This window comes from Magnolia sinica, chromosome 3, assembly GCF_029962835.1.
Source record: "Magnolia sinica isolate HGM2019 chromosome 3, MsV1, whole genome shotgun sequence".
NCBI classification, from domain to species: domain Eukaryota; kingdom Viridiplantae; phylum Streptophyta; class Magnoliopsida; order Magnoliales; family Magnoliaceae; genus Magnolia; species Magnolia sinica.
This window is the reverse complement of record NC_080575.1, coordinates 29177139-29249227: the sequence shown is the minus strand read 5'-3', so window position 1 is coordinate 29249227 and position 72089 is coordinate 29177139. Positions and strand designations below refer to the sequence as shown.

The 72089-nt window shown below is 39.5% G+C and overlaps 1 protein-coding gene across 2 annotated transcripts; it reads right to left on the bottom strand.

Annotated features, from left to right (window-relative positions):
• Positions 1 to 16601: 16601 nt before the first annotated feature.
• LOC131239753 (probable protein phosphatase 2C 33) lies at positions 16602 to 50534 on the bottom strand. 2 transcript variants are annotated; one of them, XM_058237609.1, is made up of 5 exons: positions 49056 to 50534; positions 46009 to 46398; positions 45685 to 45802; positions 40352 to 40587; positions 16602 to 17432 (listed from the first exon to the last, which is right to left on the bottom strand). In XM_058237609.1, exons 1-5 carry the CDS (start codon positions 49311 to 49313, stop codon positions 16974 to 16976), a joined length of 1461 nt encoding a protein of 486 aa, XP_058093592.1. In that variant the 5' UTR covers positions 49314 to 50534; the 3' UTR covers positions 16602 to 16973. The 2 variants fall into 2 exon arrangements, with proteins under 2 accessions (XP_058093592.1, XP_058093593.1); XM_058237610.1 differs by having other exon boundaries at positions 40352 to 40575; positions 49056 to 50533.
• Between the last annotated feature and the right edge of the window lie 21555 nt (positions 50535 to 72089).

Sequence of the window (72089 nt, the reverse complement as noted above, 5' to 3'; positions counted from 1 at the left end):
ATTCACACATTCACAAGCATAAATCATTAACTAAATCATAAGACTTGATAAACGGCAACTTACGGATAATGGTCCGCACCTCTAAGAAGGAATCTCTGATTTTGAGCTCATAGGGTTAGGGATTTGGAAAAAAATCATCAATTCCTGTTCACAACACCAAGTGTAGGGTAGCGATGTAGTAATAATCTCGGTGAGACTGAGGTCGAATCCACAGGGAATAATCTTGTGTATTTATTCTGAGAGTAATTAGAATTAAAACTAGGAAAAGATCTAACCTAAATCAGGAAAGTAGAGAGTAATTGTGAGATTATGAATTTAGAAACTTAAGAATTTGAAGGTGAGAAACTAGGGATTCCAGGGATCCACTTATAGCTATTAGGATGCTTCCTCATTCGATTCAAGGCACTCAATTGGAATCAGAGTCCTATCCTATCCAATTGGAAGATATTCAATATGATCAGGTCTGAATCTCCATTGACCTAATTCTCAATGGATGAATGTTGTGAAGATTGGAAGTGATTCAATCACCTGAGCATGCTCAGGAGACAATGGTAGACAACATGATATACCGATCCAACAACTATCATGGGAGATTTGTGAAGAATAGAAGGGATTCCATCACTCAGCCATGCCCAAGGGACGATGGAGAACAACATGATTTCCTATTTCCACAAACTCCAAATAGAAAAAGAAAATACTTTAAGCTATTGCAGATCTATTGTAATTTCAGTCATAACAAACCATTAAACACTAAAAGTATTCCTTAAATATCAAACTAGAATCAAAGGCGTTTAATAATAATAAGAATCAAACAAGAAAAACATCCCAAACATGCTACAAGTTTCACCCCTTAGCCCTAACTAAGGGATCTAGCCAGCCATAGATATGATTGAATTAAAAACCCTAGAAGAAAGCATTAAAAACTAAGGAGAAGAGAAGAAAAACTCTTAAGAAGCAGCTCCACCCTTTTGCTCTGCTCCTCCAAACCCTAAATATCTGAAAAAGTGCCTAGGAACCCTTATTTATAGGCAAAGTTCCACAAAATCACAAAATCGGATCAAATTTACGCATTTCGCGTAACTGGTTCGATGTCATCGAACTGGCTTCGATGTCATCGAGGACTGGCTTCGATGTCATCGAAAATGTATCTAAAACAGTCTAGTGAGTTGTTTCAAATTCTTCAATAAATTCGATGCCATCGAGCAGACTTCGATATCATTGAACCCCTTCCTTCAATGTCATCGAACATATCTTCGATGGATCGAAAAGAGCACCCAATATGTCCAGCAACCAACTTGATTTTTCTGTAATTCTTCAATGTCATCGACCAGCCTTCGATGTCATCGAACAACTCTGTTCGATGACATCTAAGCTCAAATCCTGTGAATTTCTGCACTAATTTTTGAACTAATTTCTGCACTTCCTTCCTTTTCTACTTGATTTTCTTGAATCTTGGGCTCTTGAAATCTTCCATCTTGGTCTCCAAAGATCCATTCTTTGCTTGATGATTTTTAAGCATTAAATTCATGCTTTTAGCATTCTTTTCAATCCAAGCTCTTAAATTTACCTTGCAATACAAACACGTAAAATATACCATTAAGTCATATTATGTTTGGAAAACCAAGAAATAAATGAGGGATAATGTGCAATATTTGACTCTCAACAATTCCTAAATCAAAATCAAGAAAAACACCATTAATGACTAGAAATCTACACTAGGTTGCTTAATTGAAGGGTAATATATAATTCTTACCTCCAATTTTTGGCATGAGTGGATTTAGTTGAGGTTTGGTAGTAGCCAAAGGTTTGATTGAAGAAATATTAACCCTAAAAGCATCAAGATTTTCTTCACTCACACACACTCTCTCTCTCTCTCTCTCTCACACACACACACACACACACACTTCTCTTTCTCTTCCTTTTCTCTCCACCTCTCTTTCTCTCTTCTCCTTCACCCAAGCTAGGTCATGAAATTCGTATGAGAGAAGGGGATACCCAAATGAAGGTCTTATATAGTTCTAGAAATCATGCAAATAGCCCTAAGGGCTAGGTTTTCATTATACTAGCTCTATGGGAGGGTGTTTTTAACATTTGGGCCCATTATGGGGTGTAAGAGTTGATATACATCATATGATAATTATCCCTAATGATAATCTACGTAGGGATACGATCAACTTGCCATTTAGATGCGTCGATTGACGGGTATAATCAGAAGTTTGTTCAACGGTCAACGATGGTTGATTGGGGTCACGACTATATGGATATGTGTGGGGAAATATCTTTAGTCGGTACCTCGACTTTGGTTGCAATCTAACAGTCGAAAAACCACAACTTTGGGAAAGAGTGGAAGGTTCATTTCACTTAAGTTTTAGGTTTTAACTTTGAGTATTTGCACATTTCAAGTACTCGGCCTCTGGCACAAGTTACGCAATTCTGGGTACTATTTTGATTCGCCACCCATGATGGACGTTAAGCCCACTAAAATAAACGTCTTTCTATAGCCTTAGGTTTAGTAGCCCACTAATGAGCGGTCTAGAGCTTATTCAGATAATCAGTGCATTTTTGGAATGATTTGGGTAGAGAGATTTCTTGTGCGCAATGATTAGAGTATGGATTAACTATATTCATATTGTGGCCTATTCAAAATTAGTGAAAATGGTGATTCAATCATAATTACTCTAAACCGTTGGTTCTTATGTTAAATAAGTAAATAGTTTGACTTGCTTCGTTAATTAAGATCCAACCCATAGCTGTCTTGGCTTTGGGTAGATCTTTAATTTAGTTATGGTTGTCTTGATTAGTTAGTGATAACACAACTAGATTTGGGCCCTAGATAAACAATTCACGAGGCTAGACTTGAAGTTTAAGTGATCAAGCAGATTCGTTAGCTTCATACGATTGGTTAATTGAATTTGTGTGGTTTTTTATTCGTACCACCCACGTATAGGTTCACTTCGAATGTCAAGGGTCAGTCAGTGACAACATAGGCTAGTCATATCAAAAATTTTCAAGGATTTTGAAAATCTAAATAACGAAAATCCAAGACATTACCCTCTAGTAAGGCTCACATGCAACTGAGCCTGGTCTGCAATCTGCATGTCCAATAAGGAAAGGAGATCCTCTGGGATGACAGTAGGGCTGTACATGAACGAGTTAGCTCGGTTAGCTTACTCGACTTGACTCGAAAAAGCTCGATTTGACTCAGTTCAAAACTGAGTTCGAACTGAGTCGAGCTGATTTTTTGAGCTCGAAAAAATTTCGAACCAAGTTTAAGCTTGCCCGAGCTCGACTCGACTCGGATCAAACCCAACTCGAATCGAACCAGTTCAATGACTCGGTTACTTTCATATTGATATTGCTCACCAAGTGTTTGTTGAAATGACTCAACGAAGTGTCGGCTAGTGGTAAGGAAGGTATGTTTCATCAAACAAATGCTCTTTTTTCTTGATTTTGATTTTTCCTACAAAGTGTTTGATGAAATACTTGTAAAGCCATTGCTGGTGTTTTACATATATTGAGAATTTAAAGGTGCAGTTCATGTGTTTGTGAAAATGTTGCACAGGCGAACTCGACTCGAACTGGCCCGAGCTATTGATCGAACCAAGCCGAATTGGCCAGTCAAGCTCGAGGACCGAGCCGAGCCGAGTTCGAGCTGAGGTCAGCTAGTGGCCGAGCCGAGTCAAGCTGTGCCAAGCTCGACTCGGTTCAACTCGTGTACACCTCTAGATAATAGGATCCTTTACAGCATAAGCATGCTCTTTCTCCTTGATGTCCTCCATGAGCTCAATGCGTTGAGCTTGAAGGACTCTGAGCAAGGTCCCGTTGAACTGGTGTACCCTATTCCAGCAAAGGCAGGTCGTTCCATGCTCTCCCATAAACATCACCCATGGAATCAGATTCTTCCTGATCAGAGGCTTGTTGTCTCAGATATTCAGCAACCCTCTGCAACTCGATCTAGAGTTGGAAGAATTATATCCAAGGTAGTAGAGTTTCCTCAGTACCCCCAGAATTTCTCCTAGATGTGGGTCAATATCGGGAGCTTCAGAGGCATCGTTGATGAAGAGAGTAGTGTTAAACAAGAGGGAAGATTGACCATAATCAACAAGGCCGAGGTCGATAATCTCTTTCAGGTAAGCTTTAACCTGACTAAGGAAAGAAGAAGAGGATTGGTTATAAGCCATATTCGTAAATCAAATAGAGTTTTGGATGTATGTGGTTTTTAGTGAGTTGCAATATGGAGTTGAGTGTTGTTTATATAGGCGATTACACCTTCTCCCACATTCGATGCATTATGTGCAGTGATGGCATGCAATGATGCCTTGTATTCCAGAGAAGTTGGAATGTGTAGCCATCATGGCATTTACCTCAACTAAGGTAGCGCACGACTCCTCATTTTTCTCATGCCACATCATTAAGTCAGTTATACATTACAAACGTAAAGAAAATGCCAAGTAAAAGATGGTCGAGGTAACAAAACAAAGGTGTTTTGGAGGCTAACTTTATTAATTGTTGAATGTACAGGAGGAAAGTTAAAACTTAAAAGAAGAAAATCTAGCAATCGCATCCTTCACTTTCTTATGTCTATTATTCTTCCTGGCTAAAACCACTTGATGTCACAAGGTTGTCTGTCTAATCTGGCTCATTGCCTCTGTTTGTGCTTTGGCAAACACGATTATGTCCTTAATCGCCTTCTTCCTTTAATCACCCTTTGCTTTCTTCTCCTCGAAACTCCTCTTCAGCACCTCCAGTTGTGCTTTCAGAGTTACAATATGTACGGTCATATCCTCCAACTCGACATCAAATTTCTTTAACTCTTCATGTTCGACCGAGAGCTTCTTTGTAGGATAGCTAATTGTAGCCACTTGAAAAGTCATGTTTGCCTGCTCAAATTCAAGATGTTCAATCATGGAATGGAGCTCGAGATACTCTTTTATCATATAAAAAATTCTCTAAGTGTTGACAGTTGACCGCAAAGCTATTGTTCGAGCGAGAAAAGACTTGAAAGTGATAGATCAGTTCGACAAGCTTCTCAATCAGTTTGGTCGACATAGCCTCTTGTACCCTCAGGCGTATAAGCCCCTAGATTTCCTCTTTAAGTTGTTATAGCTTGGTAGAGGGCATGAGTGATCGGTCATGGAAATATCACTGCTAAAAGCTTGCTGGAGGGAGGAGAGAATGCCTTTAATTGGAAGCACATTTTCAGTCGTCGTAGGAGATACCAAAGCATCATCAACTGACATTGGCATTGGATCAAGTACTAGTTCTGGATGAGAAATAGAAATATCGACCGCTTGAACTTCTACTATTACTCGGTTAGAGATGACGACTTTGCGTGCTATACACGATTGAAGTAGTTCTTCTTCATCATGGGAGGATCCCAAGACTGGAGATAGTTGTCGAGTGGATGCCAGAGTGGATTGTGAGGATGATGCTCTCTAAGATCTCTAAGGAGTGGTAGCTAAAGGGCGAGTTCTCACTTCTGCCTCGTCTTCTCCATCCCCTTGGTTAATAACAGTAGTGAGTGACTGAGGTTGGTCAACCGTATGCAAGGGTTCTGTCTCATTGGCCGTTGTTTCTTGGATTGGAGGAAGACAAAGAAGTTCGTTACTCAAAGTTCCTTCAGAATTAGTAGCCTGCTGCTCTATTGCTTCGACAACTTTGCTAACTTATTTAATTTGTTGAATTATTGGTTTAGGAACAACTTGCCTTTCCACAATCAACAACTCCCAAATTACTATAAGTAAAGAAGACAAGGTTAGAAAGAAAATGATTTTAAAAAAAAAATGTGAAAAGACAGGTATGAAAGTAACATCCACCTAAGTCGGAATGGATAACGACGATGGTGACGGTACACCCCTCTTGAGTAGACATCATTCTTAAGCTCATTGGATCAACTTAATGCAGTAAAGCCCTTCAAGAGCCACCCTCTCTGATACCAATTGAAATTACACTTGGTGGGCTGACGGGCAATCCGCGGAAGCTTGGCGGAACTAAGGAATGATGGCTACGTCCTAGAGAAGAGGTGATTAGGACCAAATAAAATTTTAGCCAATTAAATACAATTGCTTAACTTAAACTAATATATAAATTAAAATAAATAAAACAATTTAACACTAAGGCTTCCAAGCCATTAGTGGGTCTAATCATATACACTATATATGATTTGATAATGAAGCAACTAGTCTATAAATATGATAGTGTACGTGTGTGTGGGTTGTGCTACCTATTAACTCCTAGCATTCATCTAACCATTCATACATATAATTAAACATTTAATCACATAAGCATAATTAAACAAGTGCTTAAAAAAGAATCTCAGACACAGGCATATATAAATAGTTCGGTTTTCTTACTCCACTCTCGATAGACGCAATCAACTAATGAGTGTACTGGATTTTACTATTGAGGGTTTTAAATCAAGTTCACCTCTAACCTTTACAATCCTACATAATGACTGACTCATGTAAGAAACTCGATGTGGTTTTTCTATAAGATCACCACGAACCTTGGTCCTACATAAGAACCTACTGGCATACACTCCCAAGGACCTACGTTTACTCTCATCAGAGGCTCCCACGGATACTAACATGTATACACCTATGTCCTGTGAATCTAGCCCTATACAAGAGCCTAAGTCCTACATAAGAACCTTTTCAAGTTTGGATGACAAACTATTACCCTCAATCCTATACAAGGAAAGAGAGTATGAACTCACTCAATGACACTTACTTTTGAATTGGGCCCCATTGATGCGTCATTCTTGAGTCGCTTCTTCAAAGCTCTCATGTGCTTGAATCCGCTCCTCGATTGCTCCCCCAATCATCATACCGATGTGTAGCCGATACTTTAGCTCCAAGATCAAATACCTTATATGCGATGCTCCGATGTGGTGACCAAAGTGATGAGAGGTTAGGTAGAATCTTCTACAACTAATGAGAAGTTGTAATACTTACATGATTTACGTAGAAGAGTTTTCTAAAGGATTTAAACAAGAATATACCTACAGAGGTTGGGTCTAAACTCTAGAAATAGTGGAGATTGAGTTTATCTTCAACATTGAAGTTGGTATCCTCATTAGAGTCGTAAAGCTCAAGAAGATGAATCAAATCTCATCGACTATGAGTCTTAGGATGTAGGATATAATTGGGGATTCACCTAAGCTTTAATTACACTAAACACCATAAAAATGCCCAAGGATTGGATCTCCTTTAATATAGGAATTAAGTTCCAACTGCTATAAAATAAGCAAAAACGACTAGTCTTCGATTGCACTGAATTGGATAGGAAAGCCGCTGGATAAAATTGGGCACTTTCGGTCGCACCGAATGTGGTCTTCGATCTCACACCAAAAGTGGTTTTTGGTAAAACTGAAGGTGGCATTCGGTTGCCGACGAATTACCCAGAATTTTTCTCCAGTCCATTGTCCTGTTTTAGCCATTTTTGATCGTGCCGAAGGTGGGTTCGGTGAGACCGAAAGTTATTGAAATTGTTTAGTTTTCTAGCAACATGGGACCTTTAAAACTAATTTAAAGATAATCAATAAAATGTTTATATATTAGGTTTAAAATCATCCACAAGTTTAGGTTATTTTAGGTCAAGGGTTAGGGTCACTAAGATACCATATTTACCTGTTCTTTACTTATTGGCACTCCACCTTCACTTATGTCTTCAATCTTCAGTTTTCATAGGCTCAACCAACTATATGACACAAGAACTCACGTGATTGACAAATAAAATATATAAATCAATATACTAAAAACCTTCAATTAAACATTGAGTCGAGTATGACTCTAATATGCCCGCACATCATATCACACACAAAATCTAAATACATGCCCTTGATCACAATATGACTTTAATTGAATTCGGCCAATGGATAAGTTGGACGTGGTCCACTAGAAGAACGGACAGCAGTGACTTATGATCCAACCAGTTGGCTATGAGACCTCATTTGTAAATCTACCGTGGCATGTTAGGATTTTCACAGGTCCTGATCCAGGTAAGCCACAGAACCTCAAGATCCCTCTAATTACTTTCACTAGTTCACTTCTCTGAAAAGTAACCTATTTGTTTGATGTATTCATTTATTTTTAAAGGTAACTTTTGCTTTTCAAAACTAATTAAAAATATACAAAGAGTCAGTGGAATCATTACTTTCAAAATCAGAACCCTATATCCTTTGACCACATTGAAAGATTAAGACTGTCCTATGTTTGGGGCATGGTACACTCTTTGTGAGATCCCATTCTGCTTTGCATTTTGTATAAGTGAGGGTTTAGTCATTCAAACAATTTTGGAAACAAAAAAAATAGAGCTGGGGATTTCCCCATCCCCCACTCCTTTATTTACAGGGAGGTTTACAAAGAACTGACTATTTAATATGGAGTTTATAATCTGGTTCCTTTCTCCGCCTTCTGTCACGAGCTCGTACGAGCAAATGGGTGGTGCCCACCATGAAAATAGGCTCTGACCATTGAGTGTGTCACCAATGTTAGGCTAAGGGCCAAAAAATTAGTTCCATCTGTGATTCAAGTTTGGAAACAATGTACATGCAATCTTGCCCTCAAAATTGTTTTCATTAGTGTAGCTCACATAAACCATGGAGGGGTATGAATTTTGGTCCACTGGCCTAAATTTTTATATGGAATCTAATGGTTGGAGCGAATTTTATAACATTATGATGGTGGCCTTATAAAAAAATCAACGGTAGACATCTCTCCTAATTGTTTCCTTTGGTGTTGACATAGGGATGAACGTGATGAGGTCGATCACCGTCTTCCTCAAGGATAACTACTCCGAATCCATGGAGCTTCTCTGGACTCCTCACAGAGACTTCTCAAATCCACGAGGAAAAAAAAAGAATTTAACCCTTTAAATAGGGATACCAAGAAGAAATTTCAGAATTAAACTACAACTAAAACTCCCTAAAATTCGTAACTTACTATAAATAGTAAATTTACTATTTATAGTAAGTGACCTATGTGGCTTAACCACGTTATTCTCTTAAATTTTCTAAACACTTTTCATGTTGGACCCAACTCCTAAAACCCAAAGGATGAAGAGTTATAATTAAACCAAAACTTACTAAAAATAGTAAAAACAGAAATAAACATAGAATACGACCATGGATATGAGGGAATCTCGCAAATTCGGCATGGGCAACTGGCTATGGTAAAGTAGCTCGTCCTACCTAGAATCATATATTGTATGTCGAGTAACTCATTCTGGTTTGCGAGATATGCATGTTTTAATGATCTGACGGTCTTGATGACTTCTGCCTCTGATCGGGCCTTCTCCATCTTGGACATGACAGTGCCGGCGACCCGCTCTACATTAGGTGTGGCCCACCAAAATCATAAGTCAGCTAGATTTTCTGATCTCTAGGCCTAATATGGGATTAAATATCTAGTGGTTGGAGTTTACATACATCATGGTGAGCCCCATAAAATTCAAGATGCCATCCATGCTATTCCATTATAATTTCTTGAATACTCTCTGTACGGTTATTAGGGAGGCGGGACTTGTTTTTTGGCAGGGCCCACTGTGATGTGTATGAGAAATTCACTCTGACCATTAGATGGGCAATCCCGATTTAGGACCATAGACAAAACATCAGGTTGAATTGTGATTTAGATGTGATTTTTATAGGACCCACCGTAATATTTATATGAAATTCAGTCCAACCATTAGATGCCACACTGAAATTTAGGCATGTGCCCTATAACTCAGGCCCATCATAACTTAGGTGGGCCCCAAAGAAAATAGTTTGGAGGGAGATTGTTGTTCTATACACACTTTTCAATCATATGATCCCAATGGGAGTGATTTTTATCTGCCCTTAGTTTAATATGAGGAGTGAATTTTAAATAAATATCACAGTGAGGTTCACCCAAGCAGCCAACCCATTTGCTTGCACACCCACCAACGGGCAATTTTATTTTATTTTATTATTATTGTTATTTTTTACCAATGCATAGGGAGTCGAGTCATAGTTATAAGGATTAATGAGGTTTATTATTATTATTATAACACGGGAATGTTAATTTTTTATTAAGTAAGTAGTTTTTTATAATATTTGAAAAAATAAGAAAAAAGAACAATAATCTAAAGAGCACCAAATAACAAACACAATTAGTCGGATCAAACCATTGATATCATAGGTTCACCGTGTCCGGACCAGAATCTGCCAAGATTGGAAGAAATCCTAACCCTTGAAGTGTGGCTGATCAATAGATGCACAATAGAAGTTTTGACCAAGAAAAAGAATTAATATTATACAGCTAGGACCTTCCAATGTAGGCCGTTATCAATATCTTTTTACCATCAAACCCAATTTGTACTGTGCAACCTTTTTGCAGGCTTGTATAAGTCCTCTTCAAATCCTTTTCTTCTTCTTTATTTAACTATTAGCATTTCTAGTAACAGCCCAAAGAACGAGTACTATCGTACGCAAAACCAGACGTATCCTTATTTGCATAACCTAAAGAAATTGGATTCTGTGCTGCACTTTTATTGTACTGAGTAAACTCTGTTAATTCTATTGTAATTGTATGTGGTTAATTATCCATGCCGGCCATCCATTTTTTCAGCTCATTTTAGGGGTTGAGCCTAAAATAGAAACAAATCCAAAGCTCAAGTAGACTACACCATAGGAAACAGTGCGAATAATGATTTCCACTGTTGAGACCTTGTTAGGGCCAGTGATGTTATTTGTCATTAAACTTGTTCATGAGATCACACAGACATGGATGAAGGATGAACATAAATATCAGCTTATGTTTATTTGTCATTCAACTTGTTCATGAGATCACATGGACATAGATGAAGGAAAAACACAAATAGCAGCTTGATCCACAACTTCCATGGCCTCCAAGAATTTTTCAACACTAGACATTCAATTCACACTCTTTTCCGTTGTATGGTCCACTTGAGCTTTGGATATGCTTTGCTTTTGGGCTCAAGCTCTAAAATTATCTAGTAAAATGGATGGACAGAGCAGATAAAATAAATAAATCTTGGAGGCCCCACAAAGTTCACTCAGTACGCAATCCGCTTCTACCGTGGACAACCGCACATGTCCATGGGTTGTCAAAATGCACAATGTACATTTGGACCAACAGTCAAATATGTGATCATTAGACCATGGATTGGTTTCCCTAGTGGAGAGGTGGAATTCATTATCAATGACAAATTTATCTTCGGTGCACTCATGGATCATATTTATCCATACAAATGCATGACATATTTCTACGAGGCACATGTGTGATCATCTAAGTTCAAGAATCCCACATGTGCGTGTGTTCTACCATCAAGCAATAAAAAAATATGGCACATGTGTAAATGTATTACGAACTAGATTTTAGTTTTCCGCATCTACCAAAATCTATCCTTGCCATGATCAGTATGTTTGACAAATAAAGAATAAAAAAACTTGTCAACAATAATATATCCATGACTAGATAGCCTTGGCAGCATACTATGGACTGTTAATTGCTAAATGCTAGGTAATATCAAGTGAGGTAATATCAAGTGTAGGATTGTGGTGTAATAATAAACTTGAAAGTCCTAGGTCAATCCATAGGAAATGCGAGAGCACAAGTTAAACTAATCTAAAGCTAAATATTTTGTCTAGGTTTTTAATCCATCAAATAGTCTAAGAATAAAAATAATAAGAATAAAGTATTAAGGATTCATGGATTCACTTCTAATAATCACAACGCATATTTCATCGATTCATATTCTACAACTCAATTAGAATCGAATTTCAATTCGTTTTAATAGTCAGATCAAACAATTAAACCAATCTCAATAGCCAACAATATATGATATCAATTAAAAGATTCTCTTATGAAGCACTAGGATATCAATCACAGGAAATTCAAAGCATCTATTGTTCTTGGAATTTATAATAAATAAAGAAATTTTACAGATTGATCCATTCTCTAAATAAGAATTTTAATTGCACTTTCAAGCATCCAATGTAATCGGAGTTGATAATAAATCAAATATGAAACAACACAAAAGCTTTAAAGTGAAATTTAAATATATTTTAATTAACTAATCATCATTCAAATTCAAAGTATGAATAATAAACTAAAATATTCAAATTAACTACGAGCTTCACCACTTAGTTTTAACTAGGAGATTAGTTAAACATAGTTAACTAAAAACAAAAGAAAAACATAAAGATCTATTAGAATCCGTGAAGAAATTGAAATGAAAGGACATTGTCGGTACTCCACCCGAGCTCTTTCTTTCTCCCTAAACTCTAAACGATTATTTGGGATGTCTTAGGTATCCAAATTTATAGTTTTGAAAATCCAACTTTCTCACTTTTCTACAAAATTCGCAAATCGACTTTAATTAACGCACTTGCCCCTTTTGTCAATGGGAGCTCAATCAAATTGATAGATCGTCGATGGGTGTCGATGGGATCAAAGAGGTCTTCGATCAGATCAATTTGGAAATATAGTTTGTCCAGCAATTAAAATTGAAAATTCATAAATTTTTCTATCAGATCGAAGCCATCTTCGATTGGATCGAATGGTCATTTCTGCAATTTTCATAATTTTGTCTTTCTGGTCTTAGAATTTTGAGGATTTGATTTCTTAGCCCTAAATTTTCAAGACTCTTTTTCATTAGTTTCTTCACTTGTTTTCAAGTATCATTCGATTTCCTCTTGATCTTCTTTGGTCCACATGCTCAAATATCATTGATCTTTATCCTTTGAGCTCTCAAATCTTCTAATGCTCTACTCTTGATCACCTTTATGCTTTAATTTGACATTTTGAGTGCGTATTCTTCTTTGGCTCCAACATCACCTTGCATGTAGATACATATCTTATTAGATCAATTTAATACTTGAATGCATGAAAAAATAATGCATATACAAGAATAGATATTCAATATTTCTCAACACTACAACTTTTAACCAAATCCAAGCATGCCTTTAAATTCTGTAAAGGAATTTGCTTGTTTAATAATTTAATATTTCAAAATCTCATTCAATCTCAATGTTTTGAATATGCATCTTTCTTGAGAGATCCAATGATAATAGAAGAAATTAAATTTTACTTGGATCACCAAACTTATTACATATAAAGATCCAACTTAACAAAACCTGATTCTGCGTCGAAAAATGCTCTCATCAAAGTCATTTCTCTCTCTGTTATTATTACTATTTTTTTTTGGAGGATTGACTCGAAAATAATAATAATAATAATAAAGTAAATAAATAAATCTAGCTTTTGAGATATTGTGTTGCAAAATTCTTCAATCATGTAGGCTTTTTAGTCATTTTAGCCTGACCCAATCTGATTTTATATGTACATGTGTTATACGCTACAAATATATCATTCTAATCCTTAGTTAAGCAACGTCTTTAGCCTGAATATGGACCACAAATATATCATTCTAATCCTTAGTTAAGCAACCTACTTAGCTTGAACATGGACCGTTGGTTTTCGTTGGTTTCATTCCCTTAAAATGTCCAATTTTTTGTTCATGCGTGGGCCACTAGATCAACAGATAGATTAAAAAAAGTTTTAGTTAATAGGGATTTTATCAAATTTCAGGCATGTTACGCCCTGACCCAACCAATTTTTCGGGACCCAGACTTGGGCTTTCTGTTATAGGCCCAATCCAAACTCAGAACATTGCCACCCCCTACTTCAAAATGGTCTTTGAGTGTCATGACCTAAATAAGGCTTTGTTCCAACTGAGTTGGGGTGTTTAACATTAACAAAAAAAAAAAACAATGAATCATTAGTTGATAGCCCCACTGGCATGTGCCAACATGGCACGTGCGGGACTTCTGATCAGCTATGCACATATAAGGCAGGACCCACCATAGATGATACACACAAAAATTCATGCCTTTCAACTATCAATAGGTAATACGTTGCCTATCCTATAGTTGAGTGTGTCTAGCCAATAATCATCACCGTTGATGCCACCTGATGAACTACTCAGATGCAATACACGTGTGTTAATGTACGGATGTAGAGGGATGTGAGGGCCGATGTCAGTCTGTGCAAACGAGGCCCACGGTCCAGTGATCCAGACCATTGTTCTGATGGGCCTCACAATGGATAGACCACGGCAGATCAATCATACTATCGGGGACCTTCATATAGACCTCTAAGAGAAGAATTATATCAACTGTCCACATTCGATCACAGAAAAGGGCCAAAGATCATATGGCAAGGATTTCTCGTATAAGGGATCTCCTGGGCATGCCCCATCCATGGTGGGGCATATCAGATCAACAGTCAAGATAACTGAGTCAGGAACCCACACTTGTATTAGCTGAAACCAGGAGACAGCATAAGTTGGGTTTTTCTTGCAGCCTCTTCACTCTGGGGTTTTTCAAAAATTGAGGTTTTTCTCGAGATATTCTCAGTAAAATCTGGCCAAAAAAAAAAACATTTAGAAATATTTATCGTAAAATAATAATAATAATTTAAATTTTAAGTTGAGTTTTGTTAATGTCCCCGAACCTAGGAGTAGACCATGGTGCAAAAATCATGTCAATTGGGAGATCCTAAGCTTCTGAACAATAGCATGAAAATGGACAGTCAAGATTGACTGGACAAACAAAATAGGTCCAATCATCATTTTCAAACATATGCTAGATAGATCCAACTTTGTATTTCTTATGTTTCTAAAGTAACACTTTGATTTAATGACTCTAAGCATGTGATTTATGGCTCATAAACAATGGACAAGTGTAGCAATTTGGCCCCATTCAAAGGTTAGGATCATTCGATTGCATGGGTAGTTGTAATAAATTGACAACATTCAAAGGGATAGGATCATCCAATTAGTGTGATTCTTACACCATGGTGGATGTTTGTAACAAAGTGGCTCCATTCAAAGGGTTAGGATCATCTGATTTGTGTAATTCTTGTACCATCGCTTGCTCCTGTTTGTGTATGAATGAATGAAGGGTTCAAAACGATAATAAGTCACTCTGTGGGGATGGTAGCAACCCAAACTTCCAATGAGGTCAAGCTCTGTGGGGCCACTGTGATATGCGTTGGACATCCACACCATTAATTAGAGGTACCCTTCCAAGTGGGCCATGGGCCTAACAATCAGGCTAATCCAATGACTTAGGTGTGCCACACCATAGACAATGGTTGAGAGTGGATGCCCACCAATTGAAACCTTCCTAATTTTCATAAATTGTTCATTAGCCCCGCAAAGATGTAGTTGAGACATCCAACTCATCCATGATGTGTCCCATTTAGATGAGGGGTCACATCAAATTTCAGGCCTTTCCAAAAAACTCAGGTGGACCCCACCAAGTGCTTTTAGATGTTTTAAGCATGATCTTACATGATTTGAGATTACGTGGCTCACTTGAATTTCAAATACAAAAGTAACTTTTGGGACATCCCATAACCTAGAGAGGACCCACCAAATGAGGTGCGAATGTCTAACACATCACGGTGGGGCCCACAGAGCTGGACTCATGGGAAGTTCCTGTAAGGTCGACCTCATAGAACTTTTTCCCATACATGCATATGAGGTCAACCTCATGAGAAGCTTCACCATGATCTATGTCAGACAGCCACCCCATCAGTCAGATGCACCCTTCCATGGTGGGCCATAGGCCTAAAAATTAGGCCAATTCATGACTAAGATGAGCCACACCTTAGACAACAGTTGAGAGTGTATCTATCCATTGAAACCTTCGTGATGATTTATTAGGTCCACGTTCAGACAACCAGCCCATCTATCGTGTCCCACTTGGATGAGGGGTCACACCAAGTTAAATTCAGGTGAGCCTCAGCAATCCTTATAGAGGTTTTAGGCATTATTTCACACAGTTTCGGATGGTGTAGGCTATTTGAATTCTAGATAAGGGTGATTTTTGGCGTATACCATGACCTAGAGGGGACCCACCAAATGCATGAGGTGGATGTCTGACACATCTCTCACACACACATATAGTCTGACACACATCTCTCTCTCACACACATATAGGGAAATGGTTCTATGCACCTCGTGGGAACTTCCCGTGAGGTTGAGCTGTATGGGCCCACCATGATGCGTGTCGAAAATCTTCCCTATCAGTGAAATGCACCATTCCATGTTGGGCCTCGGGCTAAAAAATCAAGTCAATCCATAAGTTATGTGGGCCACACCACATACAAAAGTCCAGAGGGGTTACCCTCCCATTAAAACATTCATAATCATTTGTTGAGCCCACCAAGATGTGGTTCACAAATCCAGCCCATCCATTATGTGTGTCCCACACGAGGGGTCAGACCAAGTTTCAGACAACCAAATTTTAGGAGGGCCCCACCAAGTACTTTTACGTTTTAGGTATGTCTTCACATGATTTTAGATGGTATGGCCCACTGAGTTCCGTATACGGCTGATTTTTGGGATATCCCATAATTTAAAGGGGACCCATCAATTGCAAGGTGTTGATGTTTGACACGCATCACAGTGGGGCCCACACAGCTCGACCTCATGGGAAGTTCCCGCGAGGTTAAAAAAAAATCTGGAAATAACATCATTTCTTGTATTTTTTGCATTATTATCACAAGATTTTCAAAATCTCGGCCATATTTGTCACACTGTCACATCACTGACTCTCTACTTTCCACTCACCATTTTATTCCGAACAACATATTTACTAACTATTGTCATGATAACAAATCACAAGAAATAAAATTTTAAAAAAAGAAAAAAAAGAAAAAAAAGTGGAGAGTTGGATTTTACAAAAACTTCAATCTACCCACGCAAAAGAGACAGAAAGAAAGGACGGCCCAGACACACTAATAAAGCTGGGCCCACCACCTCTCCAATCAGAAGCAACAAATACTCCCTCCCCCGGGCACTTACGGTGGATAGGGAAAGAAAAGGGAAATAATAATAATAACAACAACAACAACGATGATGATAATAATAATAATAATAAAACTTTCTTTCTTTCTTTTTCTTTTTTCCAGCTGAGCAAACTAACCGTTTCTTCCTGACGACTTTTGAATTTCAGGCCTCTTCTGGTCTCCACCAGCTACAAACCTTGGGAGGGTCAACAATGTGTTCACACGAGAGACCCCCTCCAGCGCCAACCACTCATCTGCTGCTCCCCCAGTGGGGCCCAACAGCTTCGATGCTTCCCCACCCTCCTCCGGAACGATCTCATTACAGGTCCGGACGGTGGCTGACCATTCCAATGGATCTTCTTGCTTTTCGTTGGCCATATCCAATCCTTCGACAGACCTCTTGGAATTGCCGGTGTCTGGGTTGGAGTCAAGAAAGAGGCAGACAACGGCACAGTCATCAACCTTGGAAGTTGGGTATTTGAACCTCCAGGCTCGGACCGCTGACTCAACCAGGGCTCGAGCTGCAGAGGACCTAGCCGGGGCAGAAGCCACTATGTCCACCACTTCTTTGTTGGAGAGGACGTCCCAAATCTGCAAACATTGACGCCTGGGATTAGATGCCAGGCTACTGTACAGAAATGTAGTTGAAATTTGTACAAGGAGAGGAATTATAGAATACAGAATAGGAGGGTTTTAAAGGTAAGTGGCTGCAATGCAGAAATTTAGTAGACATTTTTTACACAAGGAATAGAAATATAGAGCCCATGATTGAGCCATCTGACTGTCCAACTCAGAGACTGGAGTTCCCCAAAAAAATCTTAAGGGGCCTTTTGAATGCACCCTCCAAAGTGGCGTTTGGATGCAATTTGCAAACCATTGGTTCACCATCCCGCTCGACAAAATAGACTCTAAAATGCTGACTCGACAAAAACCAATCCATTCATTTTTGTCAAGATGACCAAAAAAGCAAGGCTTGAAAGCCCCTTCAGCACAAATGTGTCCAAACAGCCCCCAAATAGGAAGATCCTACCCCATCAGCAGGAAGCAAATAGACAGATATGAGAACCACAAAGTAAATTAAACAGTTGAGATATAAAAAACTTGAAAAAGGAAAAATATCGAAGACTCCGTATCATTCAATGCAGGATTTTCAGTGCATCAGTGTGGTCCATAAGATCGACTGTCTAGATCACTGAACTATTGGGTCCCATAAATGGAACTAAAAGCATCAGCAAACAGTAAGTGCACTGACGTACAGGGCCTAATAATTCTATAGAAGACTACATCATAACATAGTTTTGCTAGGACCATATTCATCTCCATTCACAGCAAATGTACAAACCTGGCAGAGAACAGTATACTAAGTTTCACAGTTAAAACCTTGGGGCAGCAATTCACTTTTACCAATAACTGCCTCAACACGAAATTGGTATTGTAGACCTCCTCTTTCAAATAACAGATGCTTCTCATTTCTATATTGCTTCTGATTAGTAGATCATCATCATCATGATTATAGCCATGTCCCAGCTATAGTCTTAGGAATCCTGTTTGGCTAAAAGGCCCGAAACTTCCTATCTAGGGGCCTGTATTTGGTAAGCGAAACGCTCTCTCTTCTCAACATCTCTATCCAAGTCCTTTTAACTCTTCCCCGTCCTCCTTTTCAAGCCACTTCAACCCTAATCAAAGTTCACTTCTTATCAGGGCTCTTTGGTTTTCTGAGCACATGGCCAGACTCTTAGTATGTTTGAAAGATGATGAATTTTATTCAAAGGGCACAATGGCCAAAAAACAAAAGAAAAGGGAAAAGGAAAAATAGTAGCTTGGCCAACCAGCAGCCACAAAGCTCAAGGCTCCCACTCCCTGAACAAAAACAACTTTGTAGCAATCCCGCCCGATGGTAAGCAGCAGTTATTTCTCTCCCTTCAATGGACCAGAGACACGCAAGCAAAGCTAGCTGCCACTTCGCCCTGCCTTTAGAGTGGGGATCTCCCTTGTGCCACTCAAGAAAAAGACCCTCTATAGAATTAGGCATCACCCATGGAGTCTTGAAGAATGAGAATGCTGGCCCACACCTCCCAAGTGAGAGGGCAGTGAATAAAAAGATGCTACACCGATTCCGCATCCCTCATGCACAGGAGGCAAATATTTGGCAGCAGCATACCTCTCTTATGCAGATCGTCTATAGTTAACACCCTGCTGCGACCAGCCAGCCACACAAACACAGCCACCTTAGGTGAAGCACCATAATGCCAGACAACCCCAGTATGACACCCAGAGTGAGAAGCACCAGAAAGAGACAGCGAGCTCAGAAAAGAGCAAACAGAAGCCCCCAGTCCAGTCTCTATGCCAGAACAAGGAATCATTCTCTTCCGGAGAGGGGCATAATCCTTCCAGATGAGAAGCCGAGATAATTCCAGCACTTCATCATCCGGTAAATGGCACCCGCAAGGGGGGGAAGCCATACCCCATCTGCGAAATATCGGACCACCAAAATGTTCGCATCAGGATATAGCCCCACAATATGTTGGGGAATTGTGTTTGGAGTGGGGCATCCCCTCACCAAATATCATCCCAAAAACTAATTCTTCCCCCATCTCCAACTGAGAACCTGATCCCCTCAAAAACTTATGCCGCTAACTTGGCAATAGACTTCCAGCAGGATGATCCTCTATAGAGACGATTGCTTAGTAAATGACCATTTTATGATAAGGGCCTGTCTGGATAATGAGATAAGAAAATATGATGACTTTTTCCCTGATAGGACGTTTCACAATGTTTGGATAGCAAGGAAATATTAGATTCCAAAAAACAATCATTACCCAAACACTAAAGTTAAATTCCTACACAAAATATGAGGTAAGACATGTGAGAGCTTTATCAGATTTCCACTTCCTATTCAAATAAGCCCCACCAAAATGGAATTGGTGGGAATCCAGATCTCAAGGAAAATTTGAGAAATCATCATTGGGTAATTATCACGGTTTTGATTTCTTTTCTTTTCTTTACCCACTATCCAAACAGGCCCTAACTCCTAGTGGATATCTCTAAAATATACCAAGATAGTAGAAAGAATAGTATGGACCCATAGACAGCCTCGGTACAGAGATCCAGAATTCAAGAGCCATAATTTTTCTCTTAATCATTACTTCAAGAAAGGCCAAATTGAAGAACACGGGACTAATGTTGGAGTTAATAACAAAGGAACTACAAGGTTGTTCTTAGACTTGGGATCACCTTATACAGTGAGATTTTTCAATCCCACTTGGAACAAGTCTCATTTGCTAATGCACTTGTTTCTTAAATAATGGTGTAGAAAAAGACTGCAGAACGACTCTTCACGAGAGTCAAGGCCCCTATGATTTCAACATCACAGCAGATGGGGTGACAATAGCATCCTTTCAGGGGATTTATGTAGGTTAACCAACCGATTAATCCCTTTTGGCGTCCCTTTAGAGAAGATCAAAATTGATGGGAATTAGGCATTCTTATCCCATGAGAAGAAAAGCAAAAGTATAGAGAACCAACTACCAAAAAAAAAAAAAAGAAAAAAAAAAAAAAAGAAGAAGTGCAATAACTTGCCCTTGTGCAGCAATCTAAGGCCACATGTACCAACATCTCCTGCTTGGCCTTTTGCAGCTTAGGATGCTGTGGATTTGCACTGACTTGTGCAGCTTAGGATGCTGTGGATTTTCACTGACTTCTGCAAACATCATTCAATATAACCTCCCTCCCTCTTTCTTCTTCTCTTCTTTACCTTTTATTATTTTGAGATGGCCGCGTAATCATCTCTCGTAAATGTGTGTGAGGCCCACTTTCATATAGATCCCTCGTAAAGGACAAAAGTGTGGCACCGTGTTTATAGCCAGATTTGAGATTGAAAATATGGTTAAAGGTAAGCATTGCAAGGGTTAAAGAATCAATGTAAATGTGAAGGTGTTGAAACAAGAAGTTTCATTAGGTGATCATGTTTGTTGATATACACTGGTTTCTGATATACGAACGGGGTTAGTTAAAGTTATTCGTTCCTCCTTGGGTGTTTTATTTCTCCATAATCAATGGATGTCAAGAATAAAGCCAGAAGTCTTTTTTCTCTATCTGAGTTGGAACTTTCATATTACATCGACTAAACTCAATGGGGCAAATTATTTGCAATGGACCACATGTTGTTCGGAGTATCTCCGATATTATCTGTCTCCGGCTTGACGATACCAATAACACTGGTAGCGATACCGATAACACCGATCGTGTCAGAAATTCCTAGTATCAGCAATGTATTGCTAAATAATGCCAATGTATCACCAATATTTTCGACAATGTAAATTCTAAGTGTCGCCTGTATCGCCAATGTATCAATATCTCCAATGTATCGCTAATATTTTCAACTGTGTAAATTCTAGGTGTCGCTTGTATCGCCAATGTATTGACGATATTTCAATAATATTGCCAATGTATCGATGTCACCAAAAATCTGTTTATTAAAAAAAAAAAAAAAATCCATTTCAATATTTTTGTTTATGGGTGCATGGTTGTATGCAATGATTAAATTGTTGACAATATTATCATTAACGTATCATAGGTGATATCGAGACCACATTGATGCAAGACATGAAATTGAAATATGATATGCAAGAATTCAAGCGTAGATCAAACTAATGCAAAACGATCACATAATAATTCCACATTCCACATAAGATATCAAACATTCAAGTAAAGGGAATTCTGCACGGGTCCAGGTCTACACGGGCTAGGACTGGATCAGTAAAATTATGGACCAAACAATGCTCAAAGGGAAATAAAATTCAGCCACATATGCATAGCAATCAGTCCTTAATCCAAGGGATTCCCCAATTTCAAATCAAGGAACCCTAGGGTGAGAAAAGGGGCAAATAAATTATGGAAGATGCAATCTAGGGTTAGGGTTATGAAAATAGGTATAAACAAAAGGAAAATAGGAAGAAAACCTAAACCTGGAACAACTCCCGCATGCGGACAACAGGTCAGGGCTTGGTGCACGTACACAATAGGCTGGCCGCACGTGTGGTGGGGGCCCGAATCCCCAAACTGCTTCCTTGACCTTGGTCGGCCAGGGGGGGACCTCAAACCCTCCAAGTTTCATCGCAATCCGATGTGCAGTCGACAATCTAATGTGCAGTCGAGGCGTGGTGCTCCGTCGAAGTTTCAGCCCTCTTGCAGGGCCAGATTCTGGAACTGGCTGTGGAAAGATGAACAACTGCAAAACAAGCGGATTTGAAGCGAAGATGATCGTAGAATGGATGAAATAAGATGGAGGGGTGGATTGGGATAAACGTGGCTTCACACCACGGTAGTTAGCCCTTCGAAAAGGGAGGGCTTCACACCCAGGTGAATTTAGCCCTTCGAAAAGGGAGGGCTTTGCACCCACTTGAATTTTTCCACAACTCAGAAACTCAGAGAGCAGAAAAACGCAATAATTTTTATTCAACTTCAATAATCCAAAAGAACTACAAGGGGTGCCTATTTATAAGAAAACCCTATACCCCAAAACTTGCACGAAGTGCACAACCTATTACTTGGCGATGAAGTAAACCAAAATAAAAACCAATCCAAAAAATCTAAAGCGTTCATGATGTTCTAAATAACATAAATAAATAAAACCTAAAATATGAACTTAATCCGACTAGTGGGCCACGATCATGAGATCCCATGATGGGCTTTTCTTGACTACCGGGCCCACTCTTTTGAATCAAAACTTCGTCTTCTAACTAGGAGGCCCTCCCTGGACGTCGTCATCGAGCCAGATCGACGGTGGGGCCCTATTTCTTCGTGCGTAGGGGGGTGACGTGCGTGCACGTGTGGGCGGCGTGCGTGCGCGTGTGCACATGATGTCCCCATCAACTCTCTCTGGCTGCGAAGATTTCGCCACTGGCGAAATAAAACTTCTGAACCACTCCAGGATGTCAGGGTCAAGTCTCTAAAGCTCCTTCTCAGTGAGCCACGTGCTATCTGAAGCTAGGCGTGACTTCCATTTAACCAGGTACTTCTGAAACCCGCCGTCTGACATTGAAACTATCTGATGGTCCAGGATATCCTCTATTTTCTCTCTGGGTGTGCGAAGGTTAGGTATGAGAGGTAGAGGCTGGGAAGAAAGGTCAAGAAGAGGACATGAATCAAGGGATAAATCTGGGAAATCAGGATGGGTGGGCGAAGGGCCGGACAAAGTATTAGCGGTCCCCTGAAAATTAACTAGATCTTCCACGTTGAATGTGGAACTAATCCCCATGGAAGGTGGAAGATCTACCTCATACGCATTGAGACCGTTTCGTTTTATAATTTTGAAGGGTCCAGCACTACGCGCGTGTAACTTACGAACGGCCCCCGGAGGATACCGCTTGAGCATGATGCAGACCATCACAATCCCCAATATTGAATTCTTTGAAACGTCTATGTTGATCTGCAGAAAATTTGTACTGTTCATTACTAGTAGTGATCTTTCGCTTGATTTCTTGATGCAATGAATGTATGTAATGCGCAAAAGACTCTGCAGACTCTGATGGCCTATGGGACAATGACATAGGGACAAGATCAACAGGCTTCCTAGGCTTGTAACCAGTAACGTCCTCAAAAGGACTTAGACCTGTGGACCTATTAACAGAACTATTGAATGCAAACTTGACTATGGGTAGTATGGTGTCCCCATGTCCTAGAATGCTCCCCCACTAAACATCGGAGCAAACTCCCTGGGCTCTTATTAACCACCTCAGTCTGACCATCAGTCTGAGGGTGGTAGGCAGAAGAAAATTGGAGTCTAGTATTCATCATGTGCCATAGTGTCTTCCAAAAGTAACTCATGAATCGCACATCATGGTCAGACACTGGTTTTTGGTAACCCATGCAGTTTGACGACCTCACTAAAGAACAGCTTGATAACATGAGATGCGTCAAAAGTCTTAGAACAAAGAATAAAGTGGGTCATCTTAGAGAAACAGTCCACAACAACAAATATGGAATCATGTTTACGAATAGTCTTGGGAAGTCTAAGCACGAAGTCCATACTGATGTCTTGCCAAGGGATGAATGAAACTAGCAAAGGAGTACATAATCCTGTATTTTGTTTATTTTGCTTTGCCAGTTGACAAGTACGACACTGCCCTATAATTTTGGTCACGTCTCGCTTGAGGTTTAGCCAATGAAACCTATCCTCCACCCGGGCAATGGTCTTGTCTCGACCAAAATGACCCGCAACCCCTCATGAATGTAACTCCCAGACGAGAAAATCGCGGAGAGAGGTGCGTGGTATGCACAAGCGGTCACTCCTAAACAAATATCCGTCTAAAGTCAAGTACTCACTACTAGCTCCTGACGAACTCTCTAACAACGACGCATACACAACTCCAAAATCTGGACACTCAAAATACTCTTCTTTGATACACTCGAGGCCCATAACTTCAACGCTCATGGAGTTGAGTAATGCGACTCGACGACTCAACGCGTCGGCAGGCTTATTCTCTACACCAGCCTTGTGCTTAAGCACAAAAGTGTACTCTTGAAGGAATTGAACCCACTTGGCATGCCTAGGGTTTAATTTCTTCTGAGAGTTCAGATATCTCAAGGCCTCATGATCCGAGAATAAGACGAATTCTTGCGGTAATAGATAATGACGCCAATGGCGCAGTGATTGCACTACCGTATAGAATTCTATCATAGGTGGAATATCTTTGTTTCGCCTCATTCAGTTTCTCACTAAAAAAGGCGACAAGGTACCCTTCCTGACTAAATATTTCTCCTATGCCGACTCCTGACGCGTTACATGCGACTTCAAAAGCTTTTGAAAAATCTGGAAGCCGCGTGACTGGAGCTTCAGTCATCTTGACCTTTATCTCCTTGAAGGCCTTCGAGGCTGCCTTTGTCCATTGAAACTCTCATTTTTTTATGCAATCTATGATGGGAGCCATAACGGAACTGAAACCTCGAATGAACCGCCTATAAAAGGTGGCTAAGCCGTGAAAGTTGCGCACCTCGTGAATATTGTAGGGTTCATGCCAATTGACAATGACCTTGACCTTCAGGGGATCCGCCGATATGCCCTCAGCTGACACAATAAAACCTAAGAAGATCACACTGGTAGACAAAAACGAGCACTTCTTTAGGTTGGCGTACAACTTCTCAGCCCTAAGGATCCCACAAACCTGCCTCAAATGGTTGAGGTGTTGCTCCTTGGTCATACTATAAATCAAGATATCATTATAGTATATGACCAGGAACTTCCCAATGAAGGGCATCAACACTTGGGTCATCACATGCATGAAAATGCTTGGGCGTTAGTTTAACCCAAAAGGCATAACTAGCCACTCGTATAGCCCATCCTTTGTTTTGAACGCTGTCTTCCACTCATCACCAAGGCGTACACGAATTTGGTGATAACCACTTTTGAGGTCAATTTTTGAGAAGATAGTAGCATTGGCCATCATATCCAACATGTCATCAAGACGCGGTATGGGAAACTAATACTTAACTGTGATTTTGTTGATGGCTCTATTATCAACACACATCCTCCATGTGCCATCCTTCTTAGGTGTAAGAAGGGCAGGCACGGCACACGGGCTCATGCTTTCTCATATGAAACCCTTCTCTAGGAGCTCGTCAATCTACCTCTTCAACTCATCGTGCTCCTTTGGATTCATTCTGTAATGCGGGAGGTTTGGTAGAGTCGCCCCAGGGATTAAATCAATGGCATGCTGTATATCCCTCATAGGGGGAAGCTCATTCGATAGATCATCAGGGAAGACATCACGTAACTCATGCACTAGTTGAATGGCCTCAGTGGGTAACTCTACACTAGCCTCTGGTACACTCTCCCTAGCCACAAGGGCGTATACCATCGAGTCCGCCTCCGTTTCTCGCCCAAAGTATTTGGCATTCAGGATATGGAGAGGTTTGAACTTGGACTTCGACTCCTTCACTTCTTTTGAGCCGTTCACACCACTCTGTGTGGTGGACTCCTTTCCAGTCATATTCTTGGGTGGCATAGGATTTAGCTTGACCTTCTTGCCCTCAAACCAGAATGTACACACATTTGAACGACCAAATATGGTGACATCCCTGTCATAGAGCTATGATCTGTCCAGAATGATATGGCCAACATCCATGGGAACAACATCACACCACAATGTGTCTTTATATGACCCAAATTGAATAGGAATAAGACAACGGTGTGAGACTAGAATGGAAGTTTCGTCTACCCAGGAGACTCTATAGGGTTGCAGATGGGCTTTCAACTTTAAGCCCAAATGGCTCAGTGCTAGTCGATGCCACATTGGCACAACTACCACTATCCAAGATCAACTTGCAACTCTTTTCTCCACATTTTGCATAAGTATAGAAGATCGTGTTGTGGCGTCAGTCATTAGTAATCTTGGCTTGAGCTAAAGCGCAACGCATAATTGCCAAGGTCGCAGACTCTTGCGCTCCTTCCTCATCACTAGGGGTCTCTACAGGCTCATATTCTTCCCCTTCGCCGTCACTCTCCGGGGGCACTACTTCTACTTGCCCATCAATGAAGAATACTTTGGTGCCCTCTCTCGTGCCGCACTGGTGAGCAAAATGACCAACCCCTAACACCTAAAACATCTAGTGGCCCTACTTCCACGTGAACTAGACCTGACAATCTCTTTACCCTTATCATCTTTAGGCCTGGGCTAAACATTATTGGAAGGTTTGTTTTAGAATCCTGTGTTAGGTTTAGCCCTAGAGGGGTTGGCCTTAACACCGAACTGGCGAAAGTCAAACCGCCTTCCCACAGATGCTTTAAGGTATTGCTCGACGTCTAACACTACTTGGTACAACTGTTCAATAGTATCTATGTCTTTGGCGAGCAATTCTCTTCTAATGTCAGGATGGAGGCCCGTTTTAAAACGAGCAAGGGTGAGTACTGGGTCCTCATCAACCTCATAGCGGGTCGAATACTCTTTGAACTTCTCGATATAGTCCGCAACACTCATGGAACCCTGTCGAAGAGACTGCCACTCCTCAATCAACCGTAAGTAATAAGAGAAAGGGAAGTACTTCTCTTTAAGTGTTTCTTTCATTTCTCTCCAATGGACTATTGGGAGTTCCCACGCTCTTTCTTTCTTTCGCTCAACCGTCGCCCAAAACCTCTTTGCTTGGCCCACAAGTTTCATCTTGGCGAATCGGACTGGTCGAACATCCGACATGTCATACCACTCAAAATAATGGTCCATATCCATCAACCAATCTAGAAAGACTTTAGGGTCCAAGTGGCCATCAAATGTAGGGGCATCTACTCTAACTCTCTTGAAGAGTTTGTGCATATGGGTCATATTGATCATGATGTCCCTCACGAGGGGGGTGCATAGGTGCGCACCCATGACTAACTCCTTGGCCGCCCCCATTCCTTGGTTTAACCTCCTAACCACCTGCCTGAGATTGGACATCTTCCCTAATGGTAAGGTTTGTCCCGAGGGAGGCCTCTATTTGGTCAAGGCGTTGATCTATGCGTTGTTACAAGCACTTACTCAGGGAATCAACTTGCTGGGTTAACTTGGCCACTGCTTCTTGCAGTTGCTCCATGTTTAGTGTAGGGTGTAAACCGAAACCGCAACCTATACGTGTGGGCATACACTTGCTAACTCCACCTAAGGACTTTCTAAGACGACTATATATAACTAAATACTAAATGATCCTATGAGACTCTATATGAGGGAACTATGCAGTTTACTAAAATCCAGCAATATAGTTGACAAAATAAGGGATTATGGACTCTTAAAAGCTACATGTGATGGACTGGATGCATGAAGGACTCAAACAAACTAACCTTAAACAAGTAATGTATTCACCTATAAGAATTGATGGGGACATCATGCGCACTCACGCCACCCCCTACACACGTACGCCAAAAGGAGGGCCCCGCTGTCAATCTGGATCGATGACGACGTCCAAGGAGGGCCTCTTAATTAGAAGACGGAGTTTTGGTTCAAGAGAGTGGGCCCGATAGCCAAGAAAAGCCCATCATGGGATCTCATGATCGTGGCCCACCAGTCGAATTGATTTCATATTTTAGGTTTTGCTTATTTATGATGTTATTTAGAACATCCTGAACGCTTTAGATTTCTTTGATTGATTTTTATTTTAGTTTACTTCATCACCAAGTGATAGGTTGCGCACATAGCGCGAGTTTTGAGGTATAGGGTTTTCCATACAAATAGGCACCCTTTGTAGTTCTTTTGATTCAATGAAGATTAATAAAAATTGTTGCGGTTTCCTGCTCCTTTTCGAGTTATGAAAACCTAATTAGGTGCGAAGTCATCCCTTCTTCGAAGGGCTAACTACCGTGGTGCGAAACCACATCTATCTCGATTCGCCCCCACCTTCTTCCATCCATATTTCTCCTCCTACAAGTATTCCATCTACAAATCCATCAATAGTTGTAGCCGTTTTTCTCTCTACAGCAGATTTCTAGAATCTGACCCTACAGGAGGGCTGAAACTTCGGTGGAGCACCACGCACAAATCGTGTATTGGATCGAGCTGAGATTTGGGCGTTTTGGAGTCCATCCTGGCCGACTAGGGCCAAGGTGGCCTTTTTCTGAATATTGGGCTCCACACACGTGCGTCTAGGCCATTGTTGCTGTCCGTGCGCGGGAACTGTCTTCCGGTTCAAGTTTTCTTCTTATTTTACCCTCTCATACCAGTTTTTCATAAACCCTAACCCTAGATTGCATTATCCTTAATTTATTTGTCTATTTTCTCACCCATAGGGTTCCTTGATTTGAAATTGAAGAACTCCTTGGATTAGGGATTGATTGTCATGCATGTGTGGTTGATTTCTACTTCCCTTTGAGCATTGTTTGGTCCATAATTTTACTGATCCAGTCCTAGCCTGTGTAGGCCTGGACCCGTGCAGATTCCCCTTTACTTGAATGTTTGAGCTTTTGTGTGGGACATGAAATTTTTATGTTATTGTTTTTGAATTAGTGTGATCTAAGCCTGAAATCTTGCATATCATATTTAAATTTCATGTCCTACATCAAATTTGGTATCAGAGCTTAGGGTTCTTATAAGGGAATGCATTACATGTTTAGGGTTTAGTTGTTTATGTCCATTACGCATCAATTCTCATCATATATGGCGGTTTAGAGGTCCATAAACCCTGACATAAGCTGTTGAAATTTTCTGTTATCCCCTTATTTGAATTATTTTAGAAATTAACTTAGCTTTCTATTTCTAGGTTTAGAAACTTTCCTTTTCTGTTTTTAGAAACTAATTTTTTAGAAACTTCTTAATCTGTTTTTAGAAACTAATTTCCTTTCCTTTTTCTTTTTTAGAAACTAGTTTACTTTCCTTTTTCTTTTTTAGAAACTAACTTACGTTCTATTTTTAGAAACTTTCCTTTTTCCTTTTTTTAGAAACTAGGTTGTTTTTTTAGAAACTTTTCTAATTTGTTTTGTTTTTTAGAAACTTTCTTAATTTGTTTCTTTAGAAACTTTCCTAGTTTGTTTTTAGAAACTTTCCTTTTTCGTTTTTAGAAACTAGGTTGCTTTTCTTTAGAAACTTTCCTAATTTGTATTTTTAGAAACTTTCTTAATTTGTATTTTTAGAAACTTTCCTAATTTGTTTTTCTTAGAAACTTTCCTTTTTCGTTTTTAGAAACTAGGTTGCTTTTTTTTTAGAAGCTTTCCTAATTTGTTTTTTTTTTTTTAAGAACTTTCCTAACTTGTTTTAAAAACTTTCCTTTTTCATTTTTAGAAACTAGGTTGTTCCTTAAAGATAAAAAATAAAAAATAAAAAATAAAAATCTTATATTTTGACAACTATATTGCTGAATTTTAGTTGACACCCTACACTAAACACGGAACAACTGCAAGAGTCACTAAACAAGCTGTCCCAGAAGTTGGAGTCTTTGATTAAGCACTTGGATATGGACCAATACTTTGAACAACTTGATGTGCGCATTGCTTAACTTGGGACCTCCGCTGGGACAAACCCCACCATTGGGGTGGATGCCCAATCTCAGGCAGGTGGCCAGGAGGATAGACCAATGAATAGAGTTGGCCAAGGAATCAGTTATGGGCATGCACCCGTGCACCCACCCCATGAGGGACATCAAGACCACTATTTTGAGGGGTACAACATGTGCAGCCTTGTGGCTGGAGAGAGTGCACCAGAGGCTAGTGTACAGTTACCCACTGAGGTCATTCCAGTAGTGGATGAGTTTTGTGATGTTTGTCCTGATAATCTACCGGATGAGTCTCCCCCTAGGAGGGATATAGAGCACACCAGAACATGGGACACCGTAATATCTACAACCGAGTTTATGTTGAATAGTTCTATCGATAGGTCCACAAGTTCAAGTCCTCATGAAGTTGTTATTGGTTATAAACCTAAGAAACCTATTAATATTGTCCCTATGTCACTGTCCCATAGGTTGTCAGAGTCTGCAGAGTCTTTTGCGGATCACATTCATTCATAGCATCAAGAAATCAGGCAGAAGATCATGACTAGTAATTAACACTGCACATTTTCTGCAGACTAGCATAAACGTTTCAGAGGATTCAATATTGGGGACTCCGTGATGGGCGGTATCCTTCGAGGGTCGTTCGTAAGTTACACGCGCGTAGCACTGAACCCTTCAAAATTATAAAACGAAACGGTCTCAATGTGTATGAGGTAAATCTTCCACCGTCCATAGGAATTAGTTTCACATCCGATGTGGAGGATTTAGTTACTTTTCAGGGGACCACTAATACTTTGTCCGGCCCTTCGCCCACCCATCCTGATTCCTCATATTTATCCCTTGAACTATGGCCCCTTCTCGACCCATTTTCCCAACCTCTTACCTCCCATACCTACTCTTCCTCACCTTTCTTCTCAGCCTCTACCTCTCATACATACCCTTCCCGACCCATTTTCCCAGCTTCTATGTCCCATACCTACTCATCCCGACCCATTTTCCTAGCCTCTACCTCCCATACCTACTCTTCTTGACCTTTCTTCCCAACCTCTACCTCCCATACCTACCCTTCTTGACCCATTTTCCCAACCTCTACGTCTCATACCTACCCGTCCCAACCCATTTTCCTAGCCTCTACCTCTTATGCCTATCCTTCCCGACCCATTTTCCCAGCCTCTACCTCCTATGTGTATCCTTCTCGACCCATTTTCCCAGCCTCTACCTCCCGTACCTAACCTTCACACATCCAAAAAGGAAATAGAGGATATCCTAGACCATCAGATAGTTTCAACGTCGGATGGCGGGTTTCAGAAGTACCTAGTTAAATGGAAGTCACACCCAGCTTTAGACAGCACGTGGCTCACTGAGGAGGAGCTTCAGAGACTTGATCCTGACATCCTGGAGCGGTTCAGGAGTTTTATTTCGCCAGTGGTGAAATCTTCGCAACTGGAAAGAATTGATGGGGACATCACGCGCACAAGCGCACTCATGCTGCCCCCTATGCACGTACGCTAAAAGGGCCCCACCGTCGATCTGGATCGATGACGACGTCCAGGGAGCGCCTCCTAGTTAGAAGACGGAGTTTTGGTTCAAGAGAGTGGGCCTGATAGCCAAGAAAAACCCATCATGGGATCTCATGATCGTGGCCCACTAGTCGAATTGATTTCATATTTTAAGTTTTGTTTATATATGTTATTTAGAACATCGTGAACGCTTTAGATTTCTTTGATTGGTTTTTATTTTAGTTTACTCCATCGTCAAGTAATAGGTTGCGCACATGGCGCGAGTTTTGAGGTATAAGGTTTTTCCTATAAATAGGCACCCATTGTAATTCTTTTGATTCAATGAAGAATAATAAAAAATTGCTGCATTTTCATGCTCCTTTCCGAGTTATGAAAACCTAATTGGGTGCGAAGCCATCCATTCTTTGAAGAGCTAACTACCGTGGTGCAAAGCCAAATCCCAATTCGCCCCCACCTTCCATCCATATTTCTCCTCCTACAAGCATTCCATCTGCAAATCCATTAATAGTTGCAACTGTTTTTCTCTCTACGGCAGATTTTCAAAATCTAGCCATGCAAGAGGGCTGAAACTTCGGCGGAGCACCACGCACAAACCGTGCATCGGATTGAGTTAAGATTTGGGGGTTTTGGAATCCATCCCTGGCCGACCAGGGCCAAGGTGGCCTTTTTCTGAATAATGGGCCCCTCACACGTGCAACCGTGATCACACGCACTTGCATCTGGGCCATTGTTGCTGTCCGCGCGCGAGAACTGTCTTCCGGTTCAGGTTTTCTTCTTATTTTACCCTCTCATACCAGTTTTTCATAAACCCTAATCCTAGATTGCATTATCATTAATTTATTTGTCCCTTTTCTCACCCTAGGGTTCCTTGATTTGAAATTGGGGAATTCCTTGGATTAGGGATTGATTGTCATGCATATGTGGTTGATTTCTACTTTCCTTTGAGCATTGTTTGGTCCATAATTTTACTGATCCAGTCCTAGCCTGTGTACGCTTGGACCCGTGCAGATTCTCCTTTACTTGAATGTATGAGCTTTTGTGTGGGACGTGGAACTTTTATGTTATTATTTTTGAATTAGTGTGATCTAAGCCTGAAATCTTGCATATCATATTTAAATTTCATGTCTTGCATCAAGAACCCTAAGCTCTGATACCAAATTTGATGCAGGACATGAAATTGAAATATGATATGCAAGAATTCAGGTGTAGATCAAACTAATGCAGAACGATCACATAATAATTCCACATCCCACATAAGAGATCAAACATTCAAGTAAAGGGGATTCCGCACGGGTCCAGGCCTACACAGGCTAGGACTGGACAAGTAAAATTATGGACCAAACAATGCTCAAAGGAAAATAGAATTTAGCCACACATGCATAACAATCAGTCCCCCAATCCAAGGGATTCCCCAATTTCAAATCAAGGAACCCCAGGGCGAGAAAATGGGCAAATAAATTATGGAATATGCAATCTAGGGTTAGGGTTATGAAAATAGGTATAAACAAAAGGAAAATAGGAAGAAAACCTGAACCTGAAATAGCTCCCGCGTGCGGACAGCGGATCAGGGCCTGGTGCATGTGCGTAGGAGGCTGGCCACACGTGTGGTGGGGGCCTGAATCCCCAAACTGCTTCCTTGTCCTTGGTCGGCTGGGGGGACCTCAAACCCTCCAAGTTTTGTCGCAATTCGATGTGTGGTCGAGGCGCGGTGCTCCGTCGAAGTTTCAGCCCTCCTGAAGGGCCAGATTCTGGAACTGGCTGTAGAAAGGCGAACAGCTGCAAAACAAGCAGATTTGAGGCGAAGATGATGGTAGAATGGATGAAATAAGATGGAGGGGCAGATTGGGATACGTGGTTTCGCACCACGATAGTTAGCCCTTCGAAAAGAGAGGGCTTCGCACCCACGTGAATTTAGCCATTCGAAAAGGGAGGGCTTCGCACCCACTTGAATTTTTCCACTACTCAAAAACTCAGAGAGCAGAAAAACACGCAGGAATTTTTATTCAACTTCAATGATCCAAAAGAACTACAAGGGATGCCTATTTATAAGAAAACCATATACCCCAAAACTCGCGCCATGTGCGCAACCTATTACTTGGTGATGAAGTAAACCAAAATAAAAACCAATAAAAAAAAATCTAAAGCGTTCATGATGTTATAAATAACATAAATAAATAAAACCTAAAATATGAACTTAATCCGACTAGTGGGTCACGATCATGAGATCCCATGATGGGATTTTCTTGACTATCAGGCCCACTCTTTTGAATTAAAACTTCGTCTTCTAACTAGGAGGTCCTCCCTGGACGTCGTCATCGTGCCAGATCGACGGTGGGGCCATCCTTCGTATGAACGTGCGTAAGGGGGGCGACGTGCATGCGCCTGTGTGTATAATGTCCCCATCACACATTCTTTCGTTTCCTTTCCAGTTGTCAACGATTTCTCGGCGAAATATCGTGTATTGTCGATGTTCTAAAATACTGATAGATGGATGGTTTGATGGATACGATGGGATTGATGGGATGGTTGGACTGATTTTTTACAACAACACGTGCTTTAAGCCCCCCACTAAATGGAAACTTATGATGTATACATTCTTTTTGCAATTTCTTTTTATTCCTAATATGCAAATATATTGTATTTTAGCATCTCCTGAAGTTTCACTGAAAAATTTCACCGTATTTCCCATGTTTCCCCGCATTTCTAGTTATTAGCGATATCGATATTTTTTTTTGTATCCCCAACCAATGAAACTTGTAGCGATACCGATACTAACAAAAATAGGGTATTCCTTAGGAGTAAAATGATATAGGACAACTAACCAATTGCTCTAAAAGCTCGAACTGATAGAGCATAGTGAATCAATACATTTATCTCATTGCCCAGGGCCCCACATCCCATGGGTGGCCGAACCCCTTCGTGGGCCCCAATCACATGGGTTCCGCCTCACATGACCACCCACCTCACATGGGCCGCCCACCCCGAGTGTGACCTTGCATCCCACAGGCCACTCCACTCGAGCTCGATGTGAAAATGCCCATGCATTAATCACCCCGGTGAGGAGTCTCGAACACGAGACCTCCCGCTTTGATACCACTTTTATGTAGGACAACTAACCACTCGCTGTAAAAGCTCAATTTGATAGAGCATGACGAATCAATACCTTTATCACATAGCCCAAGCCCCACATCTGATGGGTTAGGTCCTCAAGCAAACCCCCCTCGTGAGCCCCACATCACATGGGTTCCACCTCACATGGGTTGCCCACCCCGAGTGTGCCCTTGCATCCCACAGGCCACCCCACTCTAGCTTGATGTGAAAATGCCCCTGCATTATAAAAGGAAATCAAAATATTGACAAAAATTCAAAAGAGTGCGAAGATTTGGCGGCAGAGGATGCCCGAATTAAGGCTTTGTTATGGAATAGTATGAAGCCTCAAATTACTAAAAATGTTATCTTTTTCAAGATAAAGAAGTCAGTCTGGGATGACCTGAATGAGATGTATTCATGGGAAAAGAATTTAATTCGGATCTACGAGTTACTTCAGAGTATTTTCTCTCTTTGACAAGGAGATAAGAGTGTTGGAGAGTATTTTTCTGCCTTGCTAGGCATCTGGGAGGAACCAAAATATATGAGCCCCCATCTACAGATTATGAGACTATACGACAACAAAGAAATGAATTTCATGTCGTCAAATTCCTCTCTAGTCTGTCTTGAGTTCGAGTTTGTCCGAGCTGAGATTCCTAAAGGTACTGAGATCCCATCTACCACCAAGGCTTTTGCTCATGTTCATTGTGCGGTTAGTGTACAAAGTTCATCTTCGTCAGATCGTTCTACATTTATGTCATCTGGTAGAAGAGATGGGGAAATCGTGGAGGCAGGCGCACTCATAGTGGTCGTGGTCATGGTAGAGTTGCAGGAAGATGTCGCTTTGGAGGTTGTCATGGCCCATGGTACAAATTCATGTGATAGTTGTGGCCATGATTGTGATAATCGAAAGTGCACTCATTGTGGTCTCAGTAACCACACAACAGACACATGTTGGGATCATATTGGTAAGCTTGCCTAGGCAAATCAAGTTCACTCCTTTAATGATTACACTAAGGGTTGTCTCTAAGCCCATCTCCGTTTCTAAGCCTAGTACTTTGGGTGATATAGTTGCATCATCCAAGGATTGTCAAACTTTCGAAGGATCGCCAAACTTCCGAAGGATCACTCCACCCATGTATCATCATCCACAACTACTCTCATGCAATCAGGTACCATTTATCTTGCATCATCTAATAGTGTACTCTGGGTCATTAACTCAGAAGCTTCCGATCATATGATCAATGAGCACATTGTGTTATCTTTATCTTAGTTAGTACAATCGTCATCCATATCTTATGTCGTATTAGCATATGGTACTCCAACCATGTGTTTGCGTTGGGTATGGCCTATCTTGCACCATCGCTTTCATTGTCATTAGTGTTTTACATTCCTAAATTTTCTTTGAGTTTGTTATTGGCAAGTAAGCTAACCAAGTCCTTAAATTGTTCTTTCACATTTTATCATTTTTGTTGTGAATTTCAGGATCTAAAGATGGAGATGATGATTAGTGAGAGCATTAAGCAAATGCACTCTTATTACCTCGATCGTGAAATAACTGGAGCTCAACATATGTCTCTCCTCATCAGTGGCATTCCAAGCTTGGTCATCAGTCCTTTAGTATTTTGAAAGGTCCAATCCCATCATTATCGCATGTGTCTAGGTTAGAGCATGGGGCCTGTGAGTTGAGTAAACACTATAAACTATCTTTTCTTCATTGTCTAGACAATAAGTGATAAACATTTTAATTTAGTACATTTTGATATTTGGGGTCCAGTTCATCTTGATGGTTTATCTATTTTCAAGTACTTTTTTATTTTTTGTGGATGATTATCCTCATATGACATGGTTTATATTATGAAAGATTGATCAGAAGTGTTTTCTTGCTTCAAAGAATTTCATATGAGAGCGCAAATTCAATTCAATTCAATTCTAGGGTTTGTGTTCTGCATTCATATAATTCTAGAGAATATTTATCTCATTAATTTAATTCATACTTTTCATCTTATGACATTATTCACCAAACTTCATTTGCAAATATACTACAACAAAATGGAGTAGAGAAATGTAAGAATCGTCGTTTACTTGAAGTTGCTAGAGCCTTATTGTTGAATATGAAGGTTCTGAAAATATTTTGGAGCTATGCAATCTTAATTGCACTATTTAATGAATTGGATGCCTTCATATGTCCTACATGGGAAGTCACCTCTCTCTGTCTTGTGTCCTCATATTTCCTCCTACTCTAGTCCTCCCATGGTGTTTGGTTGTGTATCAGCTTAATCATTTTTATGATTAGTTTGAACAAAGGGTTATCAAGTGTATTTTTCTTGGATACTCCAGTACCTAATGGGGATCAAATGTCATAACCCAGTCTCCTGAAAACGTTGTGTCACCCGATGTCACATTCTTTGAACAAATTCCACATTTCTCTAAGGGGTTTGAAGAGAGCTCCATAACTACTCTTCCCATTGTACCGGATACTATTGGAACTGGGAGATGTTTATGGAACATGCAAATTGGCCTTTACAGGTTTACTCCTAACGTCGAGGTATTTCCATAATGCTAACAGTGGTCCATAATGGCCACCACCGTTACCTTTACAACATAGGTTGTAACAACTATTACAGCCCCCATAATGGCCATTGTGGTCTCTTTAAAAAAAATAAAAATTGAAAAACCTATATTTTCCCGGTAACTATGAAAAAAAAAAAAAAAAAAAGTCTAAAAAACCTGCATTTGTTCCGTAACAGACCATTACAAGATTGTTATGGCCTTTACAGGGGATGTAACCAGCCGTTATTGGCAGTTACTGGCCTTTTTTTTTCCATAACGACTATTACAACCGTTATGGCCCCGTAACATGTAACAGTTGCCACTGTTACCTTTATGTAACGGCCATTACAGCATACCGTGATAGACATTCTAAACACGGAGATAGAGTTCATGTGATCATGACTTTTACCAATCCTCATGTCCTGTCAAAAGATCATCATTCTTTTGAGCCCTTGCCTCCGCCATCATATGAAGGTAATCTACCCATTGCTCTTTGTAAGGGTATTCATTCATGTACACGCCATCCTCTTTCTAACTTTGTCTCATTCGGTAGTTTTTTTTTTCTCTTTTTAACTTGAAAGATGACAAAAAATTTATTAACAAATGCCGAAAAGATGCAAAACTATACAAAGAGCAAGGAGCAAACAACCACCCGAACTAATTATAAAAAGAATTATAAAAAAAAAAAAAAAAAATGAAAGAAGGGAGAAGAAGAAGAAGAAGAAGAAGAATGAACACACCTTCCCCCCAACAAGAGGCCCATTCAATGACCAGGCCCCTTGTTCTTAAGACAACACACCTAGGAGAGTGACTCAAATTACTAAAGCATCTCTCATTTCTTTCTTCCCAAACCGACCAAAGACCCGCCAAGAGACAAAGCTGCCATTTATCTTTCAATGCTTTTACACTCTCCACCTCATGTCAAGACATAATGAATAAATCGATAGAATTAGGTGAAGCCCGACAAACTTTGAACTTGGACAGGATGCTATTATACAAGAAGCTAGCAATCGGGCAATGAAGGAAGAGATGATCCACCCACTCTGAATTGGCCATGCACAACAAACAAATATTTGGGAGAACCATTCTCCGTTTTCGGAGATTATCCACATCAGGACCCTTCTTCCAACCAAGCGAATTCATCTATCTTCCAACCAACCGTAGACATTCCATAGAACTAAGTGACATCTTGGCTAGGGCATCATCTCTAAACCATTTCTCTAGTCCCTTAGTTGCTTCTCAAATAGTAAGATAAATTATCCATGGCTTACTGATGGAGCTATTGGCTAGAAATTGAATAGCAATAAGAAGGATGATCATATATACCAATTTGAGCTTCAATTTCACATATTTACATCCATAAAACTAGATAAAATCCTCAACAGAAGCAGTAAATAGATCAAACAAAGATAAATATGTGGAGTCACACCACAAAGAAAATCCACTGGGCCAGGCCCAGGCCAAAAAATATCAAAATGTTGAACACACCCAACCCAACAGGCATGGCCCAATCGGTTCAAAATCCGGGCCTGAACCATCCCCAAGCCTGCCCATTGCCACTCCTACTGATTGGGTGTCTACAATCTGACCTGAGCCTCCATTTGGGCTGCCCAAGTTGACTTACTAGTTAGTCCCATATACCAATTTCATTGAAATCCATATTGATCCAGCCACCTATTCCCAATAGGGCACAGGACCAGCAATCAACCAACTATTAAGTCATAAAATGTGAACAATTATCAAGTCCACACCAACCGTAGGAGGTTAACGAAAAGACTATATGGGCATTTTCTTGACCAAACTCGGTTGGATCAATGTTGCATGACTTTTTCTACGGAGGAGAGTGATGCGTCCAGGCCATGCATACGACAGAACCTGCAATTCGATGGACTGTGGCTTCCACTCATACCAATTGGATAGTAGTTCAGTCCACTTGGATGGTGTTCCAGCCCATATTATATCACCGATTGCTAACTTGAGGTTTGTATACACTATACAGACATTGCAGCTATATAAAGACATATGGATCTATGAAAAAGAGCATATGATGATATGTAGAGGTCTAGTTAGAGTCTCAATAACACTACATGTGTTTTATATGTCATACAGCTGCAGAAAATTAGTATTGTATATCCACTTGTCTGCAGACAAATAGGATTGTATACCCACCGTACAGCATCGTATGTCATTATGGGTTGTACACAAGAGGCATACACATGACATAAAAAGATATTGAATAGAATGTGGCATCTTCGTACCAATTGATTGGAATTAAATAGATATTCCATGTTTTGATTTGGATTCTTTTGCAGCAAGTAGACGAGGTCACTTTATGTGGAACGATATGGTTTTATATTTGGTTTCTGAATTAAATGTAACCAATAGGCTTCTTTTCAAGGCTTTTTGGTAATAATAGAGAGATTTATGTAAATATGGCTAATACAAGTGGACTTATGCAAGTTAGCAATGATTATTTTGAATGAAGAATGCTGTTTATGATTATTTTGAATGAAGAATGCTTTTTCTTCCTGATTCTAGCGATAGGTTTCAATTATGCTGGTCTGAATCCCCAGAAACCCCTTCTGTGCGATACCTTAGGGTTTTATGTAGAGAAATTCTACATATTTATCTTTTAATTGCATTTTTTTTTTAGTTATTGCTAATTCGTAGGGTGACCAGCAACAAATTGTCCCATAGAACTCTTATACCATTGAAAAATCCAGAAATATGTCAAATAAATGGCAAGGAAACTGCACCAGCATCAGAGTAGGAATCTCATTACACTGGGTTTCTCATCTCACCAGTCACAACTCTCGTTTGACAATATATTTGTTATATTATCGTTTAACAACCCAAGTATAAATAGACTTCCTTGCAGTCTTTGAAGTACTCATTGCCCTGAAGATTTTATTGTCACCATAAAAGGAATTTGTTAGTTTTTTAAATAAACAACATGAGAAAATTTCCTTTTTGAATTGTGTAGGTTGTTAACAACAAACCCTTCTAGTGTTCCTTGAGAAGTATTCGATATAATGGGTATTTTGGTGAGGTTCAAACTCCTTTCAAATCTACATTGTGAGAAATATGAAGGCATTGTTTATGCAAACTGTTCAGCCATATAAGGCAGCAAGTACTATCACAAAGGATTTCCTTTTTCTGCAGATAAATAAGAGCTTGCAATGCACATTTGGGTATTTGTAAAATCTATCTAACCATTTGTTCCCAGCTTATTTAAAAGACATCCAAGTAATTGCGATGCCAAATAAGTTTATCCTCAAGCAAGTCTACGGAGTAAAAGTTACTCTTTTTTTCTTTTTCACACCTAGGAGTTTGTTTTTATGCCTGACATAGCTGGATAGAAAAGAGAGAGGATCAAAAGATAGAAGTTTGATTTTCCCTTACCCCATCAGTGGCCAACACGATGAATTCATCCTTTTCCGTGAGGCGGCGATAGGAAATTTCTGGTACAGAAATTAAACCAAAATCCTTGAGGCAGAAGTCACCAAAAGCCCTCGCCATTGCCAGGCCTGGGGAATCATTGTTAGGGAGCCAAACTCGAGCTACCTCTGGCTCATCCTGAAGGGCAAACACCCGCCCTCTGCATTGCCTGATCCTCTCTGCCTCCCCTGTGAGAAAAACTAAAAAGGAATTAAATACATGAATAATTTACTTTTTCCTCAAAGTTGCATCACTGTTGAAAATTATTTCCCAATAACAGATATAATGGAAAATTACGGAGTAAAAACGTTAACTTACATAGTTTGTAAAAAATGAGCAAAAAATTAGCTGCAAATAGAGAGCTTTCTGGACATTTTCACAAAAATTATAGATCTTTAAACTTATGTTGGAAGAGGGAATTGACTATGACTGCATAAAGTATTGTTGACTGTATAGAGAAAAAGGTAGTGAAAAGCCTGGCCATTTGGAAGTTATTAACTCTTGTGTTCTCGATTTCTTCAGCTTCTTGCCACACGGGCCCTCTGTGGTCTTATGGGGTGCCGCCCAAGGTTGCAGCATTTGGGTGGCTAGTGGGTCGGAACAGAGTTCTGACAATTGACAACTTGAGAAAAAGAGGATTACCAATCACAAATGTGTGTCTTCTCTGTCTAAGAGCGAAGGAAACAGTGAATCATCTCTTTATTGACTGCTCCTCCTCCTTGAATATTTGGTGGAGCATCCTTCATATGGCTGGAGTATCATGGGCAATGCCCAATTTTGTGGATCAGCTATTCTACAGTTGGCATGCGGAGCCAGGAGGAGTTCTAGGAAAAAGAAATGGAGAACCCTTCTCTTGGCCGTCTTGTGGGCTGTGTGGGCTGAAAGAAACAATCGATGCTTCCGGAATCTTAGAATTTCTTCGGCAACAATTTTTCTTCAGGGTGTTGGTCCTCTTTAGGGACTGGGCCCTGTAGCTTAGCTTTTCCAGGGTTTATAGCCAGACGAGGCCGTATTTTGTATTTCTTTCCCTTCTCTTTTAGTGTTTTTCTTTCTTTGTTCCTGTGTCTCTTTCTGTTCTTTTTAGTTTCTTTTTTGTAGTCTTTCTTTCTTCGATGAAATTCTCATCTTTCAAAAAAAGTAAAAAACAAAAAGTGTCCCTAAACCAGTCTGTCTTATAATTCAAGTCCCAGTTTTTTTTCCCTTTTTCCCTAAAGTAATTTCAAGCATATTTAGGAGAGCTACTGCCAGTTCGCTTTTCAATAGGATAAGAAGGATTTTAAGCACAGAAAGAAAAAAAAAAAAAAAGGAATAAACAGGCAGACTGCAGTTCCCAAGGTATCTGTGCAGAGCATAAAAGATAAATATTGTAGAAATGATCCAAAGAGAGGACAGATAGCATCAGGAAATCTTCAACAGAGGTAGTTTTCTGCCCTTGAATTGAATTTACTCATCCTGTACAATAATTAATTCTTTCTCAGGCTGATGGCTTTTTCTTTTCTTTTTTTGAATATTTAAAAAAAAAAATCAAAAATGGTAAAAAAAAAAAAGAAGAAGAAAAAAATAGAAAAAAATTAAGAAAAACTATGTATAATTACTACAAGTGATTGAATTGGGTTTATTTACCTATTTTATTGTAGTTCTGTTTGACTATTAGGCCATCTATACGTTGAGTTATATTATATTAAATATAACAAAACAAATTTAAATAATCAACAATTTACACTAAGAAAGAATTAATTATTGAAAACTACAAATATAGAAATTGTATTGATAACTTGAATCTTGATGAGTTGATGCATACAATACAAGTTACGACTTACAACTTATTACAATCTACAAGAAACTTGACTGTTGACCATTATGCCATGATTATGCAATTATGCCATTGCATAATCATGGCATACTTTAGTATGCCATGGCATACTTCCTGCATGGCATATGCGACCATAGCATGAGCAATCTGAACCATGGTATGCGATTATGCGATCACATATGACAACACTCATGTAAGATAGACTTAGCACTCCTGTATTTTTTATGTTAGCATAATGTTTAAAGTTTTATGTGTGTAAAAAAATTGACTTACGGCCATTTCGTATGGCCTGTATTGTAATGGCAATAAGGCTAGCTGTTACAGCCAACATTTACTGACCAATAAGGAAAGAAAATACAAAAGGTGTCGTTGTTGATGAGCCAACAGAATTAGTGGCCCCCTTGTCACTCCAACCCCCCGAATGGTACAAAAAAGACATTGTGACAGACACATGCTTCATCAGCACAGGCAACATCAAAGTCCAGGAACATCACCAAAGAGATAATAACCGAGCCTTAACTAAAACCAGACGCTCCTCAGGCGTTAAAAAATTCCACCCTTGATACTTCCCAGAAATTCCAGTCTCACCATGGCCCAATAAATCATTGAGGTCGCAGTATCTTTTGACACATTCAATGGATGACACTGTATCTCAAGAATCCTCTCATTTCTTTTTTCCATGTGTTCCACATAATAGAGTAAGATAACATTTTCCACAGCACCTTCCTATAAGACCCTTTACTGACCTTTGCATCACCCAAGCTACACCAAACGTATCAAGAAAATGCTCCCACAGTTCCCTAACTAAGGAGCAGTGTAGAAACAGATGATCAATGAATTCCTCGTCTTTCCAAAATGTGAAACATATATTTGGCATGGAAAACTTCCTCTTCTTTTATTGAAGGGTAGATATTTATTAATGAAGAAGAAATTCAATATATATATATATATGAAGAAGAAAGAAACAAACAAAAAACGCAACAAAAAAGAGGCAAAAATTACAATACAACATGGAGAATCATCTCCTCCACAATGGACAACGAACCAATGCTGGCGCCTGCCTTGGCTAGGGAATCATCCCTATCATTTGCCTCCCTGATCATTCTTGAAATTTTCACTCGCTGATTGTCAATTAGATTGAGCACCTCCTATATAATATTTTCCAACCTCTAGGGGTACACCTTTGGATTCACCCAAGAGATGACATTTGCAGAATGTCCCACGAAGATCACCCAGAAAAAGTAACTGCCTGTCACTTGAATCGCATTGAACCGAGCTGCTGCCACCGCATGGTTGGAGTTGGCAGTGATAAAAGGGCCCAGAAAATCTGCTAGCAAGCTCCCACTGCTCTTAAAGATTGTGCCTCCCACTCCCGCCAGCCTAGGATTGCCTAAAGAACATTTGTCAAAATTGATTTTCAACCACCCTTCCAATTGCAGAACCCATCTAGCATTTGGAGTCTTTTCCCGCCATGTACATAACAATGTTTCCCACTTGAACTGCAACATCTGTCTAGAAATGCTTCTAAAATTGCTACCAAATCTGACCCACTCGAAGCAGATTTTGAAGATACAATCAATCAGCTCTTGCACCCCCCAAGATTTTCCCTTTAAAATATAGTCTCCTGTTTCTTTCTAACCAGACTGTCCAGATTACAAAACAGAAGGTGGCAACCCAGATCGGCATTTTCGTGAAGACTCATCGCTTGCCAAATTCACTCAGGACTCCACCCTAAATCTTTATAACCACCATGCAACTTACGAAGAGATGATTAACATCCTCCTCTGGCCAGCAACACATTACGCATCTGTTTGGAAGGCCATCCCTCTGCATTTCAGCTAATCCACAGTAAGAGGCTTCCCGAGACATGCCAACATTTTCAGTGGGAGGCGGAGCTTTCCATTATCTCAAGAATTGGGTGAGAGAGACAGGGAGGGAATCATATACATTGTATTGAAAAATGCATACATTGTGGCTGAAACGGCTGCTACTTAACAGTAATGGTGATGCTCATCACGCAATACAGGGCCATAGCACCCACTAGGAAAAAATAAAAATAAAAATCCATCACAGACCTATAATGGTCATAACAGCCGGAATGGGTCGATACGGACCGATATGGGCCCGTAAGGAGCCAATACAGGGCAGATATGAGGATGATACATTTTTTCTTTAAAATAAAAAATAAAAATTGACTTACGGCCGTTACGACCTGTATCGCAGTGGCAATAAGGCTGGCTGTTACAGCCAGCATTACTGTTATTGAATACCTTGATCATGTAAAATATCAACTAGAGTGTGTACCAAATACCAAATAAACACCGTCTACTTGTGGACACCATATATGTTTATCTTGCCCCTTTCTTGCAATGAAGATCTGCTGCAGCCATTCCATCATCTTGCCAAAACTAACAGTTTCCAAGTCTTTCAGATTTCATCTAAGGGTGGGGCTCCATACATTCGAGCTAACAATTTCCGAAACTTTCACATTTCTTGTAAGTTCCATTCAATCAAACCACCGCACTGCACCTTCGAAACATCTGATCTACACAGCTGTCCATGTGATCCATGATCTTGAATGGGTCCCTGAATTCTTCATGCAGAGGAGACTCACTGTACCATACATCTAGTTTCAGGAATCCCCAAGGCAAGCTTCCTCTTCTTCAGGTTATCTAGTGTCAGGAACATATTAGCCATGGGCGTTCAAGAAAAGGCTTCCACTGTAGGTGAGCCGTGTGTGGGAATTGCACCAAACCTTCGACCACAAAGGCCTCCTACCATCACTACCAACACATTCGTAATAGAAGGATTTTGAGGTAAAATGGCCTTTCTGATCCATCTTCATACTTTTTCATGATGATTACTGTGCAGTGTGGACCACCTGGGCTCCATTGAGCATCCCCAACAAAACATCCGAGCACACTATTTCTTTATCTTTGAGATTTCTACAAAAGTGACATTCCACGCCACTTTGCCACTAATCAATTCATAAAACTCATTAACAGGGTCCCTTTTCTGGCTAGAAATTGCAAATAAGTCCCTTTTTGGGGTAGCAATTGCAAATAAAGCCAGAAACAATGAATACAGGCACTCCTGCCCTACCCAAGGATTTTCTCAGCAACCCACCCTGTTCCCACACCAACCTTAAACCAAACACCCTCATAATACAAATATCTTTGAGATTATTTGAAAAATAATTTTGTAGCAAGAAATACTAAATAATAAATATGAAGAGCAGCCCGTCCCCGTGTGTGTGTGAAGATGAAATGATGGTGTTTCAGACAGCAAAATTACAGCCAAATTTTTGCACCTAAAATAGCCAAGTCATAAGGCAGATCTGCATCTGTTTGATCTGTTAACAGTCACTTATTAGTTATAACTTAGGCATGACATAAAGAAGAGAAGTTCAAAGATGCTAAGACAGTATTAAACTTGAGTCAACACAAATATCAAGTGCATTTACAGAGGAAATGGAGAGACTAACTTGGAAGATTTGGCTTGAGGTCCACAGTCAACTGAACTGCAACCAGAGAGTCATCTTGATCTCTTGTACCCAGTATGGCTCTTGAGTCACCAATGTTTCCAATTATAAGGTCCTGACCCTACAGAATAGCAGCGAGAAATAAGATCAAGAAAAAGTTTTAAAAGGAGGAGGAGAAATGCATATGCAAGTTTGACATTGCTTGATTGTGCAAACAAATTTTTGTAAATCCACAGTGGTCAGATTCGCCTGTTCTCCTTTTCTTTTTCTCCCTCTTATTTGTATCTGCAAACTATTGAATCAAATTTTCTCAAAGCACATTATTACCTGCTTGACCAAGGTCACCGCTGTTGTTCCACTGCAGAAGCAATCTATGCTCGGATGAAGCCTCAGCTCCTTATCCATAACTTTGAAAGCCTTCATAAAAGACTCTTTAAGTGTCAGAAAGATCTCTGGATGTTTCTCTTTCTCTTCAAGATCCACGGAAGCCCTCAGTTCGTCATCCATGAATAAAGAGGTAGTTTCTTCAGAGTTCATACTTCCTGCTGCACTGCTGTTGTTCTCCCTCAACCCGTCATCGCCACCTATGTTTACTTCCCAATGTGCACTGAGCTTCAGGGGAAGAGAATCCCTCACTCTCCTCGCAACAAAATGACCATAGGGACCATGGCCATCAAAAACCCCACAGAAAACTGTATCTGTTCTTGAACCAAAATTCTGGAGAAAAGCAGTCACCAGTTTCAGTTAATGGATGAATGTAATTATCTAGCAATTGCATACAAATGGACATGGTCACAAACACATGTACCCCAGGCTTGACTGATACTAGATGGACAGAAATTTTAAATGCAAGATAAGATGAAAGTCTAAAATCAGCATTTACTGATTTCCGAGCCAATTTCAAGTTTTAAGCAATTTCACGTAGTATGAATCATCTTTACAAACTATTACAAGTAGCAATATGAGAGATTGTCCAATTTGACTTAGGGACAGCATGTAGATACAACAGTGTTTTTTTTTTTTAAAGAAAAAAAAGACAGCACATAGATACATCTTTTGTACAGACATTCATATTCGCCTTTTTTTTTTTCTGAAAAGACATCATATTGGCTAACTCCATATTGATACCATAAAATAATAACAATGAGTCCTATTTCCGAAGGAATCAATGATAAGATAGTCAATAGGAGTAACAACAGAATGACTAAGGGGTTGTTTGGATGCAAGGAAACCTTTGCTGAAGGCAAACGTATCCATGGATAGTGAAGGCTTCCCAATTTTTGGATCCTTACATATTGGGGAAAAAGGGCTACCAATTGGACAAGGATTTCTACAAATCGAATATTAGGCTCATCCATGGAAGAAGGAATCCACAAAAATTGCTATTCCACATCCCTACTACAACCATATTCCAACAGATGCAAACCAACAGTACATAGCCCACATTTTGGGAGAATGCATGTTCATATTTTAGGGCCCACTCAGTTCATGGACCGGATCTCATGCACATATTCCACAGATCAACTCTTCGATATATGCTCCTGCAGTAAAATTTTGAATTTTCAATCACAAACATGACTTCTGGGAGATAAGAAAGGATACAAGGACTGTTGTGCATAATCTAGAGAAAGGAAGGAGCCATTCTGTTTCCTCAAACACAGAATCATGTTAAAGAGAACAGCAAAGAAATAAAAGAACGATTTTTGTTCAATGGGACATAGAAATGAAAGAAGATTTTCTAGTTTCCCACCAAAAGCTACATGTGATGAAATATTCGAAAGATAGGATAAATTTTGGGCCAAATGCAAAAGTGAATCCAACTCCGCAGAGAAGCAAAAAAAAGAGTGCCTGAACCAGATATCGTTTAACAGACTCAGCAAGAAATGACAATATTCCCGCTCAACCGATCAGTATACCTTGTTAGTTAACAAAATAAAAAATAAATAAAATAAAAAGATCAGATTAAGAATACTAAACCAAAATAGCATTCTTAAGAGGATACATGAAATCCAGGAATCAAGAAATAGGAATTGTAAATGAAAAGGAAGAGATGTGGGAATCATTTGGAGAGAAGGCAGTCAACTTTGTTCAAACAACTAATCAAACTAACTTGGGGTAAGATGTCCTACAAATTCAACCCAAATAGAGGCTGGCAGGCTGCTTTAGTCAATTCCAAAAGTTTTTCATTTCTGAGAAGGAAAAAGGAAATTAATTCATTCTCAATCAGAATATGGTGGCAGTCTATGGATGTTGTATGTGCCAAAGGGATGCAGAGTGTGTCAAGCATGTCTTCCTTCATCTTCCCTTTGTAGCTAGTTTGTGGGGATGGTGCTTTCATCAGTATGAAGTTATGTGCATGATGCCTGAATTGATGGTGTCACTCCTTGAGAGGTATAAGGCGGGACGAAGAGGTAGCAGGGGCAGTATGCTAACGAAGCTTAGTTTTCTCACGGTGTTGTAGGCAATCTGTAAAGAGATAAAAGGTTGAACATTGTTGAATAGAAGCAAATCAACTATCTCCAAGTGTGTGCGAGAGTTAAGTTTTGTAAGCTCCTGGGTGTTTCTCCGAAGGATTTACTGGGTGATTCTGCCAGGAATTGGGTGTGTTTTCTTTTGTAATGTTTCAACCAATTTCCCACGAGTTTTTGCAATAGAATTTCTTGCCACCAGTCAAAGGAAAAGGGAAATTAATTTATTCCAAAAAAGTACAAAAGATGACATATCAAGAAACCTATGGTAACATGGAGAGATGGACGAGAAAAACATCATGAAACAATGCATAAGAGAACTTTTCCTAGATCTATATTTGCCTTAAAGAATCTCAAAAACGTCTCAAACAAAGGAAAGGCAAATGTATCAACCAGTTCATGCTGATATAAAGCTTGAGAGGTCCAAACAATTCAAAGAAAGCGAAAGATTGGCTGCCACCCATTAACCTGATAAAAGCATCTTACTATGGCAGATCTGACAAATTACCCAAACCCATAGATTATGGGTGCATATGGATTATATGAATTGAATTGAACTCCAATAACAGCTCAATTCTGTAAAGTGGAAATGATCAAAGTGGGGCTATCCCCAATCCATTAATAATGGACTACCACCCACATTCAAATCAAAATTGTATCTTATCCAACTTGAAATGCACAATCACTTCCACATTGGTCCTCTTTATTTCCATATTAAATTTGAATATTGCAATCAAGTTCTTGTGTGCATCACCCTGTAGACTTCCTAGAAATTCAAACTGGAAATATTCAAGAAGCCAGATATTTACCAGCATCATACAGAATAAGCCAAAGTTGACATATAATCATAAAAACGTCCACATGAAAAAGCAAATAAGAGAATAGTGTGACAGGTAAAGAACAAACCTCCCAAACGATCATGGCATCCTGGTTGGTCCCTTTCCTTCCTTGTTGGGTGAACATGGAAGCGACCCCACTAGCCCCATTCAAGAACATTCTACCAGGGACCCTGTGCAGCTGGTCTTCTTCTGCCTTGGAAACAAACGAGGAGTTTCTCATCCCTTGCTTTTTCCTCGATTTCCTCCTCTGCTTCCCGACCCCCGAAGCAGATGATGTAGAATGCGGGAGAGAACTTCTCCCATCCACCGATAGGCAGGACCCCATCCTGAGGGCCCTGATGATACTTAGTAAACACTCCAGACCAGCTGTACAGTTAAATCCCCTGTTTCCAGTAGATGAATCCGTCTGAACACAAGGAAAAGAACACCTTCTCCTCTCCTCACACTGCCCAAATATCTACACACCCTAGCCGACAATTGGAGTGGAAATGGAAATCTTCGCAATTTAGCAACTGTCAACAGCACGTCAAAATGCAAGATCTTAAAGAATCCAATCCAATTCTTGGGTTCCTATATTTATTTGTGAAGAGAAAGTGGAATTCCACGCACTTTCATTCACATACCCAAATTGGAAAATGAAGCTCAAACTGACGAAAGTCTTCTTTCCTAAGCTTCCTGTCTGGCTTTTCTGAATTCTGATTCACAGCCAATACGGCCTGAGGAGATGATAAAACTAATAGATCAACAAATATCAATCTCCACCACCAGCTGCCTTCAATCCACAAAGGGCAAACAAAAAGAAACGAAAACAGAGTCAAGGAGCAGGAATTCAATCCCACGACAGAAAACTGACCGAAATCGGTGCAAACCCACACTTCTATCCTCAATCTTCACAAATCGACGCAATTCCCCAAACTTTCCCACTCCAGCATCAAATCAGCTTCAATAATTCCCAATCAGGCAATGCAAATTCAACAATTCATCATAAACAACCATCACGGATCTCGATCTCAGACCCTCCACAACAAAATCCAACGGCAAACCAAATCGACAGATCAAAGATCCCAATCTCCACCCTCACAGAACCAACCGCGACAAGAGAAATCAAAAATATATACAGAATCAAGCTCCAGAATACAAAATCAACAAAGGAAACCCCCAAATTGATCGATCCAAAGCAAAATTAGATCGGGAAAAGGGGAAAAAACGATAAGAAAGTCAGTCAGGCAGGCATGTGCCACAGATCCAGATGCATGCAGTTCGAGATCGAGAGAGAGAGAGAGAGAGAGCTCTGCCGGTACTACTGCTGCTGCTGCTGATTGCTACGCTGGAAGAGATGCATGGGTCATTTATCCAACGCCTCTCTCTCTCTCTCTTGTTTTCTTTTCTTTTTCTGCGGGCGGAAGAAAAATTCAGAAGAGATAGGAAAAGAGAGGAGAAGGAAACTTCGCTTTCGAGCTTCTGGATGCTTGACCTATTCTCACATATTCCATTTCCACTTTCATTGCATCTGTTTCTCGTTTTCCTATCTCCCCTCTCTTTTCTTTTCTTTTTTCTTTTTTTCTTTTTTATCTTTTCCTCGATCTTTTATCTTTTTATCTTTCCACTTGCTGCCGTTTTCCGCTCGTCTTATCCGGAAACAGCGATCCCCGTACACACCTGGCCTCGCCATTTTTTTTATTTTTGTTTTTTGTATTTAATGGAAAATCGTCAAGTGCAAAGGATTTCAATGTAATGGTCGTGGAAACGACGTCTGTCGGCTCCATCATGATTTATTGACGACATCCACACCGACCATCATGAAAATCCTTTCCTGTTAGGCAATGGACCCAAAATTGATGGAAATCTATGACATGGGTACGTCACACCATGGAAAACACGTCCTTTCCTTTCCAACTGTTTCTGCTTGTATGCCCCACCTCAATCATGAATTCGCTTGATTTTTTTGGTCTATGGAAAAAACACAGGAGAGTATGCATGATGGTTGGAATGAATGTCATGAACTCATCATCACAAAGCTCATAAAAATCTGATTGTATTATGAATATAGTAAAAACATTAAGATTTATACGTTACAGCGATTCTAGTTGTATTTGGACACTTGCACTGTCTAATTCATTGATCTGGACCGTTTGTCACGTGAAATATACATTTCAAGAGATACCATGCAAATATCGAGCTTATTTAATAAATATTAACCATTCCATGGTCATGATTATTTGTCAAATATTAACCATTCAATTAATAATCTCCATCTATTTGTTAGGGATTATCATAGATACCATGCAAATATCACACTTATTTAATAAATATTAACCATTCCATGGTCATGATTATTTGTCAAATATTAACCATTCAATTAATAATCTCCATCTATTTGTTAGGGATTATCATGAATAGATAGTGATTTATAAGTACTGCTTTTGATAGACAATTGTAGCCATCCTATTCGGGGGTTGGAAAGTGGATCACTATAGAAAATTTTCATTATATTGTTTGATTAAACTTAGTTAGGTGAAACAATGCAACTACGAGCCCTATAGCCTATGATGCTATAAGACCACAGGTGGCTCGATCAAAACTTTTCATATACCACGTAAGTTTTGGATCAAGTGGATATTTGTGGATGTGAGTTCCTGCAAAAGCCTTTCACGGAAAGTTGCTGCACAAGGATGTTGGGTAGGTAGGGACCACCAAGATATTTGTGAGAAATTTACCCCATCCATCCATTTTGAGAGCTCATTTTAGGATGTACAACAAAAAATTAGGTGTATCTAACACTCATGTGGGCCACACGAGAGAAAACAGTGGGCATTCAGTGAGCACCGTTCAAACATTCTTATCAGGCTATCTTTTAGGTGTTTTCACTTCATCCCATTAGGAATAACCTTATAAACGGGTTCGATAGCATATAAACATCAAGGGGGAGCCTAAGAAGGTTTCAATATTAAGAATTTATTTCCTCAATTTTACCTCTCGTGTGACCCACTTGAAGTTTTTAAGCACTCTCGTGTGACCCACTTGAAGTTCTTGAAGTTTTTATCCACTCTCGTGTGACCCACTTGAAGTTTTTATCCACCTAATCTTTGGTGATTTAAAAGTACTGCTTTTGATAGACAATTATAGCCATCCTATCCTAGGCTTGGAAAGTGGATCACTATAAAAAATTTCCATTATATTGTTTGCTTAAACCGTGTTAGGTGAAACAATGCAACTATGAGCCCTATAGCCTATGATGCTATAAGACCACAGGTGGCTCAGTAAAAACTTTTCATATACCACGTAAGTTTTGGATCAAGTGGATATTTGTTGATGCGACTTCCTGCAAAAGCCTTTCGCGGAAAGTTACTGCACAAGGATGTTGGGTAGGTAGGGACCACCAAGATATTTGTGAGAAATTTACCCTGTCCATCCATTTTGAGAGCTCATTTTAGGACGTACGACAAAAAATTAGGTGTATCTAACACTCATGTGGGCCACACGAGAGAAAACAGTGGGTATTTAGTGATCACCATTCAAACATTCTTATCAGGCTATCTTTTGGGTGTTTTCACTTCATCCCATTGGGAATAACCTTATAAATGGGTTCGATAGCATATAAACATCAAGGTGGAGCCTAAGAAGGTTTCAACATTAAGAATTTATTTCCCCAATTTTACCTCTCATGTGACCCACTTGAAGTTTTTATCCACCTAATCTTTGGTGATTTAAAAGTACTGCTTTTGATAGACAATTGTAGCCATCCTATCCTAGGCTTGGAAAGTGGATCACTATAGAAAATTTCCATTATATTGTTTGATTAAACCGTATTAGGTGAAACAATGCAACTATGAGCCCTATAGCCTATGATGTTATAAGACAATAGGTGGCTCAGTAAAAACTTTTCATATATCCCGTAAGTTTTGGATCAAGTGGATATTTGTGGATGCGACTTCCTGCAAAAGCCTTTCGCGGAAAGTTGTTACGCAAGGATGTTGGGTAGGTAGGGACCACCAAGATATTTAAGAGAAATTTACCCCATCCATCCATTTTAAGAGCTCATTTTAGGACGTGTGACAAAAAATTAGGTGTATCCAACACTCATGTGGGCCACACGAGAGAAAACAGTGGGCATTCAGCACCGTTCAAGCATTCTTATCAGGCTATCTTTTGGGTGTTTTCACTTCATCCCATTGGGAATAACCTTATAAATGGGTTCGATAGCATATAAACATCAAGGTGGAGCCTAAGAAGGTTTCAACATTAAGAATTTATTTCCCCAATTTTACCTCTCGTGTGACCCACTTGAAGTTTTTATCCACTCTTGTGTGACCCACTTGAAGTTCTTGAAGTTTTTATCCACTCTCGTGTGACCCACTTGAAGTTTTTATCCACCTAATCTTTGGTGATTTAAAAGTACTGCTTTTGATAGACAATTGTAGCCATCCTATCCTAGGCTTGGAAAGTGGATCACTATAGAAAATTTCCATTATATTGTTTGATTAAACCGTGTTAGGTGAAACAATGCAACTATGAGCCCTATAGCCTATGATGCTATAAGACCACAGGTGGCTCAGTAAAAACTTTTCATATACCACGTAAGTTTTGGATCAAGTGGATATTTGTGGATGCGACTTCCTGCAAAAGCCTTTCATGGAAAGTTGCTACACAAGGATGTTGGGTAGGTAGGGACCACCAAGATATTTGTGAGAAATTTACCCTGTCTATCCATTTTGAGAGCTCATTTTAGGACGTGCGACAAAAAATTAGGTATATCTAACACCCACATGAGAGAAAACAGTGGGCATTCAATGAGCACCGTTCAAAGATTCTTATCAGGCTATCTTTTGGGTGTTTTCACTTCATCCCATTGGGAATGAACCATATAAACGGGTTCGATAGTATATAAACATCAAGGTGGAGCCTAAGAAGGTTTCAACATTAAGAATTTATTTCCCCAATTTTATCTCTCATGTGACCCACTTGAAGTTTTTATCTACCTAATCTTTGGTGATTTAAAAGTACTGCTTTTGATAGACAATTGTAGCCATCCTATCCGTGGCTTGGAAAGTGGATCACTATAGAAAATTTCCATTATATTGTTTGATTAAACCGTATTAGGTGAAACAATGCAACTACGAGCCCTATAGCCTATGATGCTATAAGACCACAGGTGGCTCGATCAAAACTTTTCATATACCACATAAGTTTTGGATCAAGTTGATATTTGTGGATGCGACTTCCTGCAAAAGCCTTTCGCGGAAAGTTGCTGCGCAAAAATGTTGGGTGGGTAGGGACCACCAAGATATTTGTGAGAAATTTACCCCGTCCATCCATTTTAAGAGCTCATTTTAGGACGTGCGACAAAAAATTAGGTGTATCCAACACTCATGTGGGCCACACGAGAGGAAACAGTGGGCATTCAGTGAGCACTGTTCAAACATTCTTATCAGGCTATCTTTTGGGTGTTTTCACTTCATCCCATTGGGAATAACCTTATAAACGGGTTCGATAGCATATAAACATCAAGGTGGAGCCTAAGAAGGTTTCAACATTAAGAATTTATTTCCCCAATTTTACCTCTCATGTGACCCACTTGAAGTTTTTATCCACTCTTGTGTGACTTACTTGAAGTTTTTATCCACCTAATCTTTGGTGATTTAAAAGTATTGCTTTTGATAGACAATTGTAGCCATCCTATCCGTGGCTTGGAAAGTGGATCACCATAGAAATTTTCCATTATAATGTTTAATTAAACCGTGTTAGGTGAAACAATGCAATTATGAGCCCTACAACCTATGATGCTATAAGACCACAGGTGGCTCAGTAAAAACTTTTCATATACCACGTAAGTTTTGGATTAAGTGGATATTTGTGGATGCGACTTCCTGCAAAAGCCTTTCGCGGAAAGTTGCTGCGCAAGGATGTTGGGTAGGTAGGGACCACCAAGATATTTGTGAGAAATTTACCCCGTCCATCCATTTTAAGAGCTCATTTTAGGACGTGTGACAAAAAATTAGGTGTATCCAACACTCATGTGGGCCACACGAGAGGAAACAGTGGGCATTCAGTGAGCACCGTTCAAACATTCTTATCAGGCTATCTTTTGGGTGTTTTCACTTCATCCCATTGGGAATAACCTTATAAACGGGTTCGATAGCATATAAACATCAAGGTGGAGCCTAAGAAGGTTTCAACATTAAGAATTTATTTCCCCAATTTTACTTCTCGTGTGACCCACTTGAAGTTTTTATCCACCTAATCTTTGGTCGTAAGTCTTAAAATGAGCTCGAAAAACGGATGGATAGAATGGATTTCTCACATACATTGAAATCGTCCCACCCAGCATCCTTGCGCTGGAACTTCCTATGAAAGGCTTTCTCAGGAAATCCATGTCCGAAATTTGTGTGATCCCCTCATCCCTGTTCATGTGACCTTATCAACAGGTTAGATAGCAACTAAACATTCCAGTGGCCTCCAATAATTTTTAATGAGGATTATTCAATCACCACTGTTTCTCTGGTGTGGTCCACATGAGATTTGGATCTACTTCCTTTTTTTATCATGATCTAAAATAATTTATAAATGGATGGACGACATAGATGTAAGGCACAGACATTGTGGTGGGCCTCACAATCGGAGATCCACCAGATGTTCTGAGAGACTTCTTTGTAATTATTGTATTATTATTCTTACATGGGGAAGCTATTAGATACTGTAACATCCCGTACTTTCAGTTCATGGGTGTTACTGACCATCGATATTCAGATTGAGATCAATCTGACCGCTGGATGGATAAAGATCCACAAATAGACAAATTCAAGTGATATGGCCTACCAGTCCTTTGGATTTGCCTAATCTCTAGTCAGATATCCTAATTGGACTCTTAGAAATGAATGGTCGAAGTGTATTTATCACAACATTGTTGTAGACCCCACCTTTGCATCAAGTGTATACAGCGTGTTTGCACTGTTGTGCACTGGACTAGAAACCCGGTCGATAATCCGAAACTCAAAGAAGGCCTCTCTTGTCCTTTCGAGTTTTCCGCCAACGTCCATTTAAAACGGACTATTCCTGTTTTGTTCGATTACTGCCCCACCATCATGATCAGCATGGCCAATATGAATCGTCTATCGTGTTAGGGAAACAATCCCAACCAAACCCCGCTAACTTCCGCATGTAAGTGCACATGTTTGGGAGCACAAATCCAAACACAAGTCGAGTTGCATTCAAGGAATTCCAGAAAAAGGGAATCTGTTTTTGCTATGACAGACTGACAATCCATGTGTGTTCTTCTCCTTCAATCTTAACCGAGGATCTCAGCCCTTTTATTTTAGGGTTTTCTTTCCATAACTAGAGGGTGGAAAGAATCTTTTCTTATTACAACTATTAAGGGTTGTAATCTCAACCTTTGAGTGGCTTTTAGAAACCACTCCAAATCAATCCAGATCATCTAAAATAGGATGTTTCATGGAAGACAATCCCAAAACCCTAGTTGCAAGGAGAAGAACCACAACCACCATTGTTTTCTTCCCGATTTTTTCAAAACCGAGCAAAAAATCTTTCAAGCTCAAACCCACCGACCCAACCTCCTCCCACCTTCGAAATCTTCATTCCACAAGTTCCCTAGAGTTTAACCAGACTATCCACAAAAGCGTGATCGAAGAAAGAAGTAGCTCACAAGAAAACGCCATTAATGAAGGTCATCTTCCTTGTCGAGTAATCAAACTGAGCGATCGTGGCTAGGGCCATTTTCAAGATACAATGCATATATTAGATAGAGCTCTAGGTTGATGCTAAATCCCTATAAGTCATATGTAGCAACAGGTCAAGTGGTGTGTCTAGAAACTCAATGAAATCGGTGTAAAAATCATTCTAAGCTTGTTGTCCTCAGCATCCAAACCAAGTCAAACTCAGTCCAATTAAAGTTGTTTTTAGGCCCTATTTGTCTAGAGATGTCTCTAATTGTGGAAGAAAGAAATGAAGAAGGAAGAGAGAGAGAGAGAGAGAGAGAGAGAGAGAGAGAGAGAGAGAGAGAGAGAGAGAGAGAGAGAGAGAGAGAGAAGAAGAAGAAGAAGAAGAAGAAGAATTGTGAGAGTAGAGGTGTGGATGTCAAATTTAAGCGAGTTGACTTAGTGAACTACCGAGTCAGTGCACTTCGAGAATGTATTTGATCTAGTAAGGCTAGGTTGAGTTCAACTGAGTCAACTAGTTGGAGCAAGTCGGAGTTGTGTTGACATTAAGTTCGATCCGAGTTATATCTAATCTGCCAATCATGATTCAAATCTAAAGTCTAATTTTGTGTTCTGCGACTCTATGGCATAATTCAACTCTTAGAAGGGGAGGATCACTTTTCAAGCTTTTCTCCATTATGATAAGTTTAGTACTGTTGATTTATTAATTTACTTAATTTAGTACTTATGCTTAGTTTACATGTATCATCTTTTAGTAGATTTAGTTATAAATGTTAATTTTAGTTTGTGTAATTTTTTCTTTGAACTTGTTGATTATTCTTATGTGTGTGTGTGTGTAACATGTTTTAAGCTATTTGATTGTAAAATTTGTTAATCTGGTCTAAATGTGAGTAGAGTAATTTACATGTGATTGGTATTAATGATATATGTGAACTGAAGTGATGGTTTATATATATTTTTTGGAGATTCGATTTGTTGCGTGGCCTGTTTTACCACCTGAAGATTATTTGATGGTAATATTTGGAGGTTCGTCGAACTAGTGGCCATTTTATGAATAGATTAAATGTTATTTGGGTATGAATTTACCATCTTATGGATTATTTGTACCCCTCTAGTTTGTGAATTGTATTTTTTAGTGATTTTCTTAGATGGAATTATTGCCAATGTAGCTTATTGGAAGGATCTTATTTGTCAGAAATATATATAGGCTTGTGATAGTAATGTCTACATGTTGAATCATGAGTGGCCACTAGTTGTAAATGTTTATATAAATAGAATGTCTTAAGTTCTTTGTTTTACAATCACTACTTATAATCATTGAGTGTATTAGAATCTTACTTGCTAAAGTCTCATAGGTCGGGCATGATTGTATGTGATATTATGCTCGAGTTGTCGGCGTATGTTGGGTGGGGACCTCCAATAGTAACCATTGAGCTTCTCTGATGTGTTTTTTGTAAATTGGACTAATAAAGATAAGTTAATGGGTCAACCGTTTGAAAGACTCATCTCTTGCATGAATGGACCCATTGTTTGAAAGGTTCATTCAATTATTCAGCTAAATGTGCATCCCCAGGCTGATTGCATTTCATACATTCATGCATTATTCAAGATTAAATTGGTGATTGAATATGGTAGTTGTTTGTGTTATACTTGTGGGATGTGGATTGTATCTTCTTGTGTGTTGCTTGTGAATTGTAGTTGGGATATTGTAATCTCCTGTATTCTACTTGTAAAGTATAAATTGTGTTTCTCATGAAGTACAGATTGTATCTTCTTGTATTCTACTTATAAAGTGTAAATTGTATCTTCCTATATTTCATCGTGTGGTATAGATTAAATATTGTATATTTCAGAGTTTTATTTGAATACTATTTTTAACTATCGTGATGCCTTGGTAATCTTAGGGATACACATCACTAAGATAGTCATTGGCTCTACGAAATTATATTCAATTAGTGCAAGAGGTGTAATGATGTGCAGGTTGACGCTCACATGGAGCATGAGGAGCTAGCTTTACAATTTAGTTTTCATTTATTTTAATTTAGTCAACTTTTTGAGAACTCATTTTTCGGGGATATGAGCCCAAAATCTGAACCATCCACCCAATGCAGCACCCCGTGAAACCCTCAAGGCCCAACTTTTACCCTAATCCAAAACTCTGGTGCATGGGTCATGGAAAAAGGAAATAGTCTCCTCCCTTAATTTGCCTCTCTCTCTTGCCATGGCCCACCAAAGTTTTGGATTATGGTAAAAGTTGAGCTCTATGAGCTTCATAAGGTGCTGCATTAAGTGGACAATTTAGATTTTAAGCTCATATCCTCGTAAATGAGTTATTAAAAAGTTCTTATGAGAATTCGTGAGAACTAGTGTGCAACTGAACATTTCTCTGTGTACGTGTGTGTTTATGTGTGTGTGTGTGTGTGTGTGCATGAGTGTGAAATGTGGGCTATCTTTCAAGGTTAATACCCGAGACATAAACCATTTTTCTTCATCCGTAATGGAGCATTGCTTAGAAGAAAGTCGAAAGTGAGCGATTAGCCTTGTCCATCCTAAACTTAATCAATACATTCTCAATGTATTATACCTGAGACAACTATAACTTGCTACTCTCCTTATCTCTATGTATATAAATGTCGAGCATCCTCTTTGTAACCCCCAAATCTTTTATTTTGAATGTCCCTAATAATTGAGTCTTCAATATATTGATCTTAGACATGCTTTGACTAATGATAAACATGTCGTTAACATGTAATACCAATATAAGGAATTCATCATCACTCAATGTCATGAAGTAGACACAATGATCATATTCACCTATGGTAAGGTAAACCGCTGACTCACCATGAAAGTATCAAATTTCTTATACCATTGCTTAGGCGGCTATTTCACGCCATACAACGACATCCTTAACCTGCAAACATTATTCTCTAACCCTTGCATCTCGAACTCTTATGGTTGCTTCATGTATATCTGTTCTTCCAATTTCCCATGTAGGAAAGTAGTCTTTATATATATTTATTCCAATTCTAGATTCTATTGGGTAACCAACGCCTTAGATTTGCTTGACCGTAGGTGTGAAATCTCATTGAAATCAATACCCTCCTGCACAAAACCCTCCACTACTAGTCTGGACTTGTATCTATCATGTTTCTTCTGATAGATCCACTTATAACTGATCACTTTACGCCTAATGAGAAGCTCCACTAGCTCATATGCCTCATTCTTATACAAAGAGTCCATCTTGTCCTACATCGTCGCCATCTACTTCTTAACATTTATGTTTTAATGCTTTCTGAAAGGTAGACAGATCCCCCTAATTTGTAATAAGAGTGAATATAACATTTAAGTCATCTCTGTATTTTACCGGTAATATGCGATCTCTCGGTAGATTTCTCTTCATAGGTGGTTGCTTCACCTACTCATGTACCTCTTCTTGCGATTTAACTTCTACCTGTATCTTACCTTTTCGATTTCAACGTCAATTGTTGCTGACTTTCTTGTTTCCTTGTATTCGTCCTTACGGAATAAGGAATCCTCATCAAACCTGATGTTGTGTCTTATCATGATCTTCTGCGTGATCCGATCATATTGTCTGTATCCCTTCACACCATCATGTTCTGATACGTCTCGTACTTTACCATTCCTAGAGGTATTAGCATGCACAACCAATCTATATGAATGCATGCCTAGCAAAGTGTGTGTGACTTATCATAGTAGTGATCATCACAATGTGGAATATAGTTCATAGAAAACCCTAACTAGCCTCCCATTCTCATACTACAGATATTCGCCGACATGTCCAACGCTACCGTGAATTTACATAAACACCTCAAGGTAGCATAACACATAAGTCACATGAATTATGTAACACGATTTGTTCATGGAGCGACTATTTGCGACATCCAATCCCAAAAGTGATGTAACACACTTTGCGAATTACTTATATCGATTTGTGAACCACTACCCAAACCCATGAAATTATGCGTCGACCAAGAGGGCCACTACTTGAAACACATTACGTCCATGATAATATACCAATCACTAAGAGTGGGATTTCCAACACAATACTTGCGTGATAAGAGAATGTAAACTGAATTATAGGAGTTTTGAAATTCTAAGACACGTGTCCAAGCCTTAAAGGTAGATAGCACAAGGTTAACAAAATAAGGAGGAGAGTAACAATGACTAACTCAACAAAGAGGAGAGTGACAATGGCTAACCCAATAAAGAGAAGAGTGACAAGAGCTAACTCAACAAAATTGGTATAAGCAAGGGCAAGACTTGTATCCATCGCCTCACATAAATTCATAAAGATCACGCATAATTAAAGTCATACCATAATTTTCAAAGGATAGACAATTGACAGTGGTAAATTATACAATTGCATAGAGAGAATCATAGTAACATAAAAATATGTAAAAAGACAATTAAAACACACCAACTTAAATTAAGTAAGCTTAAAGGATAAAACCCTCACCTTTAGTTGTTCGATCGTCCACTAACAAGGTTAACGACTTAGGGTAATTTTAAGATCAATTCTATTCTTTTGTCCTAATCCACATGATTCGAATGGTCAGGATTAGAGTCCAGTTTACAATAATACTAGATTTTAACCAAGTTTAGTGGTTCTGAAATGTGATGCTCTGAGGCTCTTAGTGTAATATTCTACCAAGTCGGTTTAGTCATCACGGTGAAATACTTCACCTCCATTGTTGTAAGAATAGGAAAAGTTTTGAAAAGGAAGAAAAAGGAATCGAGTTTGAACCTAAACTGAGCTCAAGCAGCAGCTCAGTGAGTTGGTGCACGCTGCCTGTTTCTCTCCTCTCTCGTTTCTTTTTCTTTCTTTCTTATTTTCCAACTCAACTCAACCCAACTCATCAGTGAGTTGAGGCAGCAAGTCGAGACAGAACGGAGCAACAACTCAGCGGGTCTTAGCCAAGTTAACTCGGTTTGACTTGACGTGGTGTAACTCCACCACACGAACCCTCTCTCTCTCTCATTTCTTCTTGTCCTCTTTCCTTTCTTTCTTTCTCTCTTTCTTGTTTCTCTCTCTCTCTCTCTCTCTCTCTCTCTCTCTCTCTCCTCTCGCTTTCTCTATTTCTCCTTTTCTTTTTCTCGTTTATTCCTTTCTTTCTTTCTTTCTCTTTCTTGGTGGTATGTTGCCCCTATCTAAGGGTTTTATACTATTCAAGAGAGCCTAGAATCTTCTTGCGTAGCTTGCTCCATTCGGATGAGTTGTGCATTAACACGTTACGCAAATATCTTGTTCAAACCTCCGTCGTTGCCGGTTTCTACTAATTTTCTTCCTATATTCTTGAAAGATGTATTCTATTTAGGTGAGCCATCAGCTAGATGGTTTCGATTGCCAAAGCAATTGGCGGGGCAACGTTCTAGATGGTTCCTGCGTACCATGCACGCTGGGTGATCATGCGAAAGGAGGAGGTGGGAGTGCAGTTTTCGTAATCATTGATTTCGCATGTTGCGGGTTGTCTTTGTGAGAGAACAGTGGAATACGTAGTTCCACCTCCTTTCCTTTCTTTTCGGCGTCTTGGGAGGGATCAGAATCCCTCCTTCTTTGCTTTGGACGGCTTAGATTGGAGCCAGGTAATCCCATTTGAGTTTACTACGTGGAAGAGTTGGATTCATATTGGGTTTTCTTAGTGCTGTTTTTGTGGAAGGAATGCGAAGGGGATCAGTTTCGGATTTGGCGTGGAAGGGTCATGTTTGGGTTAGTTTTGTCCCATGAACACGGTGGACGGTTTAGATCTTTAGATGGGATTGGTGGTGTAATCCTTGCAGTAATGGATTCCCTGGAGTTTCACCTTTGCGAGCGGGAGGTGTGTTTTTCTGGTTTGATTTCCGAATCTAGTGGGGTCCACTCGTGATTGTCTTCCAGAAATCCACTCCCTCTATCAGTTTTCTCGTGTCCTGTTGGCCCAAGAGCTTATATATGAAGCTAATCTGAGTTTCAGAATGGCAGTCCTGTTTACCCGTCGCTTGCGGTGGTGGGTTCAGGCGGACATCGTTTTGACTTTGTTTGCTGATGGGAATTAAGGAAGGAAAAGAGGAGAACTATCGGTTTTGGATGTCGGCGAGATGGATGGTTTGGATCCTTCAAGATGTTCATGATGTGGGCCACAACAACTCCAAATGGATGTTGTCCGTTCAACTGCCACTGGCGGGAATTTTAATTCATAAGAAGAGAGGAATCTCTTTCTTTATAGAGATATTCTCGGTCAAGGTAGTTTGACCGAGTTCATGTAGTCTGGTGCTCCTCGGGTGCGCACGTCCTGTGCACACGCACTATGTGCATGGGGTCCATAGTGATGTTCACGAGAAATCTATTCTGGCCATTAGGTTCCTCGAGTCCAATTTTAGTCCTTGGCCAAAGATCAGGCAGGTCTAAAACTTAGGTGGGCCCCACAACTTGTTTTTCATGGTGAAATAGCATTTCCTAATGAACTAACGGCTAGATTTCCTCTAACGTTAGTCCATTTCAATCCAAAAGGTCTTAAGGACTTGCTTGTGTGAGAATCAACAATAATCTCAATGGTTAAATGATCCATTGGTGATGATTAAGTGATGAATTGGTAGATTAAGGGTTGTGGGCTATACTTTTAGACCTTGGTATTTAATTATGGACTCTATCGATCCAATGACCAGATTGCATTCAAATCTGACCATCGACGGATATCAAGGCTTTCATCCTAGTCTAGGCGGTAATTTGAAGGTTATCTATATGTTCTGATTGTGAAGAATTGACCGATAAGTGTTGCGGGCTAAATGAACGGTGGATTTCGTGGTTTCAAGTTCTAAATTTAAGATGGTCGGTTCTATTTATCTATCAATGAAATTGAGATGTTCAAAGTAGGTTTCTCTAACGATGTGATGGTCCTGTCTTAAAATGAACGGTCGGATGGATTGATCTATGGATAAAGATCATTCTCAACGGTTGGATTCACGTTGGAGATTAGATGTAATATTAGGATAGTTAGATTGGTATCGTACACGTGTACATATTTAGTTAAATTTCATATTAACACTCGAGAACTTTCAATACTTGGGTATTGAAAAGTTTGAGGTGTTATAACGCAAATGCCAATTTTTGGGGCATTACACACTGTTTCAACACCAAAATCATTATAGACAATGTTATTACCCATAAACAATTGGCCACAATCGTACTTCATCTTCCCTTTATCCTTAGACTTGAACCTAGATCGTGAATTTCCTTTCTTTCACTCAGAATTTCTTCCCTTAACTACCAACGCATCTGTAAAGGAACCCATGCCCATGTCATTCTTTTTGAAGTACTTCGAATGAAGGGTTAAGATAACATTTTCGACGTCCATGGTCTCTCTACCATGGCACATAATTTCTACGAGACTCTCGTAAGACTCCTGAATTCAATAAATTTAGGGCTTGACCTTCCTCGTTGATTTTCACTTCCACACTCATCAACTTGCAAAGTAATTGATTGAATGTGCTAATGTATTAATTAATATTTGACCCTTTAGCCATCTTTAAATTATAAAATTGTTTCTTTAGATACAGACGGTTACTTAGAGTTTTTATCATGTACAAACTTTTTAATTTCGTCCAAAGCCTTACGGGGATCTTTTGATGAAGGACATTATAAAGGGCATCATCTGCCAAACATAATTGGATTGAGGTTTTCACCCTCTCATCCAGTTCTTCCCACTTTTCATTGCTCATAGTCACAAGACTCTTCGCTATACCAAGGATTTCCTGTTGTAATCATTGCTGAACTATAAGGCCTCTCATCTTCATCTTCCATAGTTCAAAGTAATTTTTCCCAGTGAACTTTTCCGTTTCATAGTTCATGTTCAATCCCTTTATCATCATCTCTTATATTTAAACTTGAATCCCAATGTATATCTCTGATATCACTTGTCGGGGAACCACAGAAGCAAACCCTGAATTCGAATCACACAATGAGAAACAAATGCAAATAAATCATACATAGGAACACACAAATTTATGTGGAAAACTTTTGCGGGAAAAAACCATAGTACAAAACGACAAGCAAATCCACTATGAAAGCGAATTACAAGAGATTAGATAAACTTATAGATGCGAAAACTTTTGTTTTCTCCATTCCAAACCCTAGAAACAACTTGACCATTTTTGTTGTACTCTAATCCCGCAATTACACTTATATATATAATGTTACATCCGGAATAGGAAATAAATCATCTAATTACGCAAAACTGTGCGCGCTATCGATCTAAGCAATGATCGATCGACATCAATTGAGCAACCCTCGATCGATCGAGCTCTCACATGTTCGATCAATTGAACATGCTTAAAAATGCCAAGAGTGTACATGAATTTTTCAAAATTTATCGATCGCTCGAATCTCCATGGTCGATCGATCAAAGCTGTCCAAAATTGTCCAGAGACCAATCTGTTTAATTCGAGGTTTACTCAATTGCTCAACATTGTCCTTCAATTGCTTGAAATCCCTGTTTCTTCGTAGATTAGATTGAAAACATGCAGACAATAATGCTTTCGCTAACTTGTACACACGTGTGGCTAAGCAAAGTCATTAATCATTAACGAATTTTTCAAAAAACCACTTACATAATATAAAATTTACATTCTAGTGGTTTTTAAAAAATAATTTTTCAATTAAAAATTTCATTGTCACTAGAATACCTTCCTCTATAGTTCTTAGGGGGAACCTGTGAGGAAAGGTGGCTGGCTTGGATGGGTCCCATCCTATGTTCATAGGAAATCCACTCATGACGCGGTGACCGTATCCACTCCGATTATTACGTACACCTTCTTCTGTTTGGGTATGGGCCCAAAAATTAAGGCAACCTGTGCCTTGGGTGAGACACATTGTTGGAAACCCTTGAGAGGGATCTCTCGTCCCATTCCAACTGTTTCTGTTTGCATACCCCACTTTAATTATGGATTTTCCCAATTTTTAGCCCATAGACAAACATAGGAGAGTATGCATTGATTGCACCGTCTAGGTGAAGCAATGCAACAATGAGCCCTGTAACCTGCGGTGTTATGGGAGCATCTCTTTGTAATTATTGTACTACGAGGAGAAGTTATTTAATACTCCAGCAGGGCATGTTACTGATGCACGCACTTTACATAGTTTATTGTTTCTAAAATCAAAATTATTCGGCTGATCCGAGCCTTTGTTTTGAGTGGGACCATTTATTACTGTTTTACTTTAAGCATATGTTAAGTACTAACTAGTGAGATAGACGATGCACATGCACTTGGAAACTCCACACGGATTAGTCCACAGAACATGTGCAAAAAACACCGAATCCATGTGGGCCCACCATGTTTTACATGTGAAATCTACTCGATCTATCAAGTGAGAATCCTTATGTTGGCCGAACAATCAACGTTTCAGCACATAAAAGAATTTCAATGGGCCTGATCAATGGGTCAAGGTAAAACTGCACCTAAAATCTTTAGGGGGTGTTTGTCGCATGGTATTAGATGGCATTATATAATTATTCAATTTGATTGTCCCATATTAACAGGGACAAATATAATTCCACGTTGTCTGTCTTATGGTGGCATTCAACGGTTCATGTATGGGCCATTGAATAAATATACCAACCAACATTTAGAATCATTGGGAATAACATGTGTGTTATATCTGCACCGTCCATCTGTTTTGTAACCTTATTTTATGGCATAGGCCCAAAAAAATGAGGTAGATCCAAAGCTTATGTGGACCACAACTTATAAAGCAGTGGGGACAACTATGCCAATTGTTGAAATCTTCCTAAGGTCCACCGTGATGTTTATTTACTTGAATTGACGTGTGCCATGTGTTGAATTTTTCAATTCCTGTCTATTAAGTGTTGCCCAGTATTATATAATTCTCCATTGCATGTCAATGGGGCCCACACAGTTTGGACGGTTGAATTGATTCACATGTACATATGGACCACTTGTATAATAGGAAGATATTCTAAGATAGACGGCAATGTTTTGCACGTGTAGGTGGGTTATCAATTTAGAAATTGTCAGACCATTGTTCTGTAATACAGACCATACCCACCGTTGATAGGCCATGATCCAAAATTAGCCTTACATATAGACGGTTAAGAAGAGAAGTACTGTGATGGTCTATGTTCAACTGATAAAAGCCAATACAAGATCATGGCTGCAATATTAGTCCTTTTCAGCTGAATGTGGACCATTCGTGCATTTGTGTACTGTCCATCTACTGTCAGGACTCAGAGATCAATGGTCTGGATCACCCATCTGTGAATTCCACTAGTGGAAAGTGAGTACTTGAGTGTACTGTTCGCAAAATAGATAATTAGAAAATCCAGGTTTACTAGAACACATCCTCCTGAATGTAGTCACTGGATCAGGATCCTTTTCCATGATCCAACCGTTTATATGACGGGCCTAACTATGGATTTGGAGATAGCTAAAAGACGTATTCGCGAATTTACAGGAACGTGTTAAAATAGAATTTACATTTCAGTACTTTAAAAAAATAAAATAAAATTCAATAAGCCATCTCATTATCACTTGAGGTCCTTGGGTTGTATTTTCTTGGCCGCCCCTTCGAGGAAACGGGTCACCAGCTTAGGCTGCCCCACCTGATGTTCAGACGTAGAGCGGGTCACGGAAACTTTCATGGCCAAGATGGATCATAAAAGGTCCAATCAGAGACGGAGGTGATCCGGACCATTAGAACTTAAAACGGACGTATCTCGTAAATCGGAATGAGTTATCCAATGTGCCATATATGATTTTGGGGTAAAACAAGCTACTTTAGCCACCCAACCCGGCTATGGCGGGTTGCACACGCCGAACTTGCGAAATATCATAAGATCGACGATTGAATTCCTATTTTAATTTTATTTTTACTATTTATAGTAATTTTTAGTTTTAATAAAACCCTTCATTCGTCGGGCTTTAGGAGTTGCACCTACCATGAAAAGTGCTTAGAATAATTAGAGAATCACGCGAATGAGCCAAATACGACACTTGCTATTTTTCGCAAAAAACCATAAGCACTAGCGGAAATCATGATTGTCTATAAATAGTAATTTTACTATTTAGTCATGATTTATAGGAGATTTTGTTGTAGCTTAATTCCGAAACTTCTTCCTAGGGTTTATCTTATTATTTAAGAGGTTATAAGCTCATTTTTCATAATTAATCAAATTATTATGAATTATATTAGAATTATTTTCTTTTTTTTTTTGCCTCTCATCGTTCGATTCGAGGCACCTTTGTGAAGAGTCTAGAGAAGTTACATGGATTCATAATAGTTACCACTGGGAAGAACCTTAACACGTCCTCCCTTTCGTCATGTTCATATGAAATCCAATGCATCTACTCTTACAATTATGCAGATCCTGTTCTGTTTGGGTGTGGGCCCAAAAATCATGGAAATCCATGACTGGGGTGAGTCACACCATAGGAAACACTAGAGAATGCAGGTCCTTTCCTTCCCAACTGTTTCTGATCGTATGCCCCACCTTAATCATAGAATCGCCCCATTTTCTAGCCCATAGACAACCAGAAGAGACCAAGCATGATGGTCAACATCAACTCATCATATCAAGGCTCACGGAATCTATTTTTATAGTTATAGTAAAACCATTTATCACAGAGAAGAAGATTTACAAGTTACCATGCTTCCAGTTGCATTGGGACACTTGAGCTGTCTAATATATAGATCTGGACTGTTAGTTAACTGGAACGCAAGTTTTAAGAGATACCATGCAAATATCATAATTATCCGACAAATATTAACCAGTTGATCAATATTCTTCAATATGGATGGTCATGATTGTTTACACCAAAATAAGTTTAATAAACAATTTAATTCATCTATTAGTAAGGGACCATCATAGATTGCTTATGATTCTAAAGCACTGGTTTTGCTAGACAGCTGTAGTCATATGGTTTGGAAAGAGAATAGCTATAGAAAATGAGGTTAAATCAAGGATGGATTGGATCATCAGATGGTTGCGATTTTTCCATGGGTGGGCCATGAAATGTGTGTTCTTAATTAAGTGAATGGATCATATAGCTTGATTGGACCGTCTAGGTGAGCCAACAATGCAAGCCCTATAACCTTTTCTGGGAGAGCACGAGGGCGTCTGTCGTAATTATTGTAATTGTGCTATTGTTTATTACAAGGAGAAGTTATTTGATACTCTGGTGGAGCATGAGGGTGGAGCACGCACAGGCATTCAGAAATTTTATTGTGGACCTGCATAGCTTATCATTCTAAAATCAAAATGATTCAGTGATCCTAGCCTTTGGTTTAAGTGGGCCAATTGATTACTTTTTAGCTTTAGGCATGTGTTGAGTACCAACTAATCGGCAGTACTTTGATTATCTGGCAAAATGGGATAGATGATGCACAGACACTTATAAACTCCACACGGAATGGTCTGCAGCACATGCAAAATAAACACCTAATCCATGTGGGCCTACCATGTTTTACTGCTGAAATCCACCCAATCCATCAAGCGAGAATCCTTATGTTCACCAAACATACATTAGAGCTGTAACCTTATTTATTATTATTTTTTTGAAAAAGGACCTAAATGAGGCAGGTCAATAGATGAAGGTAAAGTTGCACCTAAAACATCTAAGTTTACTGCTGTGGCCCACCTAAGATTTTGGGTCAGGCTGATTTTTATATCTTGCCTTCATCCTTAGTGGGTCACACCAAATGAACGGGTCTGGTGAAAGATACCAAACATGGTGACCTTATACATAAGCCTTTGGTTGGCATCTAATTCCATTGTTCCCTGTGAAGTGGCCCACCTGAGATGTCTAACTGGGTCCCACTGTTTATCATTGAGAAAAGCACGTGGTGAACAGAGTATAGGTCACACAGTTAATATATATATATATATATAGGGCCCCACCGTGATGCGTTTCAACATCTACTCTATCAGTCAAATGCACCATGGTGGGCCTTAGACTTAAAAATCAAGTTAATTCATGACTTGTGTGGGCCACACCACGTACAGGCTGTTACCCTCCCATTAAAATATTCATAATCACTTATTGGGCCCACCGAGATGTGGTTCACAAATCCAGCTCATCCATTATGTGTGTCTTACTTTGATGAGGGGTCATACCAAGTTCTAGATGCATCTAAATTTCACATTGTTCACCAAGGGCTTTTATATGTTTTAGGATGTCTTCACATGATTTTAGATGGCATGGATCACCTGAGTTCCTTACGCGGGCATATTTTACTCCTGGAATTTAAGAGCCTTTCCTACCATGTCAAATAATCACTCGCCTCTGGGGTCTGCTAGGGGATTGCATATTGATGTATGTCAAGGACTTTAAATCTTTTCTATATATATATATATAGAGAGAGAGAGAGAGAGAGAGAGAGAGAGAGAGAATCTACCCCATGTATCTGATGGGTCTCCCTTAGATTATGGGATATCTCAAAAATCATCCCTCTATAAAATTTAGGTGTGTCATACCATTTAAAATCATGTGAAAACATGCCTAAAACATATAAAATCATATATATATATATATATAATATTATTCTGTTTCAACCAACAAGAGTCAACAAATCAAATGTTAGACAACCGTTAGGTGGTGGTTTGGTTTGAATTCACGTGTGCCATGTGTTCAATTTCTGAATTTCTGTGTGCCGCCTGAGTATTATACAATTCTCCGTATCAATGGGGCCCACAGTTTGGACGGTTGAGTTTGATTTACATGCATATGCCACTTGTAAAACAGGGAGATATTCTTAAAATAAGCTGCAATACTTTACACGTGTAATTGGATTTTCAATTTAATTAGAAACTTCCGGACCAGTGTTCGATATGCCAAACCATACCTACCGTTGCTTACATATAAACAGTTGAGTAGTAGCCTGACGGTCCATCTTCAACTAATAAAAGCAAGACAAGATCATGGCTGCAATATTAATCTTTTTTCAGCTGAATGTAGATCATTAAAACATTTTTGTACCGTCCATCCATTGTGATCAGGATCTAGAGATCAATGGTCTGGATCGCCCATTGCAAACTCCACTTGTGGGAGGTGAGAATCGAGTGTACTGTTAGCACAATATATAATTAGATAATCAAGGTTTACTAAAATGCACAACCGTTAATGATCTAACCGTTTATGTGATGGGCCTCACCGTGGGTGGATTGGGGATAGCCGAAAGAACTATTAGATTTAATGTTTTAATCTTTGACCATTCAAAGGTTAGAAAGATCATCCATATCTAAAGTAAAAGAGTCAAATGATCAAAGGTGGGAAATTTGCCAATCCGAGTGTTTTTGTTTTCTTTGCATCACTGTGCGTGTGAGGACCATCATACGAACGGCTTGGATCATTGAAAGATGATCCAAATCCAAGGGCAAATCTCCCGTCATATCATAGAACAATACTTTAATAGTATTCCAGCAAGTAGATTTCACACACGTAATCATATATGCCAAGGTCGAACATCCAAACTATTGTGAAAGGATACTACTACTTGGATCTCCCATCTCCATATACAGGTTCCATTAGTTAGATTCTAAGAAACAGATCATTACATTAGTATATGGGCCAAAATTAACCGAACAAACAAACGGTTGCAAAAATTTCGGCACTTCTAATATCATTCACACCTGCAGAGAGGACCACTCTTATTTTTCTGCACGGTGAGGTCCATGTGATAGATATTCCAGATGTTTGCCATGCTGGCTGGTATGTGTGGTGGTGGTGTGCTTTACCTGATTTGTACACACGTGTGGACCAACAGAATTCATTAATCATTGGGAAAATTTACAGAGAACTACATGTCTACTATAGCATTTACATTTCAGTACTTATTTTAAAAAGTTTTTCAATAACCTACCTCGTTATCGCTTTGTACCCTTTCATTATATTTCTCAACAGCCTCTTGTGCGAGGAAAAGGGTGGCCGGCAAAGGTGCGCCTCACCCTAATGTTCATATGAAATCTGCTCATTGTTGGGGGACCATGGAAGCACACAGAGATGAATCAAGCAAAGTATTCTAATCGCACAATCAAGCCCAATCACAAACACTTAGGGCCTGTTTGTTAACGCTGAATTTTTGCACTTAATGCAGAATTGGGAAAGTGTTCCGTGTTTAGTGGTGTTTGTTAATGCATTGTTAACGCGGAAAAAGGAAAGCGCTAAGTGGTTTTTCATTGAATTCTTTTTGTGATAGGAGTCTAGCTTAATGGTGAATGCGGAATGCGCTCCGTGAATTTTTCATTAAACAAAAATTTTTGTTTTCAAAATTATCCATTTTCAAGTTGCCATGGCAATTTCTTCTCTTTAAATTGTTCGCACAATACAGAATCAACTTTTAACTTGTGAAACTTCTTTATGCCCCACCATAATGTATGTGTTTCATCCATTTTTAAAGATCATTTTAGGACTTGATACCA

Excerpts from the sequence above, each read along its gene's own strand:
- LOC131239753 (XM_058237609.1), bottom strand. The coding sequence starts at position 49,313 with ATGGGGTCCTGCCTATCGGTGGATGGGAGAAGTTCTCTCCCGCATTCT. Across the intron at positions 40,588-45,684 it reads CCTCAAGCCAAATCTTCCAA|TTTTTCTCACAGGGGAGGCA; the intron begins GTTAGTCTCTCC and ends ATTCCTTTTTAG. Across the intron at positions 17,433-40,351 it reads TCGTGTTGGCCACTGATGGG|ATTTGGGACGTCCTCTCCAA; the intron begins GTAAGGGAAAAT and ends CAATGTTTGCAG.